The sequence below is a fragment of the Bubalus kerabau genome, chromosome 3, assembly GCF_029407905.1.
Source record: "Bubalus kerabau isolate K-KA32 ecotype Philippines breed swamp buffalo chromosome 3, PCC_UOA_SB_1v2, whole genome shotgun sequence".
Taxonomy (NCBI): Eukaryota; Metazoa; Chordata; class Mammalia; order Artiodactyla; family Bovidae; genus Bubalus; species Bubalus kerabau.
This window is the reverse complement of record NC_073626.1, coordinates 175,803,508-175,864,455: the sequence shown is the minus strand read 5'-3', so window position 1 is coordinate 175,864,455 and position 60,948 is coordinate 175,803,508. Positions and strand designations below refer to the sequence as shown.

General features: G+C 57.4%; 1 protein-coding gene across 1 annotated transcript; it reads right to left on the bottom strand.

The window, feature by feature from the left end:
* Positions 1 to 14,543: 14,543 nt before the first annotated feature.
* Positions 14,544 to 53,600, bottom strand: ADGRB2 (adhesion G protein-coupled receptor B2). Its single transcript, XM_055574486.1, has 38 exons — positions 53,586 to 53,600; positions 53,144 to 53,185; positions 51,275 to 51,597; positions 51,027 to 51,098; positions 50,078 to 50,133; positions 49,886 to 49,965; positions 49,143 to 49,221; positions 47,964 to 48,051; positions 47,595 to 47,691; positions 43,454 to 44,279; positions 32,001 to 32,084; positions 31,581 to 31,745; positions 30,227 to 30,391; positions 29,464 to 29,628; positions 29,214 to 29,381; positions 29,038 to 29,139; positions 28,756 to 28,862; positions 27,792 to 27,986; positions 27,545 to 27,613; positions 27,359 to 27,467; positions 26,703 to 27,033; positions 26,228 to 26,333; positions 25,996 to 26,039; positions 25,602 to 25,728; positions 25,055 to 25,158; positions 24,836 to 24,938; positions 23,980 to 24,130; positions 23,700 to 23,769; positions 23,263 to 23,329; positions 23,044 to 23,129; positions 22,641 to 22,739; positions 20,405 to 20,576; positions 19,995 to 20,090; positions 19,608 to 19,647; positions 18,323 to 18,942; positions 15,963 to 15,998; positions 15,594 to 15,692; positions 14,544 to 15,020 (listed from the first exon to the last, which is right to left on the bottom strand). Exons 1-38 carry the CDS (start codon positions 53,598 to 53,600, stop codon positions 14,835 to 14,837), a joined length of 5,544 nt encoding a protein of 1,847 aa, XP_055430461.1. The 3' UTR covers positions 14,544 to 14,834.
* Between the last annotated feature and the right edge of the window lie 7,348 nt (positions 53,601 to 60,948).

The window sequence follows — 60,948 nt, the reverse complement described above, 5'->3', positions numbered from 1 at the left end:
TTTTATCCCTGGAGCATGTGACAGAGACAAGGCCCTTTATAAATACTGGCAGCAAGAATGAAACAGGGCCCAGGACAAACTCCCTTTGGTGGAGAGCAAGCCAAGGAGTCTCCTGGGTGAGGCATGGTGGGGAGAGGAGCACTTGGGGACTCCCGGATTCTGTCTTTGCATGCAAGAGCCTCAGACAGTTGGACTCATAAATTCTTTGAATCCTGGAACTCTGGGTGGAGAGAAACTGGCTGCTGCCCAGCCCCACCTCCTCCCAGTAGTGCCCGGGGCTGGGTTGGGGAGTCCTGACAACCTAGCTAGAAAGGGAGACTGAGGAAGTGGATTTTCAGGGTGAAAATCCAACTTTTTCATCAAGGCAGGAAATAAAATCTAAGCTCGGAGAAGGTTTGTTCCTGGCTCTGCTACTTCCTGGCTTCATTCTCTTCCATCACCTCTCTAAGCCCTTAGTTTCCATATCTGTAAAATGGGGTGATAATGATAGCACCTAACCACATGGAACTGTTGGGAGGATTAAATGAGATAATACATGAAACTAAGCCAAGTCCATAGTAAATGCTCAAAAATATTAATTATTAACATCATTAGTACTGGGGAGGGCTGCTAATTCACCGGGCACTCTTGCCCTGCATCTTACACACACGTTCATCGCTGGCAGTCCCTCCCCACCCCACTTGCCTTCCTATTTACAAAGCTGATTTCATGTGGCTTTGAAAAGTCAATGACATTTCCAACAGATATCAGACAATTTTTTCCATGAAGTGGCCTAAATAATACATTTTAAAGAAATAAAACCGACTGGAGTATTGTCAGCCTTGATCATTCAGAAAAGGCTTGATATTGGTGTCTGGATGACAGAGAACAGGTGGTTGGAAGGTGGGGAGAAAGAGCCTGGGACAGGGGACCTGGATTCAGGGCCTGTGCCCCTTACCAACAAGGAAAAGATGATCTTAGAGGCTCTTGAGCCCCTTTGTTCCCTGAGCCTGAGGCTCTTAAACCTGTAATGACCCAAACATGCCCCCTCCTCAGAACGGGAACCAGCGTTAGTTGCTCAGTCATGTCCATTCTTTGGGACCCCATGGACTGTAACCACCAGGCTCCTCCGTCCATGGGATTTTCCAGGCAAGAATACTGGAGTGGGTTGCCATTTCTTTCTCCAAGGGATCTTCCCAACCCAGGGATTGAACCCAGGTCTCCCGCATTGCAGGCAGATTCTATACCGCCAGGTGAGCCAGACCCATGCAAAGCCAGATGCTCCCCTTCCTCCCTCCACTCTGACCCAAGCGTTCCACATTCACTTAAGCGCCCTGATCAGGCCCCAATCATCTTGGGTGAGCCCCTGGGGGTAGGAGGTGGGGCTCACGGCACCACACCCATTAATCCTCCTCTGTACGTCCAGAAGTGGAGAAAAATAGGTGCCAGAGATAACTGACTTGCTGAGCTGGAACTAAACCCATATGTAACACCCAGCAGGTCACTGCTGCTTTTTAAAGAATAATTTTAATCGTCTGGACAATCCTAAGTACCTATTCTTATTCCGATTTTACGGGTGAATGGGTGTCATCTTCAACTCGAGCACTTTAAGGAAACAGGTGGGGAGAAGTGGCTGGCTAGGAGTCAGAGCTGGGATTTGAACCCAGGAATATCACAGCACAATCTGTTGTGTGATAGGCCCCTTCCTCTCTCCTGGACTCAGCTTTCTCATCTGTTGAATGGGAATGCTAACTCTGGAACCTCGAAGATCCAAGTTGGGACTTCTTGCTGCCCGGAGGCCAGGTCCCCACCCAGAAGCCTAGAACATCTCTGTGGGCCTGGGCAGGAGAGAAGGGCAGGTGTAGACGTGACTGCTCCGCGGGTGGGTGGGGGATGGGGGCGCTGCCGGCAGGCACACAAAAACAACTAAATAAATTAGGACCGGGGGACTCCTAATCCTTCCCGGCTGTGGGGGCTACCGCTCACGCGGCCGGGTCCGCCATCGCCTGGCTGGCTCCCCGGGCCTGGGAGGGGGACATGGCACAGCCAAGAGTGCAGAGTCGGGCCAACAGGATCGGAGCGATGCCCAGCCGTCAAGGCGGCCTCGGCTCCCGAGACTGGGGAAGGCCCTGCCGGCAGGGTGACTCAGGCCTCCCAGACCCACTCCCGCGTAGGCACGCTCCCGGGCCTCGATCTATTTTTAGAGCCGGCTCCAGGCCTGAGCGTCCAGGGGCGGCGGGGGGAGGTTCATGGGGGTGCAGGCGCCTGACCAGCTTCTCCAGCTCAGGACTTAAGCCCCAGGACCTCCAGCTGTCTGTCTAGCAAAGAACGGAAACACTTGGGGTGTAGGGGGGTGGGGGAGGTGCGCGCCCAGAAAATGTATCTCCCTTTTCCCTTCGGCTTCGCAAGGCCTGGCAGTTTCAGGGAGCTGGGCGCGGCCTCCTGAGAAACGACCTCTGTTAAGTGGGGCCAGGAGCCTCCCGACCGTCCGTCTGTCTGGCTATTGGACTGAAAGCCAGAGCTGGCAGGACTCCCGGGCGACCGCAGTGGCTGGGACGGAGCGGGGGCGGGGAAGCTGGGAGAGAGGGGAGGAAGCCTCCAGTTTCAGGAGATCCCAACACCACCCTGCCATAGGCCACGCCCCTAGCCCGCCTTGGGCCACACCCACGGCCCTGGTGGCATCCCTGACTCCACCTTGGGCCCCGCCTCCTAACTAGCTCCTCCCACAGCCAAGCGCGTATCCTGTTCCCAAAGTCCGGGAAGGCCTAGATGCCATTCTCCTTAACAGCCTGGCACCGGAACTGGGCCCGTCTTTGGGGGTTAGGGCAAAAGTGAGAGGGATGGGGGCCTCCTCCCCCAGCGTGAGGTCGGGAGAAGGAGAGCATCGAGGGCAACAATGGCGCCATTGATGGGGATGCCTCTAGGCTGGGGAACTATGTGTGGGAGCCAGGCAGTTTTGGAGGCTGAAGGGGTGGAGGCAGTCCCCAGCACGGAAACACTCCTGTATACCTGGGCACAGAGCTCTACACCGAGGGGACCTGGGGCAGAGGGCCCTCACTACTGGGCCCTCGAGGCTGAGAACAGAGTCCTAGGGAGTGGGGACAGCTGAAGACCCCAAATATTGATACATGTGCTCTGGGTCGAGTTCAGGGACACACGGGGTTTGGAGAAGCCCAAGTGGAAGCCCAGCCCACTGAGGGTGAGGGGCAGAGGATGAGAGGCGGAGCCGGTCTCCCAGCACCAGCCCTCCATCTAGTGGGAAGTTTGGGAATCGCGGGATGCAGAGATGGGGTGCGGGGAAGGGTCCATTGCACCCCCAATCCTTCCTTCTTCTCCCTAGATTTTCTGCTGACACCTTCACACCAACATCCTGCTCTGCTCCGTCTCAAGGACTCACCCCTGATAGTCATTCGAAGATCCACCCTCCCCCTACCCCCAAAACCTGCCCCTCTTCCCTCATTACTTATGGATAATGCCCTCTTCTGTTCATCGCTGCCACCATCAGGGGTCCAGGCAGCCACCATCCTTTGCCTGGATCCCTGCAGTTCCTGGCAACTGCCTTCCCTGCCTCCAATTTTACCCTCTCCCTATGCATTCTTCTACTACTAGTCAACTAAATGTTTCTGAACCAGACCTCTGCTTGGGTCACTTCCTTGATTAATTTTTTTCCGTGGCTTCTCATGGTCAGATGAACTCCACACCTTGGCTTGGGACTTGGGAGGCTCTTCATCACCCAGACTCACCTCCTTCAATCCTAGCTATTCTCACAGAGCAATTATCAGTTCATCACACACCCCTGTTGGCTGTCACCTCGAGGCCTTCATACCTGCTGTTCCCTCCTCCTGGAATACTTTTCCTTGCTGTCTTCAGGACTCTGTCTGGCCAAAAAAAAAAAAAATAATTCCATCCTTGGGAGGCTTTTCCTGGCCTTCTGGCATGAGTTAGGTACCTCTTGTCTGAGCTCCCACAGGACCCAGTGCCTGGGTCTCTCATCACCTATCCACTTTTGTGGCAGTATATTTTATTGAGATGTTAATTATTTTGCTCCCTTCCCAGTTCCAAGCTGGTGTCTGAGCCCTTTGATTTTTCTAGCCTCCGGGAACTTGTGAGGGGTTGAACACAAAAGCTGCTTGAAGTTTGATGGCTCATCCTGACTTTTGAAAAAGCTAGCCTTCTGGAAGTGACTGCGCTAGGTGTTCCCAAGGGATGGGGAGAAGAGGGCAGCCAACGAGGGCAGAGAAAGGAGAGCACGCAGCTAGCTGCAGTGGATTCAGAAGCAGGGGTCGTCTGAGTGGTGGAGATTGGGGTCCAATAGCCCCTCCCCCAACAGATAATGGGAACTGAGGGGATGGGTGGGACATCTGGGGAGGCCAGAGCCCAAGCACTGGGGTACCAACCTCAATGCCTCCGGGTGGCAGAGGAACAGCTGAGTTGCCAAAGCTCAAGGGACCCCATGGACTAGTACAATGAGCATCTATCTCTGTGTAACCAGTGTACCCAGAATCAGGACTCCATGTTTAGACCCCAGGTGGGACAGCAGGTCCTCGCACAAGCCTATAGGGAAAGTGACAGGCAGCCCCAAGGATGGTTGAGATTGAATCTTCTGCCAATATGTAGGAAAGGGCTTAGAGTGAGAGTCAGATTAGAGCTGATTTAATGAGAATACAAAAATAGGATGTTTCTTGAGTCCGTGTGCCAACAGTCCCACCTGCTCCACCTGTCTGTGCTTCCCACTGCAGGACTGAGACTAGGTGTGCCGCATTCAGAATTGAATTCTTAGGACCCAGCGCGGTGCCTGGCACATTGTAAGGATGCATTCAAAATGTATTTGTTGAATTCATTTTTCCTTGGGAGCTACAGAAATCTTTCTAAAGCCCAAATCTGTTCCAGTGATTTGCCAGCAGTCCTCAGAATAAAATCCAAACCCCTATTGTGGCCCACAAGGCCCACTGCCATCGGAACCTGCCTCCCTTGGCCACCTCATCTCTGCAGCTCATCCTCCTCACTTTCCTCTCCACCCAAACCTCATGATTTGCAATTTTCCAAACTTTCCAGGTTGTTTCATGCCTCCGTGCATTTGCTTACATGGCACCCTCCACCAGCCGTGTCCTTTCCCTTTTCTTTGCCTGCTGAGTTTTCAATCGGTCTTCAAAGCTCTGTACAAGTGTGGTCTTCTTTAAGTGCCTCCCCTGACACCCTCCCACTAAAGGCAGAGGAGACGCTTCCTGCTCTTGGGCCTATTGCTCATGTCCAGTTCTGACTCCCTCTTCCCAGGCTCCTTTTCCTCGAGCTTCCCTCGTGTGATGAGCCCCCATAGCAGTGCCAGGTTCACCATGCTGCTGCTGCTAAGTCGCTTCAGTCATGTCCGACTCTGTTCACCATAGTTCTCCATAAATGCTCAGTGTCCACTGAGCACTAGTCCTGACTCTCCCCTCCATGGACTCCTGGTGTAATGTTGAGCAACCTCTCCCCTCTGTGGGCCTGTTTTCCCTCTCTGCACAATGTTGCAGGGGGGAGTGAAACTCATGGTTTCTAAGGACCCTTCCTTCCCTGGGTTGGGATTGGAAGTGATGGCATGTAAAGCATCAATCACCCATGTGTGCTGTCGGCCAGCTAAGGGCAGAGCCCACTCAGACACGTGGCTGCACATGGTAGTGCCCGGGGCCACCCGGGAACAAACCCCTGCCTAAATAGCTGCACATAACCCTCTCACACACAAGTGGACGTGGCCTTCATCCCCAATCAACTGTTGGCCCTAATACTAAAAAATTCATTAGCAGCTGGAGCTGCCAGTCCAGCAGCAAGTTAATATGCAAGGAAGAAGCCTCCTGCAATATGCATGCTTGAAGGCTGGTGTTCTCTGGGGCTCTCTCCTTTCCAGGCTTGCACATGCAACACCCTGCCTCTACCCCCAAATCTAGACGCAGACGCAGTTGGTCTGCGGTAGAGAAACAAGGGCCAGAGCCTTAGCTCTACCAGCTTCCTGGATACTTGCCTCTTGATCTCCTATGGGAACCTTAAACTCCACATTCATTCACTCAACATTAGCTATGAAGTTCCTATCATGTGTCAGGCAATGGTGTGAATGTCAGAGACTCACTCTGTTTTGCCCTCACAGGCTTACAGTCTGGTGGAGGAGACAGCCCTCCTCCAGGGAATCTTCCCAACCCAGGGATCAAACCCAGGTCTCCCACACTGCAGGCAGATTTTTTACCATGTGAGCCACCAGGAAAGCCCAAACAGAAGATAGGTGCCATAATTTCACCAGGAGAAGTGGTACTATGGAAGGACTAGGATGATGTGATTAAAAATGGTCCAGAAGGGCAAGGAGTATGCAGGAGGTGCATTAGAGCTTCAATCAAAAGATGAGAAGCCAGAAAAGCAGATAACCAGGGAAGAACCTTTCAAGTGGTGGGTATAACATATGCAAAGGCCCTGGGGTGGGAGAAACTGTGTTCAAAGAGCACAAAGGAGGACATGGGACTGGAGTTCTGTCAAGAGAGATGGGTAGGGACCACAGGAAGGAAATGTAACTTTATTCTAAGAGAAACAAGAGGCCCCTGGAAGGTTTGGGGCAGAGGAAAGAAAATCCATCCCTTTGTCCTGCTTCCCTCTTCTTCTGTGTCCTTCTTTAAAAGTATGTCTTCCTCATCTTTACATTGTCAGTGCCCAGTTCAGGCTCTGGCACAACTTGGCATCAGACAATGTTTACAGAATAAATGAATGACCAAGCCAGGCTCTTCTGGCTTTAGACTTGACTGAGTGGCTCCGAGTGGGTCAGCTGGGCTGCTGTGAAGTTTCGGCAGCTCAGAATGGGAGTCATCTGGGCCAGACTAAAACATTTAGATGTCCTCATACTCCCCATACATGATTCGTAACAGAAATAACAGTAACCCACGAGGCATAATACTTACATGTCTGCTGAAATGAAAACAACTTCTTTGTGGATTTTTCAATCACAAAACTCTGGACAAGTTCATCGAAGCAGTATTTCTTCACACACGTGTGTGTGTGTGCACCTATGTTGTTGCCACCTTGCTGGTGCCTCAAGCTGGACTGCCTGTTGGGTCACACCCAGTGCCACATGGCCGGCCTGACCCAACTGTCCCCTTGGTGACACAGTCTTGGCTCTTGAGCTCTGCATAATGAGGAACACCAAGGGGGCCACAGTGGCCCAGGCCTAACTGATAGTGAGCAGCCTCAGAGCATGTTGCCAGAAGCTTCTCAAGGCTGCACCAGATGTGACAACTGCTTGGTGTGAGAACTCTCGTAATTCCCCCTTGGGCCAAGGTTTGCCCCTGCCCATCCCTGACCCTCTAAAACTATAAAAAATGATCCAGGCCCTAAGAAACTTCTCAGAAGAGGAATCTAAGGCTCAGAAAGGTTATTTAATTTACCCAAGGTCGATCAGAAGTTTGGGACGGAGTTGTGGTTTGAGCACAAGCCTGGCCCGTAAAGCAGACTCCATGCCCTTCCTGAGGGTGGGGGGGCTGGGCCGGGTGCAGGGGCACAGCCCCCCAGCCCATATCTGGATCCACAGAGCTGACAAGAACACATGCTGGAGCTGGACCCAGCCTAGTTTTGAGATGGGCTCTGCCCTCCCCTCAGCCTCTTTCACTGCTCAGAGGGGATCTAGGTCTCTAAGCTCAACTCTCCCCGAAGCCCACCTCCAGGGCCCAGAGAAGGACTCCATATAAAGTCCCTGTGTGGGTTCCACAGCATCACACGGGCACAGTGATGGGCACCTGGGAGGGGCTCCAGAAGCCTGAGCCAACACGGCCCTCGGGTTCTGGGTCTCAGGATTGGGCCTCACTTTTGTCCCACGGTGGGTCCTTCATGGTTTATATCCTTCCTTTCAATGCTCAACCTGCAGCCACACCTGCTCTATATACCGACCCTGCAGGGAGTCAGGCTCAGTCCCTGCCTTGGAGGAATGTATACCTCCCCACCTGCTCCTCGCTGGAGACAGAGCTCAGGAAACTCAAACAAAGCAGATCAGTGGTTTTCAGGGAGAATGGGAGGCTGGGTGGCTAAGGGCAGCACCCCCATATGCAGCCAGTTTTCCCAAGCGGACCCTGGCTGAGCTCCACCGCCCCTGGGTTCCAGTACTGCATCACCCCACCCCGCCCCCATGGGTGGGAAGTGACAAATGAGTCTGAGGAAGTGGAGGAGGGGAGTCAGCAATCGATGGCATTAACATGGTGCCCAAATTAAATATTGACTTTCTCGGTTGACCCTGGGGATGCCTGGATTGATGGCTGATACTGTGCTGTGCCACTGCCAGGGATTGGGACATACCAGCCTGGAGCAGGGTCAGTGGGCAGCTGAGGCTTGTGAGGTGAGCTCACCCCTGTTCCTGCCTGGTCAGAAGGAACAGGGACAAGGGCCGCAGAGAGCCCAAGGCAGTGGGTTTGTCTGTCCATCTTGTGCCTGGGAGCTCCCTACTCTAGAGTCCAGAGTTCCCTCTTCCCAGAAGACCTTAGAGCCAAGGTTTCGTTGAATGCCCACCCCTCTCCTCCCACACCCTCCTTCAGGAGCTGTGGCTGGCCTGCCGCCCAGCAAATGAACAGAATCAATCTCTGTGATGACATCCATTACCAGGGCTCAGGACCCTGCCACCCAGGACGGTAAGGCTGGTTATTTTTGGTCTATCATTATGTAGGATCTTGGGGAGGGGGTAAGGACGGCCTCTCCATCCTTGGAAACATTCCATCATCCTCTCCAGGTAACTTCACCTTCAGAATCAACAGTGGCCCCTGAGCTTTCTTTCCTTCTTTTCATAGCTCCATTTCAGAAATTGTCTATCCTGCCTTAATTTCTTCACCTCCCCCTCACCCTGCAGCCTGTTCCAGTATGCTTCCTGCCATGTCAGTGACTCTAATCCCGCCCTTTTCCTGAATTCTAGTCCTGTATTTCTAACCACCTACTTCCTACTTGAAATTCCCCCTTGACTATTTCCAAGGTATTGCAGTGTTAACAGGCTCAAGGTGAAAGTCGTAATTGTCTCCCCCACAGCTGATCCTCTTCCTGGCCTCCGAATTCAATGGCATGGTCATCCATCTGGGCATGTTAAGACAGAAGCCCACAGGTCGCCCTTGGCTCCTTCTGATAACACCCATACCAGGGGCTGACAAGTCCATTGCCGCATACATTCAGATTCCGTACCCCCTCTGTGAAGTGAAGTTGCTCAGTTGTGTCCGACTCTTTGCGACCCCATGGACTGTAGCCTACCAGTCTCCTCCATCCCTGGGATTTTCCAGGCAAGAGTACTGGAGTGGGTTGCCATGTACCATCCCCCTAATTTAAGTTTCCTTGTTATGGGTGGTCTCTTCATTGGTCTCTCCGTATCCATCTCACTCTTCAGTAACTGCCCCATCCATTTCCCATCCACCCTGAGCAACCCTATTAAATCTGATCCTGCCAACCCCTACCCAGCACCCTTCTTGGATTTCCACTAGTCTGAAACTCCAAAGCCCTTATTTGAGTCTCCACTGCCCTGGACACCAAGCAAGTGCTTCAAGGGCCTGAGAGGGGTTCCTGGGGTTGGTGTCCTTGGAAGAGTGCAAGGAGGAGTAATAGGGGGCACTGGGGACTGGCTCTAAAAAGCCCCAGCTGTTGGACCCCATGAACTGCCCAGGGGGTGCAAGAAGCAGCCTCAAGGGAAACGAGTCCAGAGAGACAGAAGTTGGCAGCACCCTCCACCCAGGGTTTCCCTCTGGCCACCTAGGCCACCTAATTTTCTTTTAATTGGTGTCTAATGGAAGTGAATTAAACTCAATTGAGTTTTAATATGTTGATCCAAGTGCCTTTCCTAACCTGCCTCCCTTATCCCAGGATCTGGGGCTGCAGGTGGGAAAAAAGGAAGATGGGTTGTGAGGGTGGTTGTAGAGGATATGGGGAGGGGGTGTGTAGTGTAAGTAGGCCAGATACCAGTGCACAGGTCTCCTCAGGACCTTCTCCTACATCCCTAACACCCCCTTTCTGCCAACTAGTGTCTCCTGAATACCCAAATCCCAGGAATATCGACTTTGGACCTACTCGGTACTGGCACTGAGCTGGGAACCCATCTTACATCACCTCCATGAATCCTCCCGTGACCAGTTGAGGCAGGTAGTATTCCTACCTCCTTTTCAGAGGTCACTGAATTGATTTGCCCAAGGTCACTGCCTTTATTCTGTCTAGAGCTGTGCTGTCTAATATGATAGCCACTGACCACATGTGGCTACTGAGTCCTCAATTCTGAATTGAGACATACTGTACATGTAATGCACACACTTTCAGAGAATTAGGTAAGGAAAAAGAATGTAAAGTAGCTCGTTGATAATTTTCTATACTGATTTCGTGTTTTTGAAATAATAACATTCTTGATATAGTGGGCTAAATAGATTATTTAAATGAATGTCGTTAATTTTTACTTTAAAAAAAATAGCTACTAGAAAGCTTTAAATTACATATGTAGCTTGCATTAGGCTCAGACAGATTAAGAATCTGCCTGCAATGTGGGAGACTGAGGTTTAATCCCTGAGTCAGGAAGATCCCTTGGAGAAAAGAATGGCTACCCACTCCAGTATTCTTGCCAGGAGAATTCCATGGACAGAGGAGCCTGGTGGGCTACAGTCCATGGGGTTGCAAAGAGTCAGACACGACTGAGCAACTTTGAGAGTGAGAGAGAGTTTGCATTATATTTTTGTTGGACATTCCCAGGGTATGATCTTATGAAAGTGGGGATGGTCTGCTCACCCATGACCTTGCCACAGTCTGAAAGGCAAGGAAAGGCTGCAGGTGAGCTTGGGTGAGCTGCTCAGGCTGCTGTCTCCTTATTGCCTGGGAGGGTGGCAAGTCTCTTTCAGCACCCTGGACAGCATCTGGGCTCACTTCCCACCTGGGGTCCTAAGCTAGCACTAAGGCCCAGGAAGGAATAACGGGAGGGAGGAATGGATACCACCTGCAAAACTCTCCCTGGGAATAATCTTAAGCCATGTTCTGGATACAGGAAGGCTGGGTAAGGATGATCAGTATCCCCATTTTGCAGATGAGAAAACCATTGTTTAGAGAGATTTGTGCATTCCATCTCTCTCAGGGCTTCCTTGGTGGTTTAGTAAAGAATCTGCCTGCAGTGTGGGAGACCTGGGTTTGATCCTTGGGTCAGGAAGACCCCCTGGAGAAGGAAATGGCTACCATAGCAGTATTCTTGCCTGGAGAATCCCAGAGACAGAGGAACCTGGTAGGCTACAGTCCATGGGACCGCAGAGTGGGACAGGGGTGAGTGACTAACCCTTTCACTTTCTGGTCTCTCAGTAAAGAGCCACAGTTCTACATGGAGCCCTCAGCTGAGTGCACAAACCCAAACCAGTTGACACAGATGACAGCCAGCGACAGTGCAAGAGTGGCAACGTGTGCCAGGGCTGTGGGAGCCCAGCGAGTGCTGAGGGCTGAGGTGGGGAGTTCAGGGGCAGCTTCACGGAGGGGGCCACTGGGGTTGCATCTGGAAGGCTAAAGGGGAAGTTGCCAATGGGAGCCGGCAGAACTTCCAGGCAGAAGAAATGGCACGTGCAAAGGCATAGAGGTGAGGGAGATGGGTCAGGAGAGGTAGGCAACAATCACATCACCAAAGGCCTCGCATTCTAGGCTAATTCCAGGGTGGATGGAAGGCGTCTTAGTAGGGAGAGCAGTGGCCTGGCCAGATCTGCATTTTGGAAAGAGCACACTAGAGCTAGGTAGTGACTGGAGGCAGAAAGAACAAGAAAGACAATGAGATCAAAGACAGGACAGGGGACATCCCTGGAGGTCCAGTGGTTAAGACTTCACCTTTCAATGCAGGGGGTGCAGGTTTGATCCCCAGTCAGGGAGTTAAGATCCCACATGCCTAGGGGCCAAAAACTAAAACACAAAACAGAAGCAATGCTGTAACAAAAATTCAATAAAGACTTTAAAAAAAAAAAAAGAAAGACACAACAGTTATTAGATATTAGCCCAAAGGAAAGGGCAATCAGGACTATATAGATACGGAAACCCAAGTCAGACAGGGCCCGGCAACCCGTCTGAGGAGACACAGGGCATCAGTGCCTGGGGAGTGGGGACTCGGGGGCAGAGAGGAGCACAGCCCTCCACACAGGAAAGCTCTGCCTCTGACCATGGAGGTGGTGAGTCTCAAAGCCCTCCAGGAGCCTCTGCTGCAGCTCTGCTCTTGGTGCAGAATCAATCAGGTGAATATTAACCCTCCTCCTCAAACCAGATACAAAGCAAGAAACTAAGAAATGGCAAGGGGGGTGGGTGGGGGGATGCACATTGTATCTCAGCTGGAGAGATCCTAGTGCAGCCAGTGGAGCCCAGCGCTGGGAAGGAGGAAGGCAGGAACAAAGGAAAGGCACCCAGAGGGCTTTAGGTGATGCTTCAGAGAAAGCCTAGCCCAGGAATGTGGGGTGGGGTCTGCTGGCACAAGGTCAGAGACAGGGGGCTTTGTTTGCGTGAGCCTTTAAACCCCCTTCTGGGAAGAGCTCAGACGGTAAAGAATCTGCCTGCAATGCAGGAGACCTGGGTTCAATCCCTGGGTTGGGAAGATCCCCTGGAGGAGGGCATGGCAACCTACTCCAGTATTCCTGCCTGGAGAATCCCATGGACAGAGCAGCCTGGCGGGCTACAGTCCATGGGGTTGCAAAGTCAGACACGACTGAGTGACTAAGCACAACTGGGAATACGGCTCCCTTTTCTAGAGACCTACGCCCCCTCCCCCTCCCCTGCGGTTCTCAAGGGGGCTGCCAATCACAGTGCCCCACCCCCTGACTGGGGCCAATCAGAGTCCTTCCTTGGGGGTTTTTCTGATTGGAATTCAAGAGAAAGTTTCTTTCCCTCTGAGGGCAGAGTTGAGCGATTTGAGCTGGGAGAAGGAAGCCTGGGGGCCCAGGGGAGTGAGGAAGTTTGCCTGAAAGAATGGCATTGACACTCAGAGCAGCTGGAAGGGATGGCAGATCTGGCCACACCCTGACCCTGGCTCCCATTGCCCAAGACTGACCACCCGCCCACTGCCCCCAGTGCTGCAACTTCAACCAAAGTCCCCTTCCGCCTAAACTGGCTGGTACCAGGGCTCTTCTCCTTCTGGCCGCAAGTTCCAATATAGCAGCTTACAAGCCATGGGGGGTTTGGCCCCTCTCTGAGCCTTGATTTCCTCATCTGTAAAATGGGGGAATCACAATACCCACCTTGAAGACTCAAGTGAGGTGGTACCTGAATGAACGCTTTGCGCCCAGAAGTGCTGGCACTGCCAGAGGGGAGGGAAGCCCAGCTGCTGAGCAATCACCTGGGGGGGAGGTGGTCCGCTCTCTCCTCTGAGTGGGCCCACAGGTGGCAGGATTCAGAGGAGCCTGGGGGAGCCTGTACCACCATGACCCCCAGTCCTCCAGCCGCTCCAGAAGGCCATCATCTGTGGCACCCACCCCCACCCCAGTAGCCAGTCCCTTCTTCCTTCTCCCCCATTCAGTCCCCTGCCACACCTAATCCTTCCCTCTGACATGTCCACCCCAGAGAAGGTCAGCTCCCCAAGGGGCTGTGCCTGTGTCTCAGAGGCGCCCATGCTATTAACTGAGCAGAAGATGTACCTGTGGCCTCTGTTCCCGTGGCTGCTTAACCACAGAAGAGCCAGAGCAACACATCTCCACACTGATCCTATCCGGTCACTTCTAGATTCCTGGGAACCGAGCAGCGTCCACTCACTCAGGCCTGTAAAGACTATGCCCTAGAAATTGCCCTCTGGCACCAAGCTGGCCTGGCCCCTCCTCCCCACATCCACCTGAGCCCTGGAACCTGAGGATCCCCCAGCACCCAGCTCCCTGACGTTTCTTGCAACCATGAAGGTTGGGTCCCTGCAAGTTGAGCTCAAGCTTCCATTCCTACTAGGAGAGTGTTGATAAAGATGCAGTCCCAGTCCTGCCTCTGACTGTGGCCTTGAGCAAGTCATTTCCCACCTCTGGCTTCATTTTCTTATCCACAAAATGGGCCACGTAAAACCTTCCTGCAAAGTTGTGGTGAGGGGTCCAGGCTGAGGGTGTGGAGCTCCTAACAGGGAGCACAGCAGGAGACCAAGTATCTCGGACAACAGCTAATACTTAAACAGCTAATGTGCCAGGCACTCACTAAGCTCTTTATATCTGTTACATTGTTTCATTCTCATAACAACCCTATGAGGTAGGTACTGTCACCATCCCCATTTCACAGATGAGGAAACTGAGGTCACTAAGCTCTGCCTGGCCTCTGGGTCTCAGTGAAAGGCAGCCATGCCCATCAAAGCCACTGAGGAAGTCTGGCTTCAAGGGGCCCCACCCTACATTCCCAATCTGCTTACCCTATACCCCAACAGGGGAAGGGATGTGTCCAGGGTCACCCAGAGAGTCAGGGGTAAAGATGAGGTCATAGCCCAGGCCACCCCTCTCCCCCTCCCAGCTGGACCCCATCACAATGTGTCAAGACCAAGAGAAGTGAATCAGAGACAGAGGAACAAAGCTGCCGGTCCCAGGGCTGGGCCTTCTCCTGGGGAAGCAAGCAGCTCAGAAGCAAAATCCACAGAGTAAGTTTATTCCCAACAAAGTTCCCCTCCCCCCTCCCCAGCCCGGGACAGGGACAGACAGGCTGGGGGTGAAGATGGGGCTCCAGGAGCTGAGGGACCTCTGAGAAACAGGGAAGAGTCCCGGCCCCCCGGGCACACCGTGTCTGGCTCCCCCAGCCTGGCCGAGTCCACTGTGCCTCCCTGCCCAGCCCTCGGGAGAGGGGAGGGGGCGCTGGCTCCTGGGTAGTTCCAAAGTGGAGTGTGAAAATAGAGAGATATATAATATTTATACGCAGTGGGCAGTCCGGCGTGGCACTCACACCTCTGTCTGGAAGTCGCCATCCGGTGGTTCTGTGGGTTCCCAGGCTGTTGCCCGGTGCAGGGCCAGCCGCTCTCGGGGCTTGGGGGGCAATGAGCCCAGCGTCATAGACTTGAAGGTGCTCCAGCTCTGATGTCGCCGCTGTTGGGATAAGCCGGGACGCTCCCCTGGACTGGGCTTCTCCTGTGGGTGGAGCAAAAAGGGCCGGTGGAGATGGCCCAAAACCCTCCCACCCATTGTACAGAAGAACCAACTGAAGAGGCCCAAGGAGAGGGCCGGTGATGTCCCATGTTACCACCAATCAAGTGAGGTTCAAATCCAGATCCACCAGTTCCAGAGCTGGGTTCCTGACCCCTGTGCTCAGAGCGGGCCTCTGAGACCATGTCTCCTGTCTGCCCATCCTCCTCAAGATCCTGGGGGAGGCCCCACCGATACCACCTCCCCAAAAACCCCAGACTGTTGCTTATGCCACAGGCAGGCCCATGGTGAGGCAGGCTGAGGCTGGGGAGGAGGGCAGGGAGAAAAATGAGTGCCTCATGGGCCACTTCACCCCTACCCAGTCCGGGGTACTTATGCTGGACACGCTCCATCTGGCCGCTCCACCCAGGGACACACACAGACACACACACACACCGCCCCCCCACCGGCTTCTCCCTCTGCAACAGGGGACCATGGCTCAGGGTCTGACCACAGGGGCCACTGTGCCCAGTCGGGCCCCCAGCTCTGGGCAGGGGCAGCCATAGGAGGAGCTCTCACCTTGGCCGTGGACTGGCTGCGGTAGCGGTCGAAAGTGTGGAACTTCTGGTTGAGCTCGTGGTAGAGTTCCGAGTGCCGTTTCCGGGTGTGCATCACCTTCTGGGAGCCACAGGGCATCAGGAGAGGTGCTCCCCACGGGGCACTCAGCACCTGGGTCCCCACATCCCCGCCTGCTGCTGGGCCCCCTCTGGGACAAGGCCTGGTTTGGTCTTCACCCCAGAACTCTGGCCTTGGGCAGCGGAGGGACTGTCATGGGCTCAGGCCATGCACTGGCGCTTGGATTAATTTTAGGAGGGGACCCTCCACGGCCAGACACCCCCCCACCCCACACACACACAATGCAACACACACGTGCACTGGAGCACTTACCTCAAAGTCCAGGTCTGAATACCGTAACTTCTTTCGCTGAGAAGGAGCAACCAGGAGGCAGTGAAGGAGAAGAGAACTTTTTAACCAAGTGCAGGGGCTTTAGAGACAGGAAGTCTGCTCCCTCGGGGTCTGTACCCCTGCCTAGGCCCAGGAGTTAGGAATCCTTTAAAGGGTAGCCCTTGAGGTTGTGGAAATGGGGCAGAGGCATGAGAGATGAGGCACTGAAGTGCAATCCCACCCCAAGGGGTACACGCAGGCGGGCACACGTGTAGACGCGCACCTACACAGTGGCCAGATGCCACAGTGCAGACTTCCAACAAGGCAGGGACACAGATCCCCAGGCCAGACCACAGGGCAGACCCTCCTTCTTCTGTGCCCCGGAGGCAATCCCTGTCCTGGCCCACCTCGTCCCATCCTCTCTGACACCAATAGGCTCCCCTCTCCCTGGAAACCTCCATCCTGCTGCAGATACAGGACTCAGCATCACAGAAGCCTTCCTTCGATTGTCCCTTTTTTCTGCCAAACTCGGCCCCGCCTCCCTCCCTCATGCCTCTCCCGACTCTCACTTGCCCAAGACCACCTTCAAGGCCCCAGTGGCCTACGCCACGTCCAGTGCCACTCAGGAAGTCCTCAGCGTCTCAGAATGTCAGCATGGGAGCACTCATGAGACCAAGACCAACCTTCCCAGGTTATACCAGGGAAACAGGTCCAGGGAGAAGGGACTTGCCCACAAGTCCTCAAGGATGTGGCTAAAATCACCATCTAGATTTCCCCAGTCCCAGGCCCGCACACACACTCACCACCACTGCAGCTGGTGACACCCTCTCCTGGTCCTTCCACCTCCCTGCCTGCTCTTTCTCAGCCACCCACCCTGATTTCTCCAACTCTAGGCCCCGATACTCTGCCCTGGACTCTCCCCAGCCCTTCACCATGCATATGCGTGTCCTCCCCATTTCTGGTCACACTGCACTTTCAGAGGCCGTGGAACTCCTCCTTGCTCCCTCCTGTCCACAGATACCGCGCACACAGCTGCGCCCAATGGAATAAACTCTAACCTCCCCCGCCCCAAACGCACTCCTCCGCCCCCGCCCCATCGCAGTTGCCCACACCAGAATTCTGGACGTCATTCCTGACCCCTTAAGGCTCTGCCACGTTTATTGCTACCTCCCACACAAGGAGCCCAGTGCTGGCCCCTCCTCAGGGGCCCAAGCATGGGCAGGTGTCCACAGAACAAAACCTGCCATGATGCTGAGCGCTCCCCTCCCCACTGCCCGTGTCGAGAGTTTTCTGTCTTTGTGACGCCTTCCTGTTTCTGCCATCTGCGGCAGGAGCAGGCACCAAATGTTCAAGAAACATTTTGGGAGGAAAAACTAAACTTGCGAACCTTCTAGCTGCTAACTTAGTTTTCTCCATAGGGAGGATGGGGAGCCGGTTTCTGGGGCCCAAACATGAGCAGCCAACAGTGCCCAAGTGGTGACTCCTGCCACTTCCCTCATCCACACCTTCGTCATCCTGCCAATGAAAGTTCTAGAATGTTCTAGAGTTCTACAGTGGGTCACTATCAACTGCTTGTTGCCAGTGATTCCCTGCAGGGAGTGGGCCTGAGGGAGCCAGACAGAAGGCAGGGCAGCCACAGAAAACACATAGGCATGGAAAGAGAGGGGCTTGTTTTCCCCGGGGGGGAAGAGCGAGGCAATTACCACAGGCCTGTGGGCAGTGCCTGAGGCTGATCTCAGGAACGGTAACAGTAGCACTCCTCAATTATCTAGCACTTTCTACCTGCTCCACACAGAGATAAATGTTTTATATCCATCAATTAGTCCTCGCAACTCTACCAAGAGGCTGCTACGTTATCCCCACTTTATAAATGAGGAGACTGAGGCTCAGAGAGATTAGGGCGAAGAGAGATTACCTGAGTCTCGGGGAGGGGAGACTGGGCACCAGATCTCATTGCTGATCCAGCAGCACTCAGATCTGAACTCAGGGACTTGGAGGCCCAGGTCCTCAGCCCCTAGATACGGCTTCCCTAGCAATAAGGCACCAGGCCTGAGCCATGGGCCCCTTTAAGGAGGGCCCACCCTGACTGGTTCACCCCAAAACAGGCACTTAAGCAAATGTGAGCACCTTCGAGAAGGGCACCCTCAGTGTGTGGAGACCAGGCCCATCTGAGGAGCTCAGAGGAGCCAGAATTCCCTTGGAGCTGCCATGGGCATCAACGGAGGAGAAGCCCACAGCATGTATACTTCCTGGGACTTTGTATGGGGAAGCTGCCAGCTGTCCCTTCCCAGCTGCTGCCAAACAGTCACGGGCGCCCTACGGCAGGCCTCTGACCCCCAACCCCAGGCCCAGCAGCTCCTCACCTCCAGGGAGCCCAGCTTCATGGTGGAGCCAGGCACGGTTCGGGGCATGGTCCGGCTGCGCTCCCCCGGCTCTGGCACCTGGCGGGCGCTGGGTGTTGGCGGCGGCGGTTGGAAGGTCATCCCGTAGGGGTTCTGTAGAGACCCATAGGCAGGGCCCAGCCCCAGGCCCGAGTGTTCCACAGACAGGAAGCTGGGGTAGGCTTCGGTGTGGCCCAGGGACTTGGAGGCCCGCCGGGGGGTGCCCTCAGGCCGGGCCCGAGGGGGATCCTCGCCACCTCCGCCCCCGCCGCCAGGCTGCAGACTCAGAGTCCTCCGGGGCAGCACCATGTAGTCCCCCTCAGAGCCCGGCTCGGCCGGCCGCAGCCACGTGAGGTCCAGCTGCCGCAGGCCGCCCTCTCCACACATGTACACGGGGTTGGCCTCCTGTGGGGGCGGTGGCTCCCCCAGCCCTGGCGAGGCTGCCATGGGCACCAGGATGTTGCCAGGCAGTGGTGAGAAGCTGAGGCTGCCCTCGGGGCCCACGAGGCAGGACTTGGGCTCCTCATCCTCGTCCAGAGACAAGCGGGACAGCGTGCCCGTGATGGTGGATGGGTTGCAAGTGTTGACCTCCTTGAACAGCACTGGGGGCAGGAGCAGAGAGAAGTCAGTCCGGGGGAGCAGGAGCCCCCAGATGTCCCCTTGCCCAGGCTGGGCAGGTATCAAGGCCCTGAGCTTGGATGCTAGGGGCAACTGAGTCCCGGAGTGACGGCTGGGTGGTTAACACGGGGGTTAAGACAGTGACTATCCCCGAGGTCCACAGCCAGGCAAAGCAAGGAACGAAGCCAAGGCCCCTGCCCCCACAGTGCCCAGGTGCAGGTCTTGACCTCTGACCCCACAGCCCCAAGGCTGTCAAAAGGGCCTTGTTCCTTCCTGCTCCCTGGGCAGCTCCGCCCTAGGTGACAAAACTTGGAGATTCTCATAAGAATCATGGAAATGACACAATAATATAACAGCCACTTTGTGCTGAGCACCCTGCTAGGCATTTGGTCCCCTAATTGATTTAAGGCTCCTATCCACCCTAGAGAAGAGACTTCTCTCCTTTATAAGTGAGGCTCCAGGAGTAAGCTGTCCACTCAAAGTCATACAGTGGGTGGTATTCACAGCCTTGACTCCAGCTCAGGGCTGCCTGACTCAAAAGCTGGACCCCACAGCCAGAATCCACTGGAGCGTCCCATGGTAGGGCTGGGGGGCCCCCTGTTCATCCCCATATCTGGGGCCATTCTCAGCGCTGCCCTGGCACACTCACCAGTCTGACAAGCCAGATCCACATCTTTTTCAAAGTCTGACTATAGGCAGAGAGGGAGAGAGCAGACAGGCAGAGAGAGGATCCATGTATCAGGGTGGGAGGGAACTCAGGCCCCTCCCTACCCAGCCAGACAGTCTGCCCATGGCACATTGCCCAACAGAGCAGAGGGGTCCCTGGTGTGGTCTCCTCCAGCCCCACCCAAGAGCGGGGGATATCTGAAGGGGGGACTTGCCCAAGGCCACTCAGCTGTTAGCGGCTGAGCCAGAATCAAACCTGATCTCTGTTCCCAGAAAGATGGGGACAGAGAATAGGGAAGGGGAAGGTGAGGGGTCTAGGGCAGGGGGCACTCAGAACTGACCTGTGCCCTGCCTGGGCCTCCTCACTCACCAGGATCTGCAGCTGCCCGTTCTTACATGAGTCGGGGGAGTCTTCACTCTCATCAGCCCGGCACACACCCATCTGGCACTTCACCACGTCCTGGACCTGGGGACAGCAGGTGCCTGCTGGGCCTGAGGCCACCACAGGGCCCCTTGGCTACGGCGAGCTGTGCCTTCCACCCCAGGCACCCAGATGGGCATGGAAGCAAAGCAGTGTATCCAGCCTAGGGGGGTGGGTAGGAGCCCCAGGGGGGCCAAGGCTGCCCAGGTTATCAGCTTCCACACCAAGAGCTGTGCAAATGGGGGCCTGTCCAGGGCCTTAATCCTCCCCAGCTGTGCTCGTCTGCACCATGGGGAGCGGCAAGGGACCGGCGTGGTCGTGGGCAGGGGTGGATGTGGCCAGGGAGAGGCCCAGCCCACCTCTCGGCGCAGGAAGCAGTGGACGGCCGTGATGACAAAGCCCTGCGCAGAGTTGAAGACAGCGAACAGGGCCTGGAAGAGGACGGAGCGGCGGTCTGTCATGGCCAGGACGGCAGACATCCAGGTGAGCGCCAGCAGGGGCAGCACCACGCAGGAGCTCCAGAGTGAGGCCCTGAGGACGAGGCAGATGGTCCGTCGGGGACCTTCCCGGGGACCAGGCTGGACTGAGCCTGGGCCTGCACTCAGCCTGGGGCCCTTGAGCTGCCCAAGACTGGCGGGGCCCCCAACGATACAACCTCAGTCATGTCCCCTGGCAGAGAGGGGCTGAGCAGCTGGGGGCAGAGAATCGGAACAAAGACAAAGAGCAGAAAACTGGAGGACCAGGAAGGAGGAGGGGACAGACACACTGACACAGGGACGGAGCCAGAGGCAGCATCAGGGGACAGACGGAGAGACTGGAGAGAACCAGCGGGACAGAGGAGGAGGAGGGAGACAGATACAGATGCTGTGAGTTTTAGCCCCAATTTGCACAAAATCACAGGCCTGGGCCGCATCCCCAGAGACTCTGGGAGGGAAGGAGAGGAAGAGGGACGAAGCGAGACAGACACGGTGAGAGCGGGGATGAGACGGGCAGAGACACACTGGAAGATTAAACGGGCGGAGAGGACGGAGGACATCACAGAGCACAAATATTCAGGGGAGATGAGGGGCCAGGGCGGCAGGAGCTCCTCCACCTCCGTTTCCCAAGGAGGAGGTGCCAGGCTCTAGGGTGCTTGCTCAGAGCTGGGCAGAAAGACCATAGCTGGCGGGGGTGGAGGGGGTGGGGTAAGGGGGTGGGAGGGGGAGGGCAGGGGTCAGGGCCAAACCCACACGTCCCCAGCCTCCTTGACAAAGGAGGGCAGAGAAAAAAGGCAGAGGGTCCCTGGCATCCGGGCACCAGTGTCAGCCTGCCCCCACCAGCAATAGTCGATGAGGGCACAGTGGGGGCAGCCTTGCCCTCCGTGCCACCCTGCCCACTCTGCCTCATGAACACTGGGGTGGGAGGGGCAGGCAGGAGTGGGCATGGCTCTGGACAAGGCAGAGACATGGGCAGGGGGCCAAGACCTGTCCTAGGAAGAGTGGTCCAGGGTTGTTCACACTGGCAGGGAGCGGGCAGAGTGGCCTTCACAACCCCTGGGGGGGCAGAGCCAAGACTAAAGAGAGGGCCTAATGACAGTCATGAGAGCTGCCATTGATTAACCACCAATGCTCTGCCAGGCCCTACACCGAATACTTTACATACATGAGTCACACTGGGACCAAAACAACTCTAGTAAAGAGGCATGGCGATTATTATCCCAATTTACAGATGAGAAAACTGGAGTGTGCCCAGCTGGGCAGAGACAGAGCCAGAGCCAGGATGCAAACTCAACTTGGCTGCCTCTGAAGCCCAGGCTTTTGACTGTTAGTTCTGAGAGACTGGATCAGAGAAGCAGATGGCAGCCCAAGTGAGAGGGAGCTTTCTACTCTATGGAGCTCCTGGAGATGGTCCCTGCCACCTCCACAGGCAGTGAGCTCCCTGACCCTGGAGGTGAGCAAGCCAGAGCTGGGCCCCCACTGGTCAAGGGAGGGTTAGCTGCCTTTCTGGCCCTCAGTGGAAGGTTGGGCCTGAAACCCTTGTGAGTTCATTCATTCATTCTACTCTTGTGTGGCTGGGATTTTAAGAATCACAGCTGCCAGGGGACATCTCAGCCTAGTAATTCCCTACCTCCAAGCTTCTCTGTTCTCCAACTGATTGTGAGAGTCAATGCCTCTGAAATTCTAAGTCTCAGATTCTATGACAGATGATAAGACTCTCTGATTCACTCATTCGAACATTCTTAGCTTCTGATTGTCTTATTCTAAGATTCTATCATTCTAATTCTAAGGTTCTTTGGGCTCAAAAATTCTGAGAGCCGAAGATTCTATGAGCCTCTGTAGGTTGGGGGTGTAAGGAGGAGGGTGTGGCTGTGCCTGAATAAAATGTAAGCCGGGGGTGGGGGGCAGGGGCGGGGAGCAACGTGGCGGGGGCACAGGACTCCAGCATATTCTGGAAGGCACAGACATTCATTCCCTGTGCCCCCTTTGCTATCACCCTTGAGAGTGGGAGGAGTTGGCATGGGTGCTGGGCTGAATCCCTCCTCCCCCCCCACCACGAGCACTGCCCCCCATTCTTTTGCCCCCGCCCACCCCCCTTTCCCACGGGGGCACAACTAACATGGCGTTCCTGGCCGAGGCTGAGCTGAGCAGGGGGCTGGGGACCGCTCCACACGCTGAGCAGGGGAGGAGCAGGCTGGCCCAGGGGCACCGCTCCGACCTCGGGGGCGGCACAGACATGGGAGAAGGGGGGAGACACACAGGAAATGGGAGGAGATGGGGCGGTGTGAGCCCCGAGTCGGGTGGGAGGGGGAGGGCAGATGAGAGAGAGAGAGGTGGGTTAGGGTGGGCGAGGGGCTGCAGCTGAGCACACGGGGTGCCCACCTTGCCTGCACCCTTGATGCCCCAAGGCCAGGGAGCCCCAGTCGCATCATCAAGCCCTGAGTCTCCAAGGGTGGCTGCGGCCCACCCTGCCTACAGCACTGCCCACGAGGCCACGGCACAGAGAACCCCCCTCCCCTTACCCGGCCCTCTGCTTCTTGGACTTGTCTGAGATGCCATCACGAGCCATGAGCTTGTTGAAGACGATGATTCCGATGAGCATATTCACCTGGGGGCCCGGTGGAGTGGGAGTGGGGGAAGACAGGATCACCAGATGCCCTCCTGGAAGGGACACCCCCAGGTGGAGGAGGCAGACCCCCTGGGGCCACACGCCCGTCCCAAGACACTGCAGGGGCACATACCAGGACAATTACAGCTGCTGGGCCCACGAAGGCATAAAGCAGGCCACCCTCCAGAGAGAGCCAGCAGCTGGGGAAGGGGGAAACAGGGGGTATCAGATACCCAGGGAGGCTTGCCACCACCCTCAAACACCATCCCTCAGGACTCCCTGAGCTGCCAGGTCATATCACACATGGGGCCAGGACCCAGACGGGGTGAGAGTGGTCACCCCTCTAACAAAGGCTCTGGGGCTACCGCGGGGGTCAAACAAGGCTGATCCCTGAGTAAACGGTTCTGAGATCATCCAATCCCGGCCTTTTATAGTCAGGGAAACTGAGGCTCAGACATGGGACAACTGGCCCGAAGGCCCACAGCAGGCGTGGGCCAGGATCGCAGTCTAAGAAGTCGAACCCTATCAGGCCCACAGACCCCCACTGCCCACCCCGGGAGGCCCACGTACTAGCTGGATGTACCGTATCCTTTGGTGCGGGTAAAGCCGACGGACACAGCCACCACCAGGGCAGGCAGACCTGGGGGAGTGGGGGAGCCAGAGTGAGACGGCCGCCCATCCTCGGGGTCCTTCATCCTCCCAGACCCCCAGCCCAGCTGACCCCTGTGCCCAGATAGCAGGGCCGGGGCCACGTCTGGCACCAGAGAGCAGACCAGGGGCCAAAGCTGAAGCTCTCCAGCTGCCCTTGCCCCAAGGCCCAGGGACAGGGTCCAGCACGGGCCCTGCTCACCCCAGCCCAGGCAGAGGAAGCGCTTGCGGACGAGGCGGGTGCGCATCCGCCCGATGACAGCCAGGTAGGACTGCCAGGCCTCGGTGAGCACCCAGCAGAAGGACGATAGGAAGAAGAAGTGCAGGAAGGCAGCGGTCATGGTACACACACCCTGCGGGGAGACCAAAGGCAGGGAGCGGCCCTGAGCAGCCGCCAGGGTGGGAGGCGCTGGGCTTCCCACGCCCGCTGCTGCTGGGCGCTGCCACGGCCGCCCACCTGAGCTCCACCCCCCACAGAGCCCTGCCAGGCACCCCCGTCTTCCTGCACCCACACACAGCACGACACGGGCCCAGTGACACGCACACGGTGCTCGGCATCCGGGGGCGGGTGGGCGGGCAGGCAGGCGGGCTGCCCACGCACAGACGGGGCTGCCACAGAGGGGGACAAACAGAAGGGCCTGCGACGTCACGGCGGGACGGGCCACACATCTGGCACCAGCAGGGCTGGCGGCAGGTAGAGAGGGTCGCGGGGGCACAAGGAGGACAGCCAGCACAGATCAGACGTGGGCAAGGGGTGCAAGAGGCTTCACTTGGGCTCCTTCATGCCCGCAGACACGCCCAACACACGTGCACACACTCACTCAGCTCACCTCCACGTTCACAGATGTACACAGACATCTCTCCCTGGAACACACACACCCCCCTCTCCAACGCCCGCATGGATGCTCACACACACCAGCTCCCACTCACACTCTCTCACAAACCCCGCTTGAGAGTCTACACACATCCAGCACTTCAGTTTCATACACACGCACATGTGTGCCGTCCCCCCCTTCACCCGCTCTCACACCCCGGCACCCCTGTGAGCCTGCACCTGCCTTGCTCAGCACCCGCGACTGGCCCACAAGGATCAGGATGTTGGATGCCAGGATGGACAGGCAGAAGTTCAGCAAGATGATGGAGCGTTCAGATTTTATGAACCTGGGGGTGGAGTCAGGGGGACACAGTGGGCACAGACAGAAAAGCTAGCTGCCCTGCCCAACCTGGGGTGGCCAGACACCTCCTTCCCCACCCCTACCCCCCACCATCCCACCTACCTCCAGAAGGCGGCGTAGATGGCAAGCAGGGTGAGCAGTGCCATGCAGGACACAGCACAGCCGATCACAAGGGGGACCGAGGGGGCGCCCGCCAGCTCCAGGGTCTGGGGAAGAGGGGCAGACAGTCCGATGGGTCACGGGGGTGGGGGGCAGCTGCAGGGGTGCCCTCGCCCTCCCCCACTTCCTGTCTAGGACAGACTGGCACCTCCATCTGTGTCACGCGTACACACAGAGGGGGCTCACTGCTGCCTTCACACGTGCATGGAGCAGACCCAGTCACATACGTAGACACGTATTTATGCTGTCACCCACTCTTCTGCTCACACCCAGATGCACACGTGTGTGTACATGCAGGCAAATCACCCACTGCCATGTGTCATCATTGTGGGCACCATCCCGGGGGCATAGACTTCCTTGTGCCCTCCCACAAATATACCTACACAGACGCCATGTAGGATCACCCAGGTCCCCCCCCGCCACCACCACAGATGGCCCCTGGCACCCAGGAACCTCTTCTGTCCAGCCCGGGCACTTCCCTCCCACTCACCAGGTCCTTGGGCGGCTGGGCCAGCACGGCGAAGGTGGACAGGCGCTGGCACTGGCAGCGGGTGTGGGCTGCCTGCGTCTCCAGCGTCTGGCAGCTCTCGGTATCCCAGTCCCCTGAGCTGGCATCTCTTGGGTCCAGGGAGAGGGGGAATGAGTCCCAGCCTGGCTCGGCAGTCCCACCCCCAGTGCCGGCCGCTGCCCAAGAAGAGGTGAGACCCAGGGCAAGGCCATGTCCAAGAGGCAGGCAGCCAGAGCCCCGGGGTCTGCCCTTGATCCCTTAGGCCAAGGATGGTGCCCAGGAACCCGCCCTCTGGCCTTCCAGGTGGGACACCCCCACCCGAGGGGGTAGTCCTGCGGCTGCAGCCTTCCCCGCACTGAGCCCTTGCCCAACTCACGCTCTGGAGTAGTCCCAGCTGGCACAATGGGGATCCGTGGTGCCCTGGGGAGCAGAGGAGCTGAGTCCAGGGCGGGGTGAGGTGCTCACCACCCCGACCACCACCCACCCTGCCATGGTAGGGCCCCACCGGTCAGAGGTTCAGCCCACGGTCAAGGGGACACCACCTCCCCATCAGACAGGCCTGCCCTTCCTGCATTACCCCAGGGTCCCCTGCCCAGGCCCCTACTCACATTGATGATATAGGAAAGCTCCACCGTGATGAGGGGCTCAGCTAGTGGCTGGGTGGGAGGCCTCACGGTCACTGTCATCACCCTGGATGTGACAGCCAGCGGGGGCCTGGGGGACAGATGCTGAGGTCAGCTCCTGCCAGCAGGTACCCATACCTAGCTGGGAATCTGCAAGGTGCTTTGGACCAAAGGCAGGAGGCTACCATGGGGCCAAGGCTAAAGGAAGGCCTAGGGTTCAGTGGGGCCTAGGACTTTGAGTGAGGTCTAGAACCCAGTCCAACACCCCCTGGACCCCTCTGCAGCCTCTGGGACATCTCTGAGAAGCACCTGTGTCCAGAGTCAGGCAAAAGGTCCAAGAGGCTGCAGGAGGCTCCGGACGGATCTCCCTGTGGCCAGCGCAGGCTCAGCCCTCCTTCCTTACCTGGGCCTGCCGGGATCTACAGCAGCCCCATCCACGTCCCTCCTCCCAGGGACTCACCTGGGCGGAGGCAGGATGAGGCCCAGGGTGCGGTAGAGCACAGCACCAATCACAAAGTAGGAGGAGGAATCCTCGGGGTCTGCCGGCAGGAGGCGCTGGTGGGAGTGGCCGGGGCCAGGGGGCACGGTTCCTGGGCCTCTCCCTCTGCCCAGGCTGCCCGCTGCCCCAGATGCGGCCGGCTTCCCTGGGGAGGAGAGGCTGAGCACCTCCTTGGGTAGGAAGAGGCGGTCCTCTGAGTACCGCACCCAGTCCTTCATGCCCCGGCGGCCCCGCATGGGGAACGTGATGTCGCTGGAAACAGCGGAGACAGGCTCTCGCTGAATGCTGATCACTGCCATGGACGGAGAGAGATAAGAGACAGAGAGAACCGTCATGGGAAAGAGACAGACGTGGGGGAGACAGAGCAGGAAGGCAGATGGAGACATCAAGGTTGGTACAGACACAGAGGCGGGGCGGACACATAGAGAAACAACAAAGAAATGGGGGAATGGGAAGAAAACATGGAGAGACAAAAAATTAAGGAGTTAAATGAGGGAAGACAGGAACCGGAGAACAGGAGAGTAAAACAGGAAGAGCCCTCGGAAACCATCCCCTCCCCTACAGCATCCTGAGTTTGGCCCCGTCCAGCAGCCCCTCCCCAGCCTGCCTCTTTGTACCCAGGTTATCTGTGACAATCAGAGAGCTCTGGAAGGCCTTGAGAGCATCGCCCACCAGGTGAATGAAGTCTTCCACCACCCGGAGCAGGTGCACAGAGCCTGGGGACACCTGGGGACAGAAAGGGTGTAAGGGGCCGAGGTGGGAGTGAGCCACAGGGGAAAAAGCCTGGTAGCCCAGCCCCTCACCTGCTGAGCGTCATCCCACTTGTCCTTGTTCTCTGCATCTACCATGAAGCTCACCACCTGGAAGAAGCGCTGGGGAGACAGCAGTGGGTGTCAGGAGGTCACGACCCCAGGGACAGTAGCTTCCCCGCCACAGCCACACCTGCCACACCCCCTGCAGACTCAGCTATAGGGGCTTGGCCTCCCCGACTTCCAAAACAGGGCTTCTGAACCTTCAGCCCCCCTTCCTCTTGACAGAGCAGAGTGGTACCTGCACGTCATCAGCCGAGGGCACGTAGGTGGCTCTCTTGAAGGTGTCGGTGACGTTCCTCAGAATGTCCACGGAGAAAAGCAGGTCCCCGCTGTAGTAGGTGCGCCGGGCCAGGAGCTCCTGCAGGCTGCGCACCACCTGAGACATGCCCTCGCCCGCCAGCATGCGCTGCCCCTTGGCCAGGTGCTCCCGAAGCTGCAGGTGACAGGGGGACCACTGTAACAGAAGCGTCAAGAGCCGGGACCAGCCTCTGGCCCGTCCCGCTCCAGTTCAGCCACCATGCGCACCCAGAGGGAGAAGGTCAGATAGAGATGCTCAAAGGGACTGCGGTAAGAGAGAATCTAAGGAAGAGACATACAGAGAGAGAATCCCTAAAGACACTTAAAAAAAGACTGAAATAGAAGTAGCAAGAGAAGGAAGGAGCTCAGATGCACATATAAAAGATGATAAACACAGTCCAGGGACCTCCCCAGTGGAAAGGAGTCCACCCATGCTGAAGTGCGCTGTGCTCTCTCCCTCTCAAACACAAGTTCCAAGCACAAACACAATACCAGTTCCAGTCAGACAAGTACACACAGGCCGGGTTCGCAAACACTATTTTACCTCATGGGGAGCCCTGAGTTGGGCACTGGGGACATAAAAATAATTTCAACTTTGTTCCTGTCCTCAAGGAGCTCACGGACTCACAGGACACAGACACTGTGATGAGCATGCAACACCTAATGAGGGAGAAGCTCAAGGGGGCTGTAGGTGCAGAAATGTAGGCACTAGGGCTAAGGGAAGAGAGTCTGGCATTGAGGGATGAATAGGAGTTTGCCAGACAAGGAGAGGCAGAGCTGGGCAGAAGTGGACACGCATCTATAGCCCAAGGCACATGGGCATGAGCAAGAATCAAGCTCCCTCCACCTCCCACCAGAGCCTGGGGCAGACCCTATGTGGCCCCAGCCCAGCAGGGTGCACTCACTGACAGATACAGGTAGCGGTACTCGTGGGAGATGCAGCGGGCAAAGCTGGGCAGCCCCCAGTAGGCCACACCCTGGGCACTGAGCAGACAGCGGCGGCTGGCAGACCCTGCAGGGGGACAGGACAGAGGGCTGGATGTGGGGGCTCAGCTCTCACCCACTTCACTCCACACCTCAGGATGGAGGCTCAAAGAGGCCGGAGACTTGGAAGAGAACAGCAGGGATGGTGTGTGTTGGTGGAGGGGGGAGTGGGGGCCCTGCAGGGAGAGCCACCTGCCCCTGACCTGAGGCATTGGGGGGGCACTTGTTGTAGATGATCTCGCCAGCAGCCGCCTTCTTCCATGTCATCAGCATCACGTACTCGTCCCTGCACATCTCATGGAAGGCTGTGGGTACAGTGGCGGGGCTCAGCCAGGCCCAGGCACTTGCCCCCCAAGCCCCAGGGTCCGGTGGGCAATACCTGGACACCTCTTCTCACTGCAGGGCTTCACCTCCTCACCGGTGCCCTCACAGGGGTAGCCCTGAGCGCCCGTGGCCTGGCACATGCGGAAACGGCGCTGCCAGCCTGTGTCACATGTCTTGGAACACAGGCTCCACGCATTCCACGGCCCCCACTTGCCATCTGTGGCTGCAGAGACAGGGGACGTGAGTGGCCCCAGGTGCCCCCTGGTCCAGGGCTGCCACCTGCTGCCTCTGCACCACACACTCACCCGGGCACTCAAGGTTGCCGCACTCCCGGGTGTCAGTGAGGGCCCCGGCACATGTGGCCCAGGCTGGGCCTGCCACGCTGCACTTCCGGCTGCGCTGCTGGGTCCCGTTGGCACAAGACGTGGAACATGGGCCCCAAGGACCCCATTCTAGCCACTGGCCTTCCACTGCATGGGGAGACACAAGCAGGGGTGGCTGTTGAGCAAGGGGTGTGAGGATGGGTTGCGGCAAAGCCCTGCAGGGAGATGGCATTCAGATTTGAACGAGGCCAGACCCACTGGAGAGGGGTGGATGAAGGGGGGCTAGAGGGAGCTGGTGGTGCCTGGGCCTGGGCCTGCCTGCCACCAGCTCCAGGAACACAGGACCCTCTCCACTCGGCACTGAGGCACGCACACTCTCTTCTGGCTAGGGAAATGGGCCCTGGGCCACCTTCTGATCTTTGCCCACATATAAGCCCAGCTTTGGGTCCTCTCAGAGCCCAGCTGGCCATGAGCTCCAAACTGCTGTGAACAACAAGGCGTAGCTCAGGGGAAGGGGCATGGGCAAGCAGCCCCCTTGGATGAGGGTCTCTGGGTGCCAACTCCAAGTACGTGCTGGGCCAGGTCCCTTCCCACACTGGCAGGTAGACTTTGCCAGTCTCCCCATGCTTGGTCAAAGTTCCTGGGGTCCCCCAGGGGCAGGGTACTGGACCTGACTTCCTCCCCTTTCCCGACCCCCCACCCTGGCTGGGCAATGCCCGCCTGGAAGCCCACGGGTGCTACTGACCCGGGCAGGCGGCCATACTGCAGAGCTTAGTCTGCAGCTCGGGACCCTCGCAGGCCTTGCCGCCGTGCTGGGGGGGAACGCAGGTCCGCATCCGGCTCCGGGACCCCCGCCCGCAGCTGCGGGAGCACAGGCTCCAGGACCCCCACTCCTCCCACACGCCGTGCACTGCAAGGAAGCATGTGGCCGGTGGCTGGGCGGCACCTTGGCCCCGCCCACTGCCATCCGCCCACCAATCAGGAGCTCCGGCGGCTCTGCCCCGGCTCCTCATTGGCTCTGTCCTGGGCCCCAGGACACTGCCCTTTGAGGGTGATTGTAGAAGACACAGATTTCTAGTCCCAACTCACACAGGCCACACTGCCTGTGGACACCCGACCTGGGAGACTAGAGTCAACCCAGGAGGGGAGCCAGGGGGCAAAGGAAAGCCCAGGAAAGGGCTCAAGATCTACCCCGCCTTACCCCATCCCTACCCCTCCCCACCCCAGACCCAGAGCGAGAATCCAACAAGGCTGGCAGGGGCAAGAGAATGCCCCTCCCGATCCCAAGCACGTGGACACACAAATAGACATGACCCTCTACATGGACACTGACACAAAGAGCTCACATCAGAACACAGCTTTGCCCCAGCCCTTTGCAAGCTCCTGCACACCCCCAGTTGCCAACACCCCCTTCCCCCGGGTAGCCCTACTCTAAGTTCCCAGCCAAGAGTCGGTCTGGCCTAGGCACCACTTCACTCCCTCAGGCACAAGGGGCAGGACCCGCTAAAGCCGCCAGGCCCCTCAGGCGCATGCGCATTCCCAACACCTCCATGCTGAACCAAGGAAGGCTTCAGGGTCTAGAGGGGACTCCCTGGGGAGTAGGACAGGCAGTCAGAGGAGGAAGGGGATGGTTAGAGAAAGTTTCTTTTTTTTATTATTTTTTTTTAAAGTGGCATTTCTCCCAGATCTTGAAGGACAGGCTGAATTTTAATAGCCCAGGGGGAGGTGGAGGGGATAGGACAAGAATAAGCCAGTGCAGGGAGGTGGGAAAAGTGCAAGAGGTGCCAGTGTGGCCAGAGCACAGGGAACAGGGAGGACAGTAAGGGTAACAAGACACGCCTTGATTACCAGGATGCAGGTATCAGGGGAGTGACGTGCCCAGAACCAAGCCCGCTACTGCAGGCCCTGGTCTGATTCATCTGTGTCCCCAATGCCCTGGGTGGGGGCTGGGCACGGATGGTGGTGGGCTGGTGGGGGCAGACAGTCAACTTTGCTGAATGAAAGGAGGAGGCAACCAACCATCTTTGGAAGATGAACTTGCCCAAGTCCCAGGCAGGACCTGACCCTGCAGGCAGACCAGGCGGGGAGGATGGGCATACCTGGGCAGGTGGCTGAATTGTTGCAGGGCCGGGTCTCCCGCAGGGGCCCGCTGCACAGGGTCCCATAGGGGGAGGACACGCAGGAGCGGGTCCGCACCTGCAGGCCCTGCCCACACGTCAGGGAACACACGCTCCACGGGGACCACTCCTCCGCTGCCGGGTCGCCTACGAGAGAGGGACAGCGTCGGCGGCAGGGGGTATCTCCCAAGCACTGTCTCCTAGGAATCCTCTTACCCTGACCCCGGAGCGACAGGCTCTTCAAGAGGCGACCCCGTCCTGCCCCAACAGGCGTCACATGGCAGACAGACACGACTTGAGCGCCAGGACACAGACACAGACGGGCACACACCAAGCAGACATGCCACCAGACGCCACACAGTCGGGCCCCCGCCACAGAGGAAGGAGGCGGGCCCGAGTTACCTGTCTGCGCCATGTACAGCCCAGGCTCATCTGCAGACCTTGGCCACTGGGTTTTCACCTTCGGTTCCTCTTCCGGCTCCTCACCTGGAACATGGAGGTGGTGGCAGGGGCTCAGCAGAGGCCAGCTCCGTCCTGCCAGAGTGGCACAGAGCGGGTCTGCTTGCCCTCAGCTGGAGGGTCTGGCACCAACTGCAGGCGACACTGAGAGAGCATCACGTCCTGCCCCCTGCCCCACCACCACCACCATTTTACAGATAAGGAAGCTGAGGCTCAGAAGGCCACACCGGGTTCACGCATAGCCTCACAACCATCTGCCTCTTGCCTCAGCCAGACTAGGGGAGACTGCAGGGGAGTGGCCACTCATATTAATGAGCTCTGGGAGGCTTCTCTGCCAAGTGCTGTCCTTACCTATCTGCTTAAACCCTCCTCGCCTGGGATGTAGGGACCATCGCCGCTGTTTAAAGATGAGAAAACTGAGGACCGGAGAGAAGGGAAGTACCTCATCCAAGATGACACAGCTTGGTAAGCTGGAAGTCCAGCCTCTTGCCCCTGACCCGAAGGGCTGACCCGAAGGCGGACAAACAGCCAAGGTGAGCAGCCATGACCACCCCCCAGTCCTGCCTGTGGGACATGATTCCTGCCAAGTCAGGGGCTGGGCCCGGGGCCCAAGCAGCACTGGACTGTGACCTGGAGACACAGGTCAGAACGCTGCTCCTCCAAGACCTAAGGGCCTAGGGCAGGTGCCTCCATCCAGCAGACCCGACGCCCCACTGCTCTGTGGCCAGAGAGCAGTGGGCACTCTGGGGTCTGTGGCTGGTCTCCGGCCCCGCCTCACTGGGCTCTGGGTTGCCCTGATTTACGTGTCTGGTCTAGGCCTGGGAAGCACCGCCAGCCCTGGAGGAGAGGCTGGGAGCTCCCTTTCTCCAAAGCCAGGCCCTCCTGCTCAGACATGAGCTCATCAGGCCCCCTCCCTCAGGCTGGGTAGCGGGCATGCGGCAGACATGAATACAGGGGAGAAAGACCCAGCCCGTGTAGAGGCTGCTGGGGCAGGTGGGACCCGAACAAAATTCTGGGACAGGGCTCAGCCCACGCCGTCCCCAAACTAGCAGGTACTCCTCTCCCCCACCCCCAGGCCCTCTCCTATTTCTGAACACCAGGTCAGCACAGCACAGGCACTCCATGTTGGAAGGAATTCACGAAGGTTGTATATTCTTCCTGCCCTCTGCCGCCAAGCCTAAGAGAAAGCTCTTCCTGAACAGGTATGAAAGTGGACACTCTGAGCAAACCTGCAGGTCCAAGGAGCCCTGAGCTGCCACTCAGCCCAGCCTCTGGTCTCATCCACTCCTGGACCCTTCCCTCCGATTCAGCCACCTGGCCTAGCAGCTGATCTTCCTCATCCTTCAAACTTCTCCACCATCTCAGAAACCTGTGGGCCCTCTGTCCCCAGGACAGCTTCAGAGTCAGGCAACTCTGGTCCTACCTGGGGTGTGGACACTGACCAGCTGTGTGACCCTGGGCAAGTGTCTTTGGCTCTCTGATCTTGTTTTCTGACTTCCGGAGAACAATACTCAGTATACTTCCTACCTCGAGGGCTGAATTGAGGACTTCCCAACCGGAGGCCATGAAGCCCTCAACAGTCTGCTTGGACGTGGAGAGTCCTCAGAAGGCACTACTATCTGGCTTATTTTCACCATCTCCCCTCACCAACCCCTCAGCCCCCTGGGCCTCCTCCCTTTGAACAGCATTTGTCATCCTTCCTGGCTTCGCTTTGGGCCCTGTCTCTGTCGAGGCCACCGGGAAGATGCTGGAGCCATGTCTGGCGAGTTCTTGAATCCCCTCATCCAGCCCTTCCACCACACCCACTCAGCCATTCCCGGCCCTGCAGCCTGTGACAAACCACCTTCTCCACGCCCACCCCCAGGCTGCTGAAGAAATCCACAGTTGTACCAACTGGCACCACGACAGATTCAGGGCCGCACATCCACTGGGCATGCGGGGCTCCCTGCCTCCCCCGTCCCCCACCTCGGCAGCTGTGTCAGACCTCGACCTCTCTCCTCAAGCCCACCTCCGCCTACTCCCTCTCTGCAACAAGCTGCTTTACTGAGAAACTGCAGAAACTTTGACACGGAAGCCCCCCGACCAACACACACACATCCTGACTTCTTACCATCTCCCCTCCAACTCCCAACTTTCCTGCAGTCCTTGTCCTCTCAGAGGCCAGCCCCCAAGCCCCATGCTGCCTCTCATTCCTCCCTCCTGCCTTCTCTCTCATCAGCGTCTCATCAGCATTCTCCTCGTGGCAGCCGGGGAGCAGATCTATGCCTCTTCCGTTCTGAGGGCAGCCCTCCTTTGACCCTCCAGCCTTCTCTGGCTACTGCCCTCGGCTTATCATCACCATCAGTGAGTGATCTGCAACTGGCACTCCAGTTTCTCACCTGCCACGTGCATCCTGCCTCAAATGTCACCTTAAATCTGCTGCAATCTGACTTCGGACCACATCCTTCTGCTGAAACTGTTCTTGACAGAGTCATCAGCGCCCTCCTTGTTGCTAAATCCTATGGACACTTTGCAGGCCTCATCTCACGTGACTCCTCAGCAACATTTGGCCTCGCAGACTCTCCAGCTGTGAAACACTCCCTCCCCGACTCATCCAGTTTTCTCCTTACCCTGCCCTGCCTCCTTGACCGGGTTGGTCTTCCTGCTGCTTCCCACATCAGGAGTCCATACTTTGTCCTGTTTCCCTGCTCCCCCAGGCTTCATTAACCCCCTCAAAATGGTTGCTCCCACATCACTGTCTCCCCGAAGACAGAGTGAAGCCTTCTGTGCTTCACTCCTGTATAGCTTCCTGCCTCCTGAACAGGTCCCCTGATGGGGGGGGGGGGCCCAAACTCAATATGTCCAAAATAAGATCATCATCTCCTCTCAAACCTGTTTGTTTCCCACCTTCTTCAACTGGAAAACTCCTACTTGACCTTCAAAACCCAGCTCAAATGACCTCCTGTTTTTGAAGTCATATTCCTTGCTCCCCTAGCAGAGTTGGCTGCCCTGTCTTATACATGCGTTCTCATCACAGATGATTCCATCTGGTAACTGAATTTCCCCTGACCCATGAGCCCTTTGAAGGAAGGCTGGGTGAGCCATCTCCCTGACCACCAGTGAACATGAGCACAGAATCCAGCCCAGAGAAACAGCAGTAAACACCAATGGACACACTGCTCCTAGATCCTCCCACCCCATGAGGGTCATTGGAAATGGTCATTTGTAATCTTGAGTATCAGCTCTGCCCTGCAGCCCACCACCAAGACCACCCCCCAGCCTGACATCCATTTGTTAATAAATATTCTGGAAATGCCATTTGACCAGTTGTGAACCCAGCTGAGAGTCCTCTCATCCAGCTTATTTTTAGCACCTTGGCCATTACTGTTGCGCGTGGCACCCCTCCCATCCCTGACCTGGCATCCACTAAGCCCATCAAACGTAGCCACGTGCTAGACCAGCCTGCCTTACTTGTCAGGGGCTCACACTGCTTCCTGTGGCACCTGCATCCTCTACTAACAACTTACCGCCCATTTGCTGGCCAGCCTCACCATATAACCAGAGGTGGTGCCGGTGGTTCTAGAATCCACCCCATTTGAAAATCAGAACATGCCCCAGGTCCAGCTCTTGAGCCCCTCTTCTAGCCTCCTGGGTTGGGCCAGAGAGGGTAAGTGACAAGCCTAAGGCCACAGAGCGGGGCCTGCACTAACTGCCCTCCCCTCCCCATCCCTACCGCAGCCCCCTCCGAAGAAAGCCAGTTCTCCCTGCCAGGAAAGAAGGCAGCTAAGACCAGGGGTGTCAGCCACTGAAACACACATGTGTTGTACATATGCCACGTGCAGGTCCCAGCCGGCTCCGGGCCCAGGCCAGGGCAGGGTGTGAGAGGACCCGGGGCCAAGAGGACACAGAGCAGTCCAGGGAGGGGTGTGAGCACCCCCAAACTGTGAGTGCCATGAGCTGACTGGACCAGGGGCTAGGGTGCCTCGCCCTACAACTGATCAGCTTTCCCACCCGACTGCCACCTGGGACCCGCCTCCCAGCTCAATCCTGAACAATCTCTTCACTGTCCTGTTTGGTTTTGAATAACTCGCAGTAGGTAATTCACCACACTACTGGTATGTGCCAGTCACTGTGCTCCGCACCAGCTCATTTAATCCTCATTAAGGCGGGTTTGCCCATTTTACTAATGAGATACTAATGAGGCTCCAAGGTCTCATTCTGCAGAGGCCCGTGTGGGATTCGAACTCTGGCCCGCCTCATCCCACGGCCACGTTCCACTGAACTGTGCTGGCTCTGGCAAAATACAGCTCAACTCAGGCCTCCCCAGAGACACCTTTCCTAATCCCCGTGGGACCCCATTCACTCCCTCGCCCCACCACTGCCTCCGTTCTCTTTTTTTCTACACCTCTTCCTAATCATTCCTTTGCTCATCGACCCCTCCGTCCCCCAGGCGAGCCTGAGTCTCCTCCGTTCAGTTCAGTTCAGTCGCTCAGTCATGTTCGACTCTTTGCGACCCCATGGACTGCAGCACACCAGGCCTCCCTGTCCATCACCAACTCCCGGAGCTTGCTCAAACTCATGTCCATTGAGTCGGTGATGCCACCCAACCATCTCATCCTCTGTCATCCCTTTCTCCTTCTGCCTTCAATCTTTCCCAGCATCAGGGTCTTTTCCAATGAGTCAGTTCTTGGCATCAGGTGGCCGAAGTATTGGAGTTTCAGCTTCAGCATCAGTCTTTCCAATGAATATTCAGGACTGATCCCCTTTAGGATGGCCTGGTTGGATCTCCTCGCAGTCCAAGGGACTCTCAAGAGTCTTCTCCAACACCACAGTTCAAAAGCATAAATTCTGAGTCTCCTCTGTGGCCTCCAAAGCAGTCCTCTGGAAGCCCAGCCACACACTCCCCTGCTGAGGAAACTTCAGTGCCTCACACTGCTACAGCCACCACAAACCTCTGAGCCTGGCATGCTCTGCCCTGCTGACCTGTCAGGGCCTGCTTTCCCCTCCCTCCAGGCAGCCAAACTCACTTTGAGGCCAAGTGGGCCAGTGGGAAGGACACAGATTTGGGAGCCAGACAGATGCTGGTCTGATTCCCAAGCATGCCTAGTCTTGCTGTGTGCCCTTGGGCAAGTCGCCTCACCTCTCTGAATTTCCAGCTGAACATAGAGATGATACTTCCTAATTCATCGTGAGAATTAAATGATGAAAGATATGGGCCACCTGGAGCATAATAAGCTCTTAATGAAAAGGAGCTGCCACCCCCTTCTTGGTATCCCTTGAACATGCAAATGTGTTCCTCCCTCCACTCATCTGTTAATGGTGTTCCCACCTCTCGGAATGCCCTTCCTCTACCTCGATCTGTCGAAAGTTTCTAGATTCCAAATGTCACCTCCTTCAGGAAGCCTCCCTAGACTGACTACACAGAGGTTTGGGCGTGTAGGTACCTTCTCCCCAGCTGTAGCTGTGAGTATCCTGGGCTCCTCTCTCTCCTGGGCCCTAATGGAGGATCTCAATCTCCCTCAACCTTCGCGCACAAATAGCCCAGCTCTGAACTGCCAGACACCGGACAGGCATCCAGCAAGCACCAGATATTCCTGAGGGCTCCTCCACCCCAGCCACACAGGGCCAGTCTAGTCTCACCCCAAGTACTGGCAGGCGGGGTAAGCACAGGCGCTCTGCCATCTGAGAAGGACTACACACACCTGCTACTCCATGCTCCACAGACCCTGCCCCCCCAAACTACACAGTGCAGCCCCCTCAGCCTCCTTTGTCATGAACGTGTTAAAAATAACCACGATAATCATCTCTTCCACAGGGAGACAGCAGTGCAATCTACAAAGCAGTCCTCCCTTCCCAGGGCTCTCTACATCCTCCCTGAGACTGGCCTTAGAGCCCCAAGTAGGCACCAACTGACCCGCTGAAACACAGTTCTGTCATGCCCCTCCATGGCTCCCCATCTCAGCAGTGTATCAGGATCTGGGGTTGGGGGGTGTGGGGGAAAGGCCAGGTCAGAGGAAGATGGCTCTTATAAATTCCAGGCTTTACCTCTGCAGTACAATGCAACTGGGTACATACACCCCACCAGAATGCCAGTTCCCCCTCCAACGACTTCCTCCCCAGGCTGTTGGCCTATCTGCCCAGCCTCCCGACAGAGCTAGCTGGGTCTCTGCCACATCCCCCACGTGGCCAGGAGCTCCCCGAGAGCAGGGACTACGTCTGACTCATCCCTCTTCCCCCACGCTGCCTAACTTCTTGCTTCCTTAAGGCCCTGCACCAACAGGATGAAGTCCCAGCGTTTGGGGGCAGCAGTCAGAGCCTCGGCCCCCATCTCCCACCACTGGGGCTACCATCTAGTAAGGGCTGGTCTACTATAGCGCCCAGTCCCCTGTATGTTCACACACCATGCCCCAGCAAGGGCAGCTTCCTTTACCTTGAAAGCCCTTCCCCTTGCACGGGGCAATGACTTGGGGAGGTGCATAAACCTGCCACGAAATAACACTGGGCCCCTTTCCAGGCCTCCTTCCCACAGAGTGATGATTTGCCAATCTGCTGGGGAGAGTCCAGTTTGGGCCTGCCGCCCTGATGGAAGTGACCGTACCCCTCCCCCCATTTATAACCTCGAAAATGTCCTGGTTTAGATGATAAATTATATGACCCATGTCACTTTTAATCCTTCCAAATGTATGAGAAAGAAGGTATCTGTGCACTCTGAGACATTACCACCATCCCCAGTATCTGATGGTTTCTTTTTCTAACAAATCAAGAGAAAGGATGAGTGTCAAGCTAGAATCTCTTATTTTCTTTGGTTATCTCCTATTTCAGATAAGTGATACTTCTTTTCCACTTTTACTATATTAAATTTAAAAAGCCATTTGATTTAAAGAAAAAAATTCACAGGCCAGTGAATTCCTATTCACTCCTCAAAACCCAACTCAGAATCACCTTCTTTAGGCAGCCTTCCCACCCCTTTGTGGTTTAATTCTCACTCTTCCTTCTCCCTTGACATCCAGCACATATATTTATACCTATTGCACTAAGTTCTGACAACACACACCTATTTATTAGGGGTTGACCATGCGCCAGGCACTGTGCTAAGCATTAACCCACATTCTCTTGCTTAATACCCTGGTAGCTCAGACAGTAAAGTGTCTGCCTACAATGCGGGAGACCCGGGTTCAATCCCTGGGTCGGGAAGATCCCCTGGAGAAGAAAATGGCGACCTACTCCAGTATCCTTGCCTGGAAAATCCCATGGACGGAGCAGCCTGGTAGGCTATAGTCAGTCCGTGGGGTCACAAAGAGTCGGACACGACTGAGTGACTTCACTTCACTTTCACTCCTTAGAATAGCGCCACTCTCCCCAGTTAATAGGTGATGATACAGGGATGGGGAAACATGCCCGTGATCACACAGCTAGTCAGTGGTGGTGTCAGGGATTGAACCTAAGGCTTGGCAACGTCAGCCGGTGGCCTGGACCACCACTGAACTAGTGGTCACTTCCCCCACCAGAGGGCAGGTGTGTCCAGTCTACCTTGGATCTCATTCACTCAGAGCCACTCCAAGGCCTGGCACAAACTCCACACTGATGAAGACTCAAAGATGTGTGTGATGGATGGGCTGGGGCTCGGTCCCCTCAGAGATGTCTGGGGCGGGGGTGGGGGGCCTGAGTCCCACTCCCCATCCTACGAGGGAGCACACAGATTTCTAGCAGCAGAGATCTGGCTAGAAGGATCTTCCAGGAAATGTACCACGTGTGCTAGGCCTCCTCCCTATCCTCTCTGAGAGAGGCCCTGACTCCTCCATGTCTGCACCCCAAAAGGCAGATAGGGCCCCTCTTCCTGACACTAGACCAGGTTTGTCAAAGGAAGACAGCAGAGCCTGACTGTGGAGAAGAAAGCCAATCTAGGACTGGGTTAGGCAGGTGAGGGGCAGCTTCCTGGAGGAGACAGGGCTTGAGCTGTGCTTGGAAGGATGGGGCAAAGGATAACCCAGGGTAAAGGGCACTCCAGGTGAGGGAAACAGCCCAAGCAAAGGCAGAGAAGCCAGAAAGCAGAGGGTTTCAGGGCCAGTAGGAGCCTGGGTTGAAAGGGTAAGAGAACTAGAGAGAAAGCGGGTGGCAGCTGGATCAGGGGCGGGGCTGGAATGCCAGGCCGAGGAGTCTAGGCCATAACCGGGGCTGAATCAGGGAAGGGACACACACAGAGAACTGGGGGTCCTGAGGCTCCAGTGGGGCATGCCTTGTCCAAGTCACCCAGCAGCAGTGGCAGGGCAGGATCTGAACCCATTCTTGCCCACCCCAGGCCCAACACTCAGGGGACTTCAGGCTCACCTGGTGGCCATGCCTCTGGAATGGAGCCCGGATGATGGGAACGGTCTGCCCGTAGCATCTGGCCAAGGGTGGGACAGTGCCCCTGGAGGGAGGCAGGGAGTGTGGCACAGGAGGGAAGGGGGTGCAAGGACACTTCCTCCCAGATGTCTCCTGGAGCAGCCGCACCTCAAGTTGAGGATCAGTGGGCAGGAACTGCAGGTTGATACCCGGCTCCCGGAAGCTGGGCTCTGCAGCAGGTACCACCTCTACCCCCCGTCTTCCAGCCCTGGCCTCAGCCAGCCTCCGTGCCCGTCCTCCGCGGAGCTCCTTCCTGCCTGCCTTCCCTTTCTTCCTCTCCCCCCACCCCAACCAACAGATTGCGGCAGCAAGATGGCACAAATTTATGGCTCAACTCACCAAAAATAACAAGAGATCTATCAAAGGCAGTTTGCGTGAAATTAACAGGCGTCTGTACCCTCTTGTCAAATGCACTCGGTTCTGAGGCGGGCCCAGCCATGCCACTCCCAGCCTCATCACTCTCCCAGTACCACCCCAGCTCCACCCTGCTTGGCCTTGCGTTGAAACTACCTGGGAGGCCCCAGAGAAAATGAGCACTGCTTGCCTTACCCTGGTGCCTGGCAGAGGGGCTGGTATGGGGATCTCACGCTTTCTGTTCACCACCATCCCACCAATCTTGTCCTCAAGCCGGCAGCCCTATGTGTGCCAGCCAGTTCTCCTGCAGCTGGTCCAAGTGCCCTCCTGGCCCAGTGGGGAGGAGGTGAGGGGAAGCACGGAGGTGAGGCCAAGGGTATGGCCGAGGTGATGCCGCCACTGGGCACAGAGTGCTCCGGGTCCTGATGTTGCCACAGGGCAACTCAGATGCCCCCCGCCCCATGGAACAAACTGAATCAAGTGCCCATCATCCCTTGACCCAGAGAGGGTAAGCCCAAGGGAAGAGGTGGTGAAGAGGAACAATATCTTGCCTACCAAGGGAGAGGAAGGGGCTGTGCCAGCCCAGCTCTGGGCACCAGTGTGCCCTGTGAGTCCACTTAGAGCTGATGCCACATCACCACCCCTCCCCCATACAACTCCTTACGACAGCCCTGCCTGCAGACCATCCCATGGAGCAGCCTGGCAACATGCCAAGCAGGGCAAGGGGCATGAGCTGGAAGCCCAGGGTTGCCTACTCAGAGAAGATACCAGGCTTCATGCCCAGAGACAACCAGCATCCAATCTCCACCCATCCTCAGTCCCAGAGGACCCTGCAGAGGCTCAGAGAACGGTGGGAACAATGGTGCCCTTCCCGTCACCGGCCCCCTCTGACCCCTAAAGACAGCCCAGCTACCAACCAACTCCTGCTTCCGGCTTCAGCCAAGCCCAGCTGGCTGCTTCTGGCTCTGTGCTCCACATGGCAGCCTGCCCGGATGGTGCCTACCCAGGAGGGCAGAGCCTCTCTCCATCCACTGCGGACCACTGGGCCTATGGACCACAGGGAAAGCCAGACAAAAGAACCTGCCCTCTGCCGAGCACAATGGGGGAGGCCCCCACACAGTGACAGGCAGTGGCGGCCAGGCAGGAGGAGCCATAAACCTCCTGATATACGCCTGGCGCTCTCCGCTGATGTTCGACAAAGAAGCGAAATTCAATTTCTTCCTGCAGGCACTAAATCCCAGGCCAGCCTCCAGGGCCCGTAGCCTGCCCACGGACTGGCTGTCACTCCGATGGCTTCATCGACCGCTGTGAGAGGCCAAGGTGGCCTAGGGGAGAGGCCAGAGCAAGGCCACTGGGCACTTGCCATGGACGGGCATGATGCCAGAAGTCTCAAGGGGGAGGCTGAGAAGTGGCTCCCCCAGAGCCCTGGGAGAGGCCATTGTCATGATAAACCGCCTCTAATTAAACCAGGGCGATCTCCCATTTTACAGCCAAAAACACTGATGTAAGTAAAACAGTATCTACTCAATGTAACAAAGACGGCTCCCAACTTCCGGGCTCTGTCTCCAAAGCAGGTACTGAACAGTCCTACTCCAATGCTCCCAGCAGCCCTCACACAAGACCCCTTGTTTCCCTGTCAATGCTCTCAGCCTGATCCAGAAGGTCCCTTCTGACTTCAGTCTATGCATGAAGCCTCCTGATGGTTGGCCAGCACGTGTTACCCCAAATGGGGAAACGGAGGCCCAGAAAGGGGTGGGGGTGGGGGAACTCCCTGTTAGTACCAGAGCTAGAAACCACATCCCAACTCTGCCTCCCTCCCATCCCCACGTCCTGAGCCCCTGGCCAGTCCCTGACCCATTCAGCAGACACATAGGACCTAGCTGAGGGTTTCGGGGCCTTGAAGCTGCAGGAAGGAGGGTCGGCAGAAGGTGGCCATGGCTGCGGGAGCTGGGGTGGGAAGGGCAGCAGGCAGGACTCAAGGGCTCGGAGAGCTTTTGCCCACTCAGCAGGAAGCTCCAGCAGCTGGCGGCCTTGGTCCCAGAAGACGTGGGCCCAGAGGGGAAAGACAGAGGATGTTGGGAGCTGAGCCAGGCCAGCCCTCCAAGGCAGCCTCAAAGAAGCTAGGCCTCTTCACATTCTTCTGCTCCTTCCTCTGCCCTGACCCTGGGGCCACAGGCAAAACTCACTGACCCGTGTGGGCAGGAAGATGTCCCTGCACCCTGCCTACTCCAGCCTCCAGGCAACCTTGTCCGCTTGCAGTGCCAAGGCCTGCTGTGGTCATTCGCAGCTTTGAGCCTTTGTACACGCTCCTCTCTCTGCCTGGAATGCCCTTACCACTGCTTTGGCTTGGCTTGTTTCCACTTGTCCTTTTGATCTCTGCTCCTGTATCACTTCCTTCAGGAAGCCTTCCCTGACTGCCCAGCTAGGGGCTCCCCTCCCTGGGTTTATCATGCTCCTTTGCTTGATCTGTGCCCCCATTCATCCACCCAGACTGCAAACTCTTCCAGAGGGAGGTCTGACCCCCACCCCAATCCACTTTGGTGACTCCCACACTTGGATAAGGCAGAACCCAGAGGGGACACTGGTGAACAACCACACGAACACCCCAGGATCTGCTGAGATGGGCATCATCAGTCCTCCAGACACCCCTGCCCCACCTGGGCCCTGCTCAGACTCACCATATCTCATCTCTGTGGTGAACAGGTCATTGCTGCTCCCCGAGTGCAAATCAGCCTCGGCAGGTGGGGCGGGGCCCCCGGGCACCAGGGCATTGGACAGGGTGTGGGCAGCAGGCGGACCAGGAGGCGTGGTGGTGGCTGCGGGACCGGCCCCCGCCTCACCGGGGCAGCTGCAGCCCGGCTGGGCGAAGCCACAGGCCCTGCCGGCCGCGTGGCTGCACTCCTCACTCCAGCGGCAGAGGACCCCGCAGGTGAACTGGCTGGAGTTGTTGTTGTTGATGAGCAAGACCTCAACGAAGCGGAAGGCCAGGGCGGAGGGCGCCAGCAGGCGCGGGGCCTCGGAGGGCTCAGCCGACAGGCACAGCTGCACGAAGTTCTTGTCGAAGTGCAGGAAGGTGAAGGGGCCAGAGCCACCACAGAGCTCCAACCCCGAGGCTTCCTCCTCCTCCTTCTCCTCCTCCTCGGGCCGCCCCAGCTCGGACCCCGCCTGGGCCTCTGCCTCCTCGGGGCTGGGCCGCAGGCAGGTGAAGTTGACCAGGTAGTGGTCCAGGGGCAGCAGGCGAGGAGCGAAGTGGGTGCACACCTGCTCCTGGCGGTTGAAGCGCAGGTAGAGGGAGTACTTGGTAGGGTCTGGGTTCTCCAAGGTCCAGGAGCAGCCCGAGGCGATGGTAGGAAAGAGGTCCTGCAGTGAGAAGGCCCCGTAGAGCACGCCTGAGGCCAGGGCGGAGCAGGCGCTGGGGGCGGGGTCGAAGGCAGCGGCCAGGCGCAGGGACAGAATCACAGATAGTAAGAGGGGACAGGCTGGGGTCATCCTATGTCCCTTGCCCTGTGGAGAGAGACAGTGGTCAGTGGCCCTGAGCACAGCCAGCATGGGCTCTGACTCCCCTGTGGCCCGCTGCAGGTTGTAGCCTCGTGGCGAAGACTAGGTTCTTTTAAGTCACCCAGGTCCACCTGTGTGATCTTAAGAACGGACTTGACTTCTCTTAAGTCACCCAGGTCCACCTGTGTGATCTTAAGCCAACAGACTTGACCTCTCTGAGCCCCAGTTCCCTGACTTCTTAAACAGAGGCATGCAGGAGAGGGTCTGGAATCCCATACGTCCCTAAGAAACATTAGTTGTGACTATGACTATACCGTTCCTCCATCAGTCCCATCCACCACCAGCATCTCAGCTGATGTTTAGATCCAGCCCCAGCCCCAGCCCCACCACCCAGCTTGTATTATTCTCCAGCACGGCGCTGCTCAGAGTCGCAATGTGTCGTGATCGGCTGTGAGGCGTGTCACACACAATCCCGCAGTAATTGTCAAAGTAGCGATGTTTGACAACGATTTGCTTTTTTATAAATCAGAGCAAATCAAGGTTATTCTCGGAACAATGTCATTCTCACTCACTCTGCTTTACTGAGTGGGAGACAAAGGGGAGGAGTTACCACCCCTGTGCCAGGGACTGAGCACCGCCTAAGCCGTGCCCATGGGAGGGCATCACAGGCATGAAAGTCATGACTACCGCTGTGTGGACTTCCTGCTGGAAACCAGGGGGAGAGGCATCTGCAAAATGGGTACATTGTTCCCCTCTAACTCCTCTTCCCCTCCAAGGGGTGATCCTCCAAGGCCTGGCTCCCGGCCTGCTAGGGCCTGGCCCAGGAAGGCCACTGAGCCGTCTCCCTGCTCTTAGCTGCCACAGCCCTTTCCTGAAAGTCTGCATCATCCAGTTGAGACCACTGTCCCCTGCTGTCTCCCTAGGGCTAGCTCACTCATCTCATGAGCCTTGAAGCTCGAGGAGGGGAAACTAGAGTTCGTTGATTTCCACCTCCCCACAAAGCACTAAGCTGAGCTCCCAGCAGCTGCGAATGGACTCTGGGGAGGGGAGGGTAACTAGGACCCGAGTTGACAGACACACAAAGCAGTCACCCCCTTGTGGACAAGGGATGTGGGGGCACTGCAGGTGTGCCCACGGCCTCCACCCTAGCTGTCCGGATGGCAGAGAGCTGCGCCTGGGCTGCCTGAGACCCACTTCCAGCCCTGCCCCCAGAAGGGATCCACACTGCCTCCCTCCTCCATGCCCGAAGCATAGCTCACAGAACTGGATGGGCCCCTAGAGTCTGGTTGTTCCACATTAGAGGAGAAAAGATGAGGCTCCGAGAGGTGAGGCAGTGTGCTCAAGATCACCCCCAAAGAAGCCAGGCTGAGACTGGAGTCCAGGAACTGAGGCCCCAGCCCAGTTTCTCCCACATCCACCCATAGCCTCCTGCTCTGTCCCCTTCCCTGCTACTCAGGCTTCAGGCCCAAGCTCTACACAAACCTAGGATAACTCACAGGGTGTGGCTAGGTTGTCCCAGGACACAGCTGCTCCCCCAGGGAGCTGTGGCTGTTCAGGGGTCTAAATAGTGGCCAGAGGCAGTGAGGGGGTGGGGGACTATGGACAGGAATTAGAACCCCAGAACTCCAAACCCTGTGCAGCCTCCAGGGAATGCCTTAATGCCCCAGATCCCATGTGCTGCCACTCTGAGCCCGACCCCAGGCCCCGACCACAGACACACACTTGTCCATCCTGGGCCACAGACGGGAGCGGAAGCAGGTTCCAGGCAGGAGCATTGATTGGGGAGGAACCCTTATTCAGCAGAAGCCAGGATAGGCTGCGCCTCTACTCTGCCTGCCCCCAGAGCTAGAAAAGGGACCAGGCCCCTAGACTTCTCGCTCCACATCATGCCTGTCCCAAACCAACCGTCCAGCCCAGCCAGCCTGCTGCGGCACCAGGCCCCAGCAAAAGCCAGCGGCTGACGGTGAGTGACATACAATCCCCCCGCTGCCCCCAATTATTTTTAAGCAGGCTGCAAAATTCAGGCCATGGCTGCTGTTCAGTAGAGGGGAGGAGGGGGCTCATTATAACTGGCCTTGTCTCCCCCACTGAGAGCAGATCAGGGAATCTCCACGCACAAACTCACCAATACCCCTGTGCCCTACAGACAGGCACACAAAAGCGTGGATGCACAGACATATGTCTAGCCAGGCATTCTGCATGTGAAAAGATGCACAGAAATCAGCGTAAACCCCAGATGAGTGAACTCAATGCACACGAGGTGCACACACTCACATGTACAAGGCTGTCAAGAGCCAGACACTCATACACATGCATAGAGATGCAAATGTACTCTCTACTGTGAACACACACACAGGTGTTTGGTTCTTTGAAGCTCAGCCTATGACAGCTAAGTAGCACGCAGGATCTGACCTGCTGCTCCTTCCTTGGTGTTCCTGAAACAGCGGCTCAGGCCTCCAGTCCCACCTCCTGAGACTCCCTGGCTCCTGCAGACTCCGTAAGCTCCAACTTGCCCAAAAGCACTAAGTCTCTTATCCTTCAGAGCCACAGCCTGGCTTCTCCAGAACTGAGCCACCTCTAAACCCTACCCAAGCCCCCTACTCCAGTCAATCTCCTTCAGACACCTCCGCTCACATCAATTCTGGCATTTCGCCCTGGGTGTGTACCACTCCCGTTGTTCCTGCAGTGACGTAAGACCTTTTAGGGGTCCCTCTTTATATCACTCCTCACCCACAAAACAAGGCCAGGAGCCCAATTCTAAGCTGGGTCAGAGACTGCCTCCCCTGGGAAGGGACCTAGAAAGACCCCTGCCTCACAGGCAGCTCAGATGGTCACCAGCTGTGAGTAGCCTCCCTGAGCCTGTTTCTCCCTCTGTGGAGCAGAGACCCAATCCCTGCCCTGGGGTTCCCAACTTGGAGCCAGTCTGTGGGGGAGACCCTTCACACCATCTTTTCCCCTTTACCCCCCTTCTCAGAACCTCAGTCTCTCCTCTTTCCTGCTGAGGGAAGGGTTGCTGCCTCTGAAGGCTCTTTGGGTTAAACCTTAAGGTAGCTTTGCCACCTGCAAGTCCAGGAAGACCACCAAACCTTCCATGCACAGAGGCGGACAGGAGGGGTATGAAGGTCAGCTCTGAGGAAGAACTTCCCGGGTCCGGAGGCTGACGGAGGGGATAATCTGAAGGCCAACTCCCTCAAGACCTCTCTGGGCTGAGAGGGGTGAGGAGCTGGTTGGAGTCATCTCAGTTTCAGGGACCCCCTCCTCCAGCCACAGGCTCCCTTCACCAGCGTGCCCCTCTGCCGCCCTCAAACGTGAGAATCCCACCCTCTCTCCAAGCACACTCAGGCCCACTTCCTCCTTGACCCCACAGGCCTGGGCATCCCTTCTGCACCAGTGAGGGAATCCGAGGCTTTTCCAGCAGCTGGAAGGACCAAGACCAGACTGGAGCGGGAGGGGGCATGGGGGGTAGCGCGGCGGGGAGGGGCACCTCGGGGCAAAGAGCTGGGTCCCTGGGATCCCTGGGGTCGACCCCTAGCCTCCCGATGGCTGGAAGCAGGGGCGCTGGGTGGTGGGAGCCGGCTGCCCCGGGCCGCGGGAGGGGGAGGGGCGGCGGGTGGGGGAGGGGGCGCGTCCGCGCGCACATTCGTCGCGTTTATCCACCTGGCAGCTCCAATTCGCAAGCCCGTCACTCACCGTCCGCCTCCCCGGCGCCCGCTGCGCGGCCGAGCCCAGGCCGACACGCGGGCGGCGACCCCCACGCAGCGCCTAGAGGTTCCCCGCCCTGGCCCCGGCCGGGGCCTGGGTCTTCAAGGAACCCTCTCGCGGAGCTCTGGTACCCGGAAGGGCACACACCCTCCAACCAGCCTCGAGAGCCGACGGGCCAGACCCAGGGGAGGGGCGACCCTCCCCAGTGCCGCCCCTCCCTCTTCGGCGGGCAGAGTGTTTGAGGACGCGGGGGCTCCAGGGCCCTCCCGCACACCGCTAGGATGAGGTCCCCTAGCCCCCCGGGCGGGGGGCGGGGGGTGGCGGTGCCGTGCAGGCGGCGGGGGAGGGGTCGGTGACTCAGCCGCCCTCCGCCCGTCTCCCGGAACTTTGCAGCAGCTGGAGCCGCCGTTGCTACAGGAACCGAAAGCTTTTGTTCCCCAATGTCAGGGTTGCCCGGGCAGGCGGGAGGCTAGGACTCCCCGGTGGGCCCCAGACCCAGCCACGCTGCCCAGAGGGCTTCTGGCCCAGCAGAACGTCATGGGTTCGAGCCTTCTCTCTCCCCATTGCCCGCCAAAGCCAGGTCTCTTCCAGATCTTGGGGGCCCTCTAGCCAAGTTGCCCCCTGACTCTGACCTGGAACACTAACTGCCCTGGAAACTTCCTGATTTCAACCTCTCCTCCCTCGGGGGGAGGTAGTGGCTCTTCTGTGCCCCCATTTGCTCCTCTGGGACTGATTCCCCACGTGGGCCCCCACTAAGAGGCAGCCTACCTTGGGGGACCTTGGCTGGGGTTCCTCCACCTCCCCAGCCTCTGCACTTGAGCCAGTATTTCAGAGGCCTTGGCTTTTCACAGATGCCCCTCTGATCACACAGGAGTCTAGCAGGGATGTTGAAGGATGGGTGAGGACCCTGGACCCATCATGATGGGCCCTGGAGCTGTTTTCTGGCTTTATTATCCTGGAGGCTGGAACAGTGTCACAGAACTTGTCCTGCCTTTCTCCTATGGGATTAGGAGTGGTGTGGAGTGGAGAGGGGCTTGACCTTGGCCTTGAAGAGGAAATAGCCCAACATGCCTATCATTGTCAAGCATTATTAGGTGCTAGACTCTCTATACACATCTACCTAATACCATTAGATACCATTAGATATATGAGGCAGTTATCACTGACCCATTTTATGGAGGACCAACTGAGACTCAAAAAGGTTATATAGCTTGCCCAGGTCACACAGGTTACTCAGCTCCATTTCCTGGAGGTTGGGAGAGAGAGAAGAGGGCAGGGACTAGCTGGGACCTCACTGTGGGTTAGAGAAATGCCTGCCACACACACCCACCCCAGACTGGACCTAGCTCCTTCTGAAGAGTGATGGGGGAGGAGGAAAGAAAAGCTGAGGGGAAGGCAGACAAGGGAAGAAGAGGGGAGAAATCTGTCAGTCTTGGTCCAGGGAAGACCCTACCTCAAGCCCCACTCCCCCAACTAGGGCACACCCTGCAGGGTCCACACTGACCCTCACCCCTGTGGCAGCTCCAGAGATGCTCCCTAGGTCCCCTTTCTGTCCCAGGCAAGGCCAAGTGGATTTCCCCCACTGCCCCACTACTTCAGGCCCAAGACAGAGCCCACCTTTGCCCCCACCCCCACCTAGTGGGTCCTGCCATGGGGTAGAGAGACAGAGGCTCCCCGGGGACACCTGCCCAAGCCCAAACAATCCCAACCAGACCACCTCAAATCCAGGGGCCAGTCCTGCTGGTCTGTACCTGGGGGCTCACAGGGCTCCTGGGATAAGCCCTTCTGCCCACCCCACACCCCATCCCCAGAGCATATGGCCAGACAACCAGGACTGTTCCCGCACTGCTAGCACGAGGGGGCACCCGGCCTCGCCCACCAACCTCCTCTCCTCAGGGACTTCCCAGTGCCGTCCCGCAGCCACCGCTGATGCTAGGGCTGCGGAAACCCAGGGTTGCCCGCGGGAGGAAAAGGGGCGGCGGGTCCAGGACTGCGGGCAGGGGGCGCCAGAGGACGCCCAGGGGCCCGGCCGGCAGCTGGCGAGGCGGGCAGGCGGGCAGCATCTCTTGGCCCGGGAGCCCCTCCCCCCGCGGGCACCAGACCCTTCGCCCGCTCCGCACTGGCCGTGGCGCGGAGGACTTCCCTCGGACCCAGCTGACTGCGGGAGTGGCCGCCAACTTCAGAGCCTACAACCCGCACCCTCCCCCCATCGTGTCAGCCCCCGGGGCTGCGGGAGGGTGCGTTTGGTGCCCAGCTCTATGCCCTGGGGGTGGAAGGAGAGGAATGGGGGATGGACAGAGAGACTCTGACCAAAGATGGACAAGGGAGGCAGGGATGCGGGGCCAGTCGAGATCCCAGGCTGGAGAGGAGGGGGCTCGGAGTAGACATGGGGGACACGGCCCCAAGTCCAGGCTGAGGGGGAGGGGACTTGCAGCAGAGATTGGTGAGGGATAGCGGGACGCCCGGGCAGATATGGGGGAGGGGGCAATCAGGGCAGAAATAAGAGGGGGAAGCATGGTCGGGTAACCGGCGCGGGGAAAGGCAGTAACTCTGGGCAGACATGGACGGGGACAGGAAGGACTCTGTGCATAGATGAAGCGGAGGGGAGGAGCAGGCTTCAGCCCCAGACGAGGAGGGGGGATTAACGGGGGAGACACAGTCGAGTTGCAGGTTGGATAGAGGGATTCTATTCAAGGGTGGGGGCGCAACCCCGGATCCAGGCTCAGATCGGGAAAAGACTCGAGGCAACGATGGGGATAGGTCTGGGTCAGAGCTGGGGGACGAGGGCGAGGGGCTTTGGCAGAGGTGGGTAAGGAGGAGGGGGACAGAAAAGGGACTCACCAGAGATGAAGGGGACCTCGGCCCCAGGCTTGTAAGTTCCCAAACAGATGCGAGTGGGTAAATAGATGCTGAACGAACTCAGTTGGGGCGGGGGAGAATTCAGCAGAGGTGGGTTGGGGGAGTGCCCCTAGTCCGGGCCGGTGAGGAAATCGGGACCGCGCCGGGATGGCTCGGTGCGGGCCCGGTCGCGGTCTGGGGCCGAGCACTCACCTGGGCGCCGTCAGCAGCAGGAGCGGGGGCCGGCGCTGGCGGAGGCGGCCACGGGGCGCAAGTTTGCCATCCCTAAGGCGGGGGCTTGGCCGGGCGCGGGGCAGCTAGCTGCAGCCGCGCGAAGGGCCGAGGCTCCCGCTCCGCGGAGCGGCGGGTGCAGAAAAGGCGCCGCGGAGCCGCGCGGGGCGGGCGGGCGCCGGGCCGGGCGCGGGCTCCTGCCGCCGCCTCCTCGCCACGCCGCCCCCCACCCCCCGGCTCCCCGCTCCCCCGCCCTGAGCACCGCCCGCGCCGCGCGCCGCCTCCTATTCGCGGGCGGCGGCCGCAGCCCAGGGCTCTGGAAACCGGCGCCGCATCCTCCTCGGTCTCCGAGCGCCGCCGCGGCCAAACCGGGTTCCTCCGGCCGCTCCGGCCGCTGCCCGCAGCGCGCGCCGGGCCGAGTGACGGCCGAGGCGGGACGCGGCGCCTGCGCGGGCCGGGCCCGGGAGGGGGCGCGCGCCGGGCTGGGCGCGAGGAGCCGCGGGAGAAGGGGCGGGAGAGGGGTGAGGGGGGTGGGGGCGACGCGCGCCGCCTCCTGTTAAAGGGGGAGCAGCGCCAGCCAAGCCAAGCACACCCTCCCCCTCCCCGCCCTGGGCCCCCGGCGCCGGCGCGGGAGAAGCCCCGGGTAAGCCCCCGCCCCTCCCTCGGCCTCCTGGACCGCAGGATGAGGCGATCCGCGACACCACTCCGGAGATACCCCAGGCCTGAGGCATCTCGCGCAACCAGGGTCTCTGGGACCCTGAGGGCTGAAGCGTTACCACCCCCCTTTCCCCGTGTGTACTGCAAATTGCATATCCCTGTGCATGCAGGTGCCACTCGTGTGCGCTGAACTTTGCATATGCTTATGCATACAGGTGCCCTGTGTGTGCCCTGCAATGTTGCCTCGCTCTGCATGCCACCGCTACACACACGCACGGTGCGTTAACGTGTGCTCAGGTCCTGAATGCATGTTGCTTGTTCCTGTGGGTAAGGATGCTATATATGTGCAAGCTTCCAAGTGCCACATATGTGCTGAATGCTGCGCATCACTTGTATGTAGGAGCCACACATGTTCACTGCAGTGTGCTCTGTTTGGTGCATACTCTTGTGTAAACTGGACCGTGTTGCATGTCCCTAGGCACGGGGATGCTACACGTGTGCGGTGTGTTACATGTTTTCCTGAGTGCCTGTCTGTTCCCTCAAGTGCCTTTCCCTGTGCCAGGGGCGCCCCCATGATGCATCTGTTTGTGTAGAAGCAGCAGAAACCTACAGGCCCGCCCCCTCCCCATCCTGGCAATGCACCCAGGAACAGTTGGGTGGGGCCAGAGCCCACACGGTAAAGACGGCACTCAGGGAGATGCCCATGGCTCGGGGCCCTGGTGGGGCAGTTTGTGGCCTGGGCTTGTTGCCACCAGGAAGGTGGGCAGACCAGGGACACACCACTTCCTCCAAAGACAAGTAGGTTAATCGGAGGGGTCTAGTCAGAGGAGTAGCCAGCAGGGGGCAGCTTTGCAGTGAGGGTGGGATGGTTTCAGGAACTCTACTTTTTGAAGATTATCTGACCAGGAGGAGGCCAAACCTGGAGATCAAGGAAGTCCCCAGTCCACCCAATCCCAACCTCACCTCTCTATGGGAGCACCTTGAATTTGTGTCTCCTGGTTATGGGGCAGGATAAGACCACTTCTTCCCAGGGGACAGTACCTGAGAAAAAGCCCCCCCCAACCCCGCCCCGTTCCCTCCCTCCGTCTCTCGTCTCTCCAGCAGCCTCCGTGACATTTGTTATGAGTGATTGTGAGAGATTATCGACTTTAATAGAAGGAGGTAATAAGGGGTGATGAAGGAATCTCACCTGTCACCTTAAGGGAATTTATGAGGTTGGATGAAGCAGGCAGGAGGGCTGGCACCTTTCCTTTCCCAGCGAGAGCCCAAGGAGGCCTGTGCCTTGAGGCAGGGTTCTTTCTGGGCACCCTCAAGCACACCCCAGGTCTCTAGGTTTGGAGGTTCAGCTGCAGAGGGGAAAGCTATGCCCAAGCGGGCCTTGCCATCTGCACGGTGTGTTGAGAGCCATCCCAAGGGCAGTGGGTGATCCTGGGCCTCCTTACTTGGGCACTGAGAGGGGCAATGGGGTGGCTGGAGTTGAGGTCCTAAGGAGATAGGCAAAGGTGAGGAGAGTGCTCAGGACACGGGATGCCCACAACGAGGTAAGGACCCTGTCCTTCACAGCTCCAGCCCCTTCCACTCCTACCCGGAGCCTGCCTTCCTCCCTATGAATATTCATTACATTAGCATACTAAAGCCCCAGAGCCCAGAGAAACCCGGGGAAGGTCTCTTGCAGATGTGATGCAGCTGGATCCCTGAGGCCCTCCCCCTTTGCCTAGGATGCAGCTGGGTGCAGGGGATTGGGAGGCTTGGCTCCTGAAAGACAGCAGGCTTTTGTCTATTTCTCTATGCCTTGGTAGCCCTCAGAGTTCTTGACCCCATTCTTCCAGCCACAAAAACATATGCGTAGAGGAGACAGGTGGTCAGACAGAGAGAGGGACTGACAGAGATGGTACCCATACTTGTTGATTGGGGCAGGGTGGGGAAATCAGCAAGGCAGGAGGGCCTGTGGGAGCAGGGTAGAGAGAGCAGGACCTCCCAGGGGTTGTGCAGAAGCAGGTTGAGTTAGGTGAAACCTCCAGAAGGCTCTCTCAAGGTGCCTCTCTGCACTGGGGCTTCCCCACCTCCTTTTCCAGGAGCCCCTACCCTTCTACACTCACTCTGGTGATAATGCGGCCCAGGAGGACTTGGAGTAATTATAAATCGTTTCCATATTCAAATCCAGCTGGTTGAAGAGAAATTACTTCTCTGATAGCCCTGGCAGGGGTGGGAACAACAAGTCTTAGCCCCAGGAGGGCCTGCAGGGAACCTGGCTCAGAACCTGGGCCAGGTAAGGGGTATCAGCCAGAGCTTGAGCACAGAGGGCTTGTGGGGGGTGAAGAGACATCTCCCATGGGTCCCCACCCCACAGACTTGACAAGGACAATGACTCCAGCCCTTCAGCCCCATGGGGGCCCCTTCAGGGACCTCTGATGGGATGGAGGGGGCTGATCCCACAAGGGCACCTAGCAGCCACGCTGTCATGCCTGCTCTCATAGTGCCACGCTGGAGGACCTTGAGAAAATCCTTCAGCTTTCTGAGCCTCTGTTTCCTTATCTGTGAAATGGTATAAATGAGCTCGGATTAAAAACATGGATTAGCAAGAGCTATGCCCCTGAGGAGGGCCTTTTTAAAATAATTTTGATTACCAATTAATTTGTATCCTTTTTAACAGTAAACATCACCAGTGACCCAGGCAAGAGACAGCACAGTCCTTAGTGGGACAGCACAGGAGGGGACAGTGGGTCGAGGGGGCAACAACCCCAGCCTTGTGCGCTTGGTCTCAGCCCTGCCTCCCGCTGGACCAGCCTCCGCTATGCTTCGTTGCCCTTTAAACAGATGAGAAAATGTTCTTCTTCCCTTCCCAATGATTTATTTGGCCCAGAGCCTGGCCAGGTTTCCTTCTAGCCGGTGGGACCTAGGAGGACCCCTCCCTCAGCCTCTGCCCTTCCCTGCCACCCAGCCAGGCACCTACAGCAATCCAGAATTCTGGATACCAAAGTCTCCTTCCAGACACCCACGCCCACCTCAGACACCTATCAGGAGCTCATAACATGTCCCCAAAGACACCCACTTCTATATGACAGTCTTCTACCAGGATCTGTCCCAGAGCTCATGTGACAAATACCTCAGTGTTCTGGCTGTCATGGATCCTGGCGGGGTATCCTGGAAAAGGTGGGATGGGCCAGCCCTCTCTGCCTGAAGGATGTCCTGCATATCTAGCTCCCATCCCTCCTGCTGCAGATGCCAAAAGAGTTAGGATCCTGGGGCAACCCAGGCTGAATGTTTGTCATTTTCTTGGTGCTATAAGTTAGGGAGAAAAGGGAGGATTAGTTGCTGCCTAGCTAAATCCCAGGTGGTGCTAGTGGTAAAGAACTCACCTGCCAATGCAGGAGATGGAAGACATGCAGGTTCGATCCCTGGGTCGGGAAGATCCCCTGGAGGAGGAAATGGCAACCCATTCCAGTATTCTTGCCTGAGAATCCCATGGACAGAGGGGCCTGGCAGGCTACAGTCCATGGGGTCACAAAGAGTCAGACACAACTGAAGCAACTTATCTCAGCACAACTAAATCTTCCCAGAAGGTCAGTGTCTGGTTTGTGTACAACCCTTGGGGTTGCATTCTCTGGCCCCTAGCCCCTGGGGCAGAGGATGGAGAAGAATGTTAGGGTCCTGGGGGATCTTTACACACGTCTTATACTGGAGGATGTGGACAACAGCCTGGCCTGAAGAAGATGCCTTCACTCATTCAACAAATATTTATTGAGTGTTTACTATGTACTAGGTACCAAGATGGGATTATTCCCTGGTGGCGATGGTGAAGAATCCACTTGCAATGCAGGAGACCCAGCTTCAATCCCTGGGTCAGGAAGATCCCCTGGAGAAGAGAACGGCTACACACTCCAGTATTCTTGCCTAGGGAATCCATGGACAGAGGAGCCTGGCAGGCTACATACAGTCCATGGGGCTGCAGAGTCAGAGACAACTGAACAACTAACACTTTCGCTTCAGGCATCAAGATACAGACCATCAGCAAGTCCTTTGCTTCCACCTAACAGAATATCTCAAATCTATTTATTCACTCTTCACATCCCCACTGCCAACACCAGGGTCCAAGTTGCCAATATCTGGTACCTGAAGTCTCTCTTATTTAATTTCCAGATTTCCACTTCTCATTCTTCTGGAGCTCACCGAACCATCTTTTTTTTTTTTTTTTTTTGGCCATGTTCCCCAACCATGGATTAAACCCATACACCCTGCAGTGGGAGCATGGAGTTTTAACCACTGGGCCTCCAAGGAAATCCTTGAGCCATCTTTTTAACATGCAAATCAAGGGACCCCTTCTTAAAGCCTCCAATGGCTTCCCACCTCCCTGAGCACCATGACCTTCCAGGCCCTGCATGACCTGGCCCTTAAGCCTCTCCAGAGCCACTGCCTCACCCCCACAGAAAGCTCAGGTGACACAGGTCTCCTTGTTGCTCTTGGAAAACTCCAAACTGTACTCCTCCCAGCACTTCCCATGCTGACTCCTCATCAGGAAGATCACAGTTCTATTATCACCTCCTCCTGGAGGCCTCCGCAATGACACTTCTAAAGCAGGTCCCGCCCCCCCTGCCCCCCATCTCCTGGCCCCTGTCCACCCGACTCCATTCGCTTGATACCACTGCCTTGCTGCATTTCCTTCCTAGCACTCACTACTCTGAAAATATGTTGTCTGTTTCCCCACATGTCATCTGTTTTCCCCACATGTCATCTGTTTTCCCCACTGGATTATGAGTCCTGTAGAGGCAGGGACCTTGTCCATCCATTCAGCATTGGATCTCCTGGCACAAAGCACGATACATAGGAGATAATAAATGTTGAGGGAATGAATGGTGAAAGGACAGGCATAGACCCCACCCTCAAACAGCTTCCACTCTGAGATCTTCAATCAACACTTGCCCAATAAAACAAGTGTTTAATGGTTTCCCACGTGATGAACCAGAAGGACTTCAGGCCCTGGGATCACACAGATCTAGACTCCTGCTTCTGTTCCTCACCGGTTGTGTGACCTTGGCCAAGTCACTTATGCTCCCTGAGCCTCAGTTTTCTTTTCTGTAAAATGGAAATAATGATCTCAACCTAAGACAGCTGACATGAGTCACGTGAGACAATAAAGACAAAATGCCAGATGCAGGGAGATGTCATCTGCGTAAGTATGGGCCCCTTTCAGACTTACTCTGGGCTGTGGGCTGTTCTAGGTTCTGGGTCATGGAGATGACACAGAATGGGGCCCTGGCCTTGAGGCCTTCCCAGTGCCCCCTTCACCTTCCCCATACCAGCTGGAGTTCTTATCTGCTAAAATCACTGCAGCAAAGGAGGCGGCCGGAGCCTGCGTGTGACCAAGACAGTGTGCACGTGTGATTCCTATAGAGAAACTGAGTCCGGATGCACTTCTCCGTAGCACCTCCTCCCCTTATTTGGAAGACCTGGTTCCTTTTCTGCCATCCTTGTCCTTGTAAACATACACACACACATACAGACGCACATACAGACAAAACTACATCCATATGCAGTCACTGACACACAGACATACACACTTGCCTAGGGCACGCAGGTATATAATTAACCACACACGCCCAACCCCAGGACGCGACCCCTTCCACTTTTCTGGTGCAGTAGAGATCTGTCTGGCCTACCTATCAGTCCTGTCACCTCCTGATCAAGGCTGCATTCACAGTCCCTCCAGGTTGACAGGACGCAGCCCAGGCACTCCCTTGGTAAATTCTCTCTGAGGTCTAATCCCACACGCCCCCCACTGCTGCTGCAGGCCTTAGGGGCTAAGAGCCCTGGCAGCCACTCCAGAGTGTGGGGGAAAGTCCCTTGGGAAGGGCCTGGGATAATTGGCAGGCATGGAGCACACTGGCAGTCAGGGGAGTGTGTTCCCACCATCTGGGATACCGGATTTTCTCTCTACCCTTCCCCCTTGCCCCCCGCAAGGTGGGCTCTATGCCACCTGGATCCTGTTGAACTGGGCTCCTGCCAAGCCGGACACAATGAGCATAGCAGGCAGGGTTGGGGTGACCTAGAGGGACCCGCTCAGCCTCTGTGGGCCTGACACTGTGCCGGCTATTTAAAACTTCTTGTCTCAATTAGCCCCTGGACAGTGAAAGTGAGAGTCGCTCAGTCGTGTCTGACTCTTTGCAACCCCATGGACTATACAGTCCATGGAGTTCTCCAGGCCAGAATACTGGAGTGGGTAGCCTTTCCCTTCTCCCGGGTATCTGAACAACCCCTTAAGTTGGGAGGATCATCCCCATTTCACAGATGAGGAAACTGTGGCTCAGAGAGAGAGGCAGAGCTAGAACTTGTACGTCCCCTCACTCAGGAAGGTCCTGTGTTAATCCTGTCTCATCTTCGGCCTCCTTGCTACCCACCCCCCGACCCCCCAGAGGACAGACCAAGGGCCAACCGTGGAAATTAATTTATTTCTGGATTAGAGATGATCTTCCGGAGAAGACCAGCTCCCTCAGGGTGAGAGATCTGAGAGGGGTCTGACTCCCAAGGCCTGCTAACTGAAAAGAGAGGCTGAAGCTGGATTGCCTATATTTGGGGGAGACAACCAGGGTTTTGCTGAGGGTGTTGGGAAGGACATGACACATGCCACATGCCGGCTGACACCTACACACTTCCCTGGTTGGAACAACCACAGGCCCCTCAGACACCACTGTACAAGGACAACACAGGAGGACATCACTCATCTTTAACATATGCCACATCATGCTGGCAGGAAGGCAATGACTACTGCCAGGTGAGGGGCTGGGGCCAGCTCGCTGCCAACCCTGGCAACTCTCACCTCTGGGGTTCTCAGACTTGGAGGCTAGCCCTGTGACTGAGGCAGGGGGTTGGGTCTCAGGGGAGGGGGCCAAGAAGGCTCCCCACTGTTGTGTTTGGAGGGGAGAGGCCCCAGGGTGCATCGCTAAGCCCGTGTTCTGCATGTCAGAGTGGGAGTGAGTGGGGCTGAGCTTGGGTACACGTGTGGGTGGTTGTGTGCGTCAATGCGTGGGGGCAGAGTCTGTGTGTGTATACGGTGTGCCTGCGCGCAGGTTTTGTGTGTGTCTGCCCAGGCCTTGTACGTCAGAAGCCTGGGCCTGGCTCTGGGGATCTCTGCTGTGTGTGTGTGTGTGTGTGTGTGTTTGCATGCGGAGTGTGTGGTGTTTTTGCACATGGGTTTTTTTGGGGGGGATATATATATGGTATAGAATGAGTATCTGTACTGATACTAGAATCTGTGCACGCACTCAGTGTCTGGGTGAACGTGGAGGGTGTTGACAGGGCAGTGTTTGGTGCTGTTGGAGTTTGTATGCAATCAGAGTGTATGGTGTTTCTGTTCAGTGTGTGTGTGTGTGTTTACGTGTGTGTAGGAGAAAGTGTTTTCGGGCCTCTGAGTATCTGTGCTTGGGGTGGCATATGAGTTAGGGTGTGTGCAATTTGCAGGTCTGTGTGTGTCTGTGTGTCAGTATTTGGTACCTGTCTGTACCAGCCTGTGGTGTGTGCTCGTGTGTGTGCTTGGGGTTGTTGGCAGGCCTTCAGTTCCCCGCAGGGGGCCTGTGTGTGTGATAGTATTTGGTGTGTCTGTGGCAGGTTGTGGACCTGGGTGTTATGTGTGTGTGTGTGTGTGTGTGTGTGTGTCTAGATGAGGAGTGTGGATTATGTGTGGATATGTGTTTTGTGTGTCTGCAGAACCAGATCCATGACATGGTGATTCTTGTCTTGGGGGATTTTTTTAACTAATTCTTCCCAAGAAGCCCCAGGGGGGAAGCACCCACTCTCGGGCTGAGACCTTGGCGGTGCCCCTCACTCTCAACAAACTCAGTGAGCTTTGTGTTTGCCTTTTGAAGGGGGACCTCTCCTGAGGGGACCCAGAAACTGCTGACCACGGGGTCAAGGTCACACAGCTGCAGGGGCAGGGGTTCCTGGTCCCTCGGCACCAGGCACCCCTTCACTTAGAAAGGGCACTCCCCGCAGAGGCTGCAGCGCCCCGCGCTCCGCCCAGGTCTCCCCTGAAATGAATTTTAATTTCCGCTGGGGGTCGGCAGGGGGGCGGGTGCCAATAACTAGTCGAGTCCGAGCCGGCGGTGCCGGGCCGCAGGGTTGCAGAGCCGGCAGAAGACAGCGCCGAACTGAATTTCAAAGGCAGCTGGGGCCCAAGTGCGTCTGCGTTGTGCGATTGTGTGTGCGGCGCTGGTGTGTCTGCTCACGCGCGCCTGCATGTGTGGCGTGCGTCTGGGTGGATGCGCTTTGGGACTGGGTCTCTGTGGGGCCGGGACGACGCCGGCGTTGGCTGCGATCCAGCGACCGGGAGCCCGGGTGTCGGGGTCTCCGTCACTGCGTGAACGTCCACAGGGCTGTGTCGGGTGTTTGTGCGCACTGTGGGCACGCCTTTGCCTCTGTGAGCGTGGGTTTCTAGGACGAGTCCGCCCTAGCGTGTCCGTGTCTGTGTCTGTGTCCGTGGTCTCGGTCCTGCGTACGTCTGCGAGTGTGCCAGTGCGACTGGGGGCTCGCTATGTCACTGAGGGTGCGTCGGTGTGTCTGCTCGCCTGTGTGGACCCGCGTTTGCCCTGATGAGCCTAGGGGGCAGGCGTTTGCAGGAAGGAGTCTGTCTGTGTTGGTCCGCGTGTGTTCGCGTCCAGCCCCCGCATGAAGCTGCGATCAGGTCCTTGCGTGTGCGCACTCAGGTGTCTGTGTCACTGCGTCTCCGCCGGTGTTGGTGCCCAAGAGTGTCGGTGCGTCTGTGCGAGGGTGCAGGAGTGGGTGTCCGTGAGCGGGGCTGAGGGCGCTGGGCTCTGGGAGCAGGCCCGGCCGCCCGCCACTGCGGCCCCCAGTGCTGAGTGTCTCTGCGCCGCCGCTGGGCGTCTCTGGGCGCCTGCGGGAGGCTGAGGGAACAGCCCGCTCCTCACGGTGATCCCGGCACGCCGCCGCCCGGGGCACGGCACGCCCGAGCCCTGCTCCTCCCCTCACCCCCCCGCCTTAGGGTTCTCCGACCCGTGGGCGCTCAATGGGCTCTCGGAGGCAACGGCCGAAGAGGATGGGCCATTAGCCCGAAGGACGAAGGACGGAGCGGCGCCTGTTTCACGCTGGCGCTTTTCTGCGAGCGTAGGGGCAGCTCATCAGTCTTGAGCTGCCGCCGACCTGTGGCTGCCCTGAGGCTCAAGCTAGAGCACAGGAAGGACCACGGCGGGTACCAAGGCGGGGCTGGCTCCCAACAGGCCAGGCGCACACAACCCTA

Bases quoted from the DNA above. Each gene is read 5' to 3' on its own strand.
- ADGRB2 (XM_055574486.1), bottom strand. The intron at 30,392-31,580 runs GTATGCCCATCC...GCTTCCTTGCAG, and splicing joins CAATTCAGCCACCTGCCCAG to TGCACGGCGTGTGGGAGGAG. The intron at 29,140-29,213 runs GTATTGCCCACC...CTGTACCCACAG, and splicing joins CAGTGAGAAGAGGTGTCCAG to CCTTCCATGAGATGTGCAGG.